This window comes from Cyprinus carpio, unplaced genomic scaffold (genome assembly GCF_018340385.1).
Source record: "Cyprinus carpio isolate SPL01 unplaced genomic scaffold, ASM1834038v1 S000006823, whole genome shotgun sequence".
Classification (NCBI taxonomy): domain Eukaryota; kingdom Metazoa; phylum Chordata; class Actinopteri; order Cypriniformes; family Cyprinidae; genus Cyprinus; species Cyprinus carpio.
In genome coordinates, this window is record NW_024879402.1 from 338,301 (window position 1) to 410,389 (window position 72,089).

Genomic DNA, 72,089 nt, shown 5'->3' on the forward strand with positions numbered 1-72,089 from the left:
ACGAAGAACAGAGAGGGAATACTGCAAATAAAAAGGCACAAACAATTGGTAGCAGCTGGTGCTGCTGATCAACAGTGATCATAGACCACGCCCACAGACACACACACACACAATATGCAAGATGAGAGAGACAGTGAATTCATGAACCGTGACAGTACCCCCTCCCTTAGGAATGCCTCCTGGCATTCCTCGATGGACTTATCTGTCGATTGTAATCATCGATCAGGGAGTGATCCAGAATGTCCCTAGCAGGACCCAACTTCTCTCCTCCGGACCGTAACCCTCCCAGTCCACCAAGTATTGGAATCCGCGTCCCCTCCTTCTCGAATCCAGAATACGGTTAACCGAATATGTTGGTTCCCCATCTACGAGAAGTGGTGGGGGAGGAACCAGGACCGGCGAGTTAATGCGTGGATGAAACACAGGTTTTATTTTAGACACATGGAAGGCGGGATGAATTCTTCTGTAAGCAGGAGGAAGTTTAAGTCGGACTGCCACTGGACTAATGATCTTGGTGACAGTGAACGGGCCAATAAATTTAGGAGCCAATTTGTTAGATACGGATCGGAGAGGAATGTTCCTAGTAGAAAGCCACACATTTTGACCAACAATGTATACCGGAGGCTTCGACCTGTGGCGATCGGCCTTAGCCTTGGTGCACGCCCCCACCCGGAGAAGAGACTCATGGGCTCTGCTCCAGGTGTGACAGCACCTCTGGATGAAGGCGTGAGTGGAGGGGACCGCGACTTCGGATTCCATACTGGAAAAAATTGGTGGCTGGTAACCTAAACTACATTCAAATGGAGAGAGGCCCGTGGATAAGACTGGTAATGAATTGTGGGCGTACTCCACCATTGAGAGTTGTTGACTCCAGGAGGAAAGATTCTTAGAAACCAAACATCGCAACACTCTCTCCAAATCCTGGTTGGCTCTCTCGGTTTGTCCATTGCTTTGGGGATGAAACCCTGAAGATAAACTGACACTCGACCCTAGTAGTTTACAAAACTCTTGCCAAAATTTGGACACAAATTGGGGACCCCTGTCAGAAACCATGTCCATCGGGAGGCCATGTAAACGAAAGATGTGATCTATAACAGTTACGGTTGTCTCCTTGGCGGAGGGTAATTTAGGCAAGGGAATAAAATGAGCTGCCTTTGCCTTGTCCATGACGGTCAAAACGATGTCCCCACTGAATGATGTCAGACCGATACCCCTCTGGCACAAACAACCGATTTGGTGGGCAATCGGGCGGAGGCGTTACCCCTTCTAAGGCCGACATGACCTTCGATTCGATCTCCCACCTGAGAGTGGAGACAATTAGGGTCTCGGTTAAAATACACTCGGGAGTGTGCTGTTACGCTCATTTGTTTTTAGGTCTTTCACAAAGAGACAAACAGTGAGCCTCAACAGTGCGCCCTTGATACCAAATACACTATCTATTATCAGTCGCCACTTACAGTGAAGGTAGGCTAATAAAATTAGAAGAAACATTCTCGCGTTCCGATGTTTCGCTGGTTATTATTTTTTTATTTATTATTATTATTATTATTATTATTATTATTATTTCACTTATGTTTTAATCAGGTTATTTGTCCAATCGGGCAAGTAAAAACAAAAACATTTTAAACTAGCTAGAAGGCTGTAGCTCGACCTATATTATTATTATTATTATTAAGAACATCAAGAAAGTAGTTTGACCTGTATTCTGCTGCTGCGATTCTCTCTGATGATACAGTAACTGTTACCACGGGGGAGAAAAAAAAAATCTTCGGTCTGTCCAATGATTGTAAACAGTCATTAGGTCCGCCAGACTCAAGATATTTTAGCGGTAATGTGACCAAAAATATGTATAAAACATATTAAGACTTTTAAAGGCCTTTAATTAGGAAAACGTTATTTAAGACCTTTAAGGACCTGCGGACACCATGGATGCAGGTGATGTGCACATCTTTCTGCAGCCTATATTAATACCGGATTGATCAAAAATTTGAGATAAAGAGTCGGTTTGATGTTCTTGGAACCCGGGCAGGAACGAGAGAGAAAAGTCAAAGCGTCCAAAAAAAAGTGCCCACCAAGCCTGCCTAGAGTTGAGTCTTTTGGCTCAATGGATCAGGGGCAACGAGGATGGGAACCGAAACGAAGCGACTCTTAAGCTTAACAAATACAGCCTCGGCTATATCGGACCACCTAAACATCATTCTGGTGGAGGTCAAGGCAGTCAGAGGTGCGGCTAGTTGGCTAAAGTTGTGAATGAAACGCCGATAGAAATTGGCAAAACCCAGAAACCTCTGTAGGGCCTTATGGGAATCCGGACTTGGCCAATCTATCACAGCCTTAACCTTGTCAGGATCCAGTCTTCCATTCATCACCCTTCCTTATGCGAACCAAATGATAAGCGTTACTTAAATCCAATTTTGTGAAAATAGATGCTCCCTATAATCGCTCGAAGGCTGAAGACATCAACGGTAAAGGATAAGTATTCTTTATCGTGATGTTGTTCAATCCCCGGTAATCAATACATGGTCGCAGTGATCCATCCTTCTTCCCCACAAAAAAGAACCCCATCCCCGCTGGAGATGAGGAAGGACGAATGAACTTGGATGCTAGAGAATCAGAAATATATTTCTCCATAACCTCCCTCTCAGGAACAGAAAGTGAATATAACTTGCCTTTAGGCAGAGACTCACCTGGTACTAAGTCTATGGCACAGTCATAAGGACAATGCGGAGGAAGAGAAGCAGCACGGGACTTACTGAACACTTCCTTCAGGTCCTGGTACTCCTCAGGCACATTAGACAAATTCACTGCCTTCTCCTGGAACACAGAAACAGGCACAGACGAACACGCAGACACTAGACATGACTTATGACACGTATTACTCTAAGCAGACACAGAATTGTGGCCCCAATCGATTCTAGGATTGTGCTGAGTGAGCCAGGGGTGACCAAGTACTACTGGTGCCAGTGGTGAGTCCATGAGGAGGAATGTTATAATCTCAGAGTGGTTGCCAGATGTAATGAGGGTGATTGATTCAGTAACGTGTGAAATGTTGGGGAGTTGCTGTCCATTAAGAGCATTAACATGATATCTTGTGCGTTAGGGGAAGATAGGAATTTGAAGTTGTTAAGCCAGTCTAAAATCCATAAAGTTACCTTCCGCCCCAGAGTCCAGTAAAGCCTTGGTGTCGTGCGTATGGGTTTCCCACCTTAGTCTTACCGGAAGGAGTGTAGATGATGAGGTCTTCTCGGCGGAGATCCCACCCAATAGTAGCCTCATTGTTACTACCGGGCCTGATCTTTTACCGGGCAGGAGTGGATGAAGTGGCCCGCTTTGCCACAGTATAGGCAAAGCCCTTGGGATCTCCGCCTCTCTCTCTCCTCCCGGGAAAGCCGAGCTCTACCCACCTGCATGGGCTCAGGATCAGGACTGACCATGTCACCGTTGGAATCCTCCTCACACAATGGACAGACGAACCTGGGCGGTATATTTGTTGGACATTATCTTGATGGAACTCTCAACTTCTCGTATACATGGGTCTAATGTGAAAACTGTTAATTTATGGCATTCATCTTTTAATGTTGTGTCATCTTTTCTAAAATCTTTGTAAATATTATTTTATTGTATTTTTATGTATTAATATTACTTAATTTATTTTTATTATTATTATCTATTTTACTTTATGTATTTATTTATTATTTTTTCTTCTCTACCCTTAAGTCTACCAGGGGGTGGGATGGGTTGGGATGGGTTCGAAATTTGTACAGTTGCTTCTTTGCTTGATACTACTGTTCACAGAAAAAAAAATCAATAAACAGTTGTTAACAAAAAAAAAAAAGGACTGACCATGTCCCCTCTGCCGGTGCGTAAGTCCTCCGCGCCGCAAAACTGATGACCTCTACTGAAACCGGCCCATTCTGCTCAACTGAGCATCGACTCTTAGTGCCAGTTCGATGAGTCCATTAAGCTTAGGAGGGAGGTCAAGCATATAAATCTCCCCTGGACACGGTCAGCCAACCCATGCAGGAACTGGTCCAACTGCGTCTCCTCATTCCAATGGCACTCTGTGGCCAGGGTGTGGAACTGGATGGAATATTCCGACAGCGAGCTCTCTCCCTGGCGGAGATCGGCGAGTAGTCTGGCCGCCTCCCTACCCACCACCGCACAATCGAAAACCCTCATCATCTCCTCGTAGAGTGTCAGGAACGATGCGCAGCATGGATCTTGATTACCCCACACCGCCATTCCTCAAAGAGCCGCCTTGCCCGACAGTAGAGTGAGAACAAATGCCACCGTGGTCTGTTCCTGGCTAAACGTCTGCGGCTGTAATGAAAAGTACATCCAGCAACGGGTAAGGAATGTTCTGCAATACTCGGGCTCACCTGAGTACCCCTCTGGTGTGGGTAAGCGTGGCTCGTACTGATGAGGCGGCTCAGGTGGAACTAGCGGAACTGGCGGTGGGAGTGGCACAGTGGGACTTCTCAGATTGAAGTTGTTGGGTGAGCTCGGACACCTGTGCCACAAGAGCTTGGATCGCCCCACCCTGTGTTGGTGATACTCTCCTCTTGTTAATCCATCCTCGCTATGCTGCGAGAAGCAAAATTGTCCCAGCTGCTGCATCCATAATGTGGTCAGATTGTTCTGTAACAGAGACAGGGGCAGGATGCAATAGCAAGAGCGCTTTATTTAAGAAGGTGAATAACAGCGGCCAGTCAGGTAAACAACACAGATAGTCCACAACACAGATGGTAGATTGGACTATCACAAACTCCGATGGTGGATGACGCAGGGACCTTGGTGGACAACTAGCGATGGTCCTCTGTGATCAGTGCTGTATCCCTTGTGACGGTGCTCGTAATCCCAGTGCTGAGTGAAGGTAGACACGACGAAGAACAGAGAGGGAATCCACGATCCAAACGAACAGTAGGGAAGAGAACCACAACGATCTGACAACATGAGACACCAGTTACTGCACATAAAAAGGCACAAACAATTGGTAGCAGCTGGTGATGCTGATCAACAGTGATCAGAGACCACGGCCACAGACACACACACACACACACAATACGCAGGATGAGAGAGAGACAGTGAATTCATGAACAGTGACAGCTATACCATAATATGCTTCTGCTAAGTGCAACCCTAACCTGTTTCCCAGTAACCCTATTGGTAATTGGACTATTACTAGTAATTAATCTTGCAAATAACTAAACGAAAATAAGCTGGAATTAACAACAAAAACATTTGTTTGTCATATAATTATCATTTAGTCAATCTTATCTCCTTCATTTACTGCTGGCATGTTACCTCTTTTCCTCCTCTTCTTGCAAACCCTCCCCCGCTTTTGGCTGCCTGCCAGAAGGATAAGTCCTCTTCATGTATAAATTAGCAAATGCGCGAGTTAGTGCTGTGCCAGTTGTCAGAGCCCCCCTCCAAGTGTCAGCTGTCAGAGCCCCCCTCAAAATGTGGGGCCCCAGACAATTGCCTGGCCTATTGCTACGCCTCGGTCCACAGGTATGACCTGGTGTGTCTCTGTATATTAGGTCCTATCTGGGCACAAAGATGTAGGAGTGCAGCTCTTGGCAAACAGTACCTGCTTATCAACCATTCATCACAATATGCAAATAAATCTGCCCAATCTCTAAAAACGTGTTGTCTTCTCATTGATTGCACAGTTTGCAATATCTTCAAGAATCACTAATGCTGCCATTCTGCCTCTTGCAAACTACTTCATTTTATAGGCCATAGATGCATAGAAATTATTAACATGAATGGACCCAAATTATTTAATGTATAATTAATCTGTGGACAAACAATGTGTGTGTGGTTATATTTTTTCTGTTGACTACTGATACTACTTTTAGAAACAACAGAAATAATAATAATAATAATAATAATAATAAAACAATTAGGTTTTCAAAAGTAATAATAAACTACGAATTCAAGTAAAAATTTCAGCGATCTTATAAAAAGTGAGCCATCCTACTTTTAAAATCACTTGCTATGACAACTAATAAAAAGTTTAGTATCACGAAATACTTGCAAAACTTCATAATACATTATTGAAAGAAAAATTGGATGTTTCATTTTGTAATGGGCCATTAATGTACTGACACAAAAATATGTAGTGTATTTTATACAAATATAACTCATGTAAATGACAAAAACAAAGTTTAAGGCTGATGTCTCTATTAATTTTCACAGAAGCAAAGCAGCAGATGTTATAAATAAAAACAGTTAACAATATAATTGAATAGAATATATTAAAACCGTTATTGCATGACATAGGCCTATTTTTATAGGCTACACAGACAAAACAGTCAAAGATGCGTTTATGCATTTTTTTTTTTCTATTTTACGCATTAGTAGTAAATCAACACTTCACAAGTTCTCTTGTAAAATAAAACAACAAAAAAAACAACATGAAATAAACTGTGTACAGAAAGCGAGTAAAGAACTCTCAACATTAGGCTACTAAAAAGGTCAGTTTAATCTCACAAAAACTCCCATTAATAATAAAATAATCTGACTACACTGCACAATTAATCTCTTACACTGCATCTTTGTTGTTTATAATGAGTTTGATGCTTGCACATACACCACTTTTATTATTATTGCAGCTTGGATGTTAAAATAACTGCAGTACTCTGACTTTGCCACAAGGAAAAGTGTGTACGCCTGATTAAGACCCTGATGTGGCGGTATGTACTTTTCCACGTCAAAGATGTTTTATAAATATGAACGCTGGATTTTAGCATACGCACACTCTAAGATCAAATGTGCAGCTACTGTAAAAAAGAACGTGGTTACAACTTCCAGTGAGGTGGCGGAAGTAGGATATACCAATGGTATTTTATAGGGATGCAGCGAAATTTCGCCCACTGAAAATGGCATTTTCATTTTTCGGCCGAAAGAGAAAAATGGAAATATAGGGCGCGTTGCACCACCCGGCAGTGTTCAGCGCACAGGTTTCACTTTCCTCTAGCCACCGTCACTGTGGCGCTCCGCTCAATATTCCGATCTACGAATGTGTGTTCCGCTCATGCACCGCTCATGCTCACCGGAAAAGCAATGTGCAATTTCTGGCAAGAAATTTCTATGTAGTAAACTTGTTCCTGTATGCAATAGCACTACTATATGTAACATGGTGTAGTACAGCTGTACTAGGCAACCCATGTAAAATGACGCTACCCTCTCATTCACTGATCTGCTCCGTGATATGCTCTGCATGCATGCTCTGATAATACTGAATAAAAAATAATATATTTATATTTAATTTTAATATATTTTCTGTCCAATTTATTTGTCATTTTCATTCAAAGTCTTACAAAATTACTTTATATTATTTTAAAGAATAATAATTAATTATTACAAAGCATTTTCGGTTTCGGTTTTCAGCCAAGTGCATCCAGAATTTTTGGTTTCAGCCTAGAATCTTTCTTTCAGTATATCACTAGTACTTTGTGTGCTAATTTTATCATCCAACAATCTTAGACTAAAGATTTTAAGTGAAGGCTGCTGTGAAGCACCATATGCAGAACCTGAATGACACACAGTAAACATTTCAGTTTAGTACATTTATTAGTTAATTAATAATATCACAATACAATAAACGATTTTGATGCCCTTAATTGTCCTTACTCTATGATGCGACAGCAGCCACAGGACAACGGCGCCAGTGTGCAAACCACACACCAACTACAGGTGGAGAGGAGAGAGAGTCTTAGAGCCAATCAAGTGGTTGGGGATTATTAGGACGCCATGATTGACAAAGGGGGCAATTTGGCCAGGACACCGGGGTTACACCCCTACTCTTTACGAGAAGTGCCATGGGATTTTTAATGACCACAGAGAGTCAGGACCTTGGTTTAACGTCTCATCCGAAAGACGGTGCTTGTTGACAGTATACCGTCACTATACTGGGGCATTAGGACCCACACAGGCCACAGGGTGACCACCGCCTGCTGGCCTCACTAACACCTCTTCCAACAGCAACCTAGTGTTCTCAGGAGGTCTCCCATCCATGTACTGACCAGGCTCTACACTGCTTAGCTTCAGTGGGAAACCAGTCTTGGGCTGCAGGGTGATATGGCTGTGCCTGTGGCCATAAAAGTCTTAAATGATACAACAGTTTTAATTATGATTTCAAGAGGTCTTAAATTTGGGAACGGACAGCCAAGAATTTTGAATTTCGCTTAATGTGACTATTAAACTTCTAAAGGCTATGATTTAATTTAATAAATAGCTGCAAGTTTCAAAGTCAGCTGCAGCTATATTCTGCTATATTCTGCCGTTCCAAAAGCGCCTCCTGCAAACAGAGGATGAATTAGCATTTTTTTAATGAGCCCTTCTTCTGGTTTTTTGCAGACCATTGTGAAAATCCACCCATATTTTTATGCAGCAAACATTAAGTTGTAAATATGAACCAGTTGATCAACAAAAAGCTAATGATAATGCATTTAAAAAATCTAAGCAATTAAGAAATTAAGATACATCTTTGTGTTATAAAATTAATATAATGATTGGTATGAATGTAATAATTGATACTTTAGTCTCATCCCTTTCCTTAAAAATGGTGTAAAGGCTGAAATGTGTGCTGAAAACTTTTTGCTTGTGTGAAAACCTGCAACTGAAGTGTATATATGGAATTAACTTTATTTGTTCAGGTCTTAAAAAGGTCTTAAAAAAAGTCTTAAATTTGTTTTTTAAAAAATCCTGCAGATATTCAGATTTTATAAGAAATATATTTATATATGAAGCTGTGACATAGGTAATCTGGTTTATTTCTGTGTTTAGTAGAAGTTATTAATGGCCAGTAACTTTAATAGCCAAAATGGCTGGTGAGTGAAAAAATGGTAATTTCAAACCCTTTATATATGTATATAAATTTATGGTACAGTCACACTATAAAATTATTCAGACACCAGATATAATTTTTGATATTTTTTTTTTTACTAGTGGGTGCAGGACACTACAGTTCATTTATGTAAGTGAGGATAGCAAAATAAAGCAAACTGTGAAATATTATAACCCAAACTTCTTTATACAGTGGACTACCGGTAAAATTTAAAAAAAATATATTTTATTTTTAGTCATATTTTATTACCATTTTCTAAACTATAGCAAATAAACTGTGATAATGTGTGAAATGTTGAGGGTGTCTAAATAAATTTTGGTTTGCCAGTGTACATATATATACATACATGTACAGTATATATATATATATATATATATATATATATATATATATATATATATATATATATATATATATATATATGTGCTTCATTAAATAATTCAGGCTATTTTTGCCCTAATGAGAATCTATGTTTGAGCTTTTTACTGCTGATGCAAAGTTTTGATTAAATCGTTTCAGAACTTTGTAGACTTTGTAACATCTAATATTATAAGCCTGGCAGCACACAAAATAACACTGGCCAGCATCTTTATGCTATATTCAGTTTATTGCAAGCAGGCAATGCTTCAGAGAAAGACATATAAGAGATCACGGACCCTCTTAACAGATAATGGCTACAATTAATCAGGCTCACTTCAAAGACGGAGACTGTCGAATGATGAGTGCGAATTCAGGAAAGGGAATGGGTAAATTTTTGGCAGCATGTTGATTGTGGTGGAGGCCTCCGGTTTGGACCTGTTGGTTGCCTGTGGTTAGCATGCCGTTCTGGATTTCCAGAAGTAGTTTTTGCAGCCTGGTTTTCGTTGGCCTGCCTGGTCATCCTTGTCTCCACTGTCTCTCCTCATTAGGTCCAGTTTGTTCTGTAGAATCCCCAGAGATGGGCTGTCAGACTGTATGGCTGCTGGGTTTGAGTTACTGAGCAACCACTGAAGCTCTGGAAGGGAATATCTCTCTGGCATCTGTTAATTTAGTTTAATATGTTTTTCAGGTTAGAAAGAAAAATTAAGACTTTATATATGCTATAATATATGCTCCAAAAATGGTGTATTACTGCTTTTGCAATGAGGTTTAGAGTGTTACTTTAAAATCTTACCTCTTCATCATCTGCAGTGCCATGAGATGCTTGTAGCGCAGAGTCCAAATCCATATGAGATCGATCGCATGATATAATGCTTGCTGCCATGGCCAAACAGAACAGGTAGACAGTGAGGTGAAGTTGGGATGAGGCCATAACTGATGTCTTGAAGGATGTGGCTTGTTCAATCTTGGTTCAAGCCCCTTATCTGCACTGTGCTCCCTAAGTGTGTCTTCTTGCTTATCCAGACTATTTTATACTGGTACCTTCTCTAACATAAAGTAAAAATTAGTTACGCACTGAGAAGTTTTACAAGTTAAAAATTAACAAGTTTAACAGGTCACAGCTACCTGTTGGTCAGATGTAATTTCAAATACAGTTACATCTTATTTTCCATCTTCAGCAAAGTAATTGGTGGTTTCCTGCTCTCTAAACACAGAGTACATCCACATGAAACATTTATTGGGGGTCAACATGATGGACCCCCAATAAACCACCAATTATCCCCCATTAAATTGATCTGTTTCTAGAGTAACTTTGCTACCAATGTTTCTGGGTCATAAATTTTTTTATAGTCATTACTGGCAAAGGGATGTTACCAGGAAACACTTCAACTTTTCCTTGAACAGTTTGTTATTGCCTATATCTTTCTGTATGTGAAATATATATATATATATATATATATATATATATATATATATATATATATATATATATATATATACACTGCAGTCCTTTGGCAAGATGTAAAAAAAAAACCTTTAAAATAAAATAAATAACAACAAAAAAATCAGCATAATAACTCAAAAACATCAAATAACATTTCCACAATTAGCCATGCAAGCAAACAAAGCTACAAAACACAGCCCTAAATAAATATGATGCAAGTCTGCTGGAAAACAGTAAGCATACATAAAGCACATCAGATTCAATTTTGAGTTAATAAAAATAATAGCAAACACCAAAATTGTATAACAACACAATAAAAAAGCTTTCTAGACAATTAATAAAACACTAATTAAATAATCCAAACATACCCAATCCATGCATTTGGCCGTCTGACAATGAGCAAAGCACATGGGACATGTTAGCAGTGGGTTCAATAGTAACAATAATAATAATAAAGAGATCAGTACTTGTATAGATTAAAAATTATCACATATCTGATTTTTTAAAAGCCAGACTTTAAGACTTTGTCTGAAGGCGTAATATGTGGTACAGTTTCTTATTTCAATATGTTCCACAACTGAGAAGCTCTTACAGAAAAGCATAATTGGCTGAATGAGGTGTACTGTACCTGAAAGAGATTTCACAGTGCCCTCTCTGAGTGGATCTTGTAGATCTGTAATTTGAAACTTTCTTCTTAATAAAAATACTAAATAGTGGAGGAGCTTTTCCATTTAAAAGGATACTCCACCCCAAAATGAAAAAATTGTCATTAATCACTGTCGTGATTACATTAGTCACTGTTGGAACTATATCGTTCCAAACCTGTAAAAGCTTTGTTCGTCTTCGGAACACAATTTAAGATATTTTGGATGAAAACCGGAAGGCTTGTGACTAGGTGTCACAATCTCTAGCTGGAGTGCCCGTGAGCTTCATTAGAGGGCACTCCATTCCAGACTCTTGCCACTTCACCCTGGACTCCATTTCCTATAATCCTTTGCCAGGACTCCTCATCAGTTGCAATCACCTGTCTCTCATCACCTCATCAATCTCGCACTATAAAGGTTGCACACATCCACACACTTGGCTGATTATTGTTTAGCCTCTAACTTGTTCCCTGTATCCGTGTTTCTTTGCTTTGCCTCCTTGTTTTTGACCTTGGACTGTTTATTTGGTTTTTGATTGTTTTGCTGCCTGCCCTGACCTTTGCCTGTTTCGGATTCCTCTTTGTCTTTGCCTGGGACATTATTGTTTGCTGTTACTGGACTCTGCCTGTTTGACCACTCTCTATAATAAAGCCTGCATTTGGATCCTCAACTCTGTTGTCACAACGCCTCCATCGTAACATGGTAATTTGTTGTTTGATGTTATTGGGGTCTGCCTGAATGACTCTGGGCAGGTATGGACACTGCAAGACTGTTATTAGCTCTCGAGCAGGGCACCTGATCACTCGAGAGCTATATTCAAGAGTATTTAGATCTTGCATGTTTTTCTGATCTGCCAGACTGTGTGCTTATCAGTGATGCACGGGTCAATGTACAAACAACCCGCAACTGACCAACGTTTTCAACTAACCTGCCCGCAACTCGGACCGCAAAAAAAGAAAATATTGTACCCGACCCGCTTCCTGACCCACATTTTTTAAAAGTAGTAAATGCTCATCGTAGCGCAGGGGTGTAGAATTAGGTGGGGACGCCAGGGACATGTCCCTACCAATGTCCAGCGACTGCCAAACTGTCCCTAGCGATAATTTTGAAAAAAACAATTAAATATATGTATATGTTTTGTAATTTCGCATCTGAAATATCATACCATTGATATTATTACCTAAGAAGTTAAAGTAAATAGGCTACGTTAGAAAACGGCGCGCTTTCAAGGACGCGCATTTATTATTTTTAAACGGGCGGAATGTAGTCACTCACCAGATAAGAAGCGCAACAGCTGATGATACTGAACTGCAGCGTGCCAGTTAGAGCGGTTCTCGTTCTCGAGGATCACCAGTACACTGAACTGAGAACCGTTTCTGTCGGACGCGTCCGATTTGAGAACCGAGAAGCTGATGATACTGCGCATGCGTGATTCAGCGTGAAGCAGACTGACACACAGCGCATCTGAACCGAACTGGTTCTTTTGGTGATTGATTCTGAACTGATTCTGTGCTGTTATGAGCGCGGGTAAACTGAAGACTTGAATGAAGGGCAATCTGGCGAAATGTAAGTTTATTTAATAACAAATAAATCGCAATGGATTATGTATAGTAAGTGGATCATGGTTTCTCCGCTGATGACACATAATTTATTTACTTTATATCTTCAAGACTTAAATCCTCGTATGCACATTATTGCTTTTACTCTAGTTGGGTGCGTTGTTGCTAAACTTAATTGTAAACTTTTCATGATTATGAGGTTTTTAACTGACTAAAGTTATGATTACTGACTTTGTATATTTGAATGTTTGATAGACTTGACGCCATTATGTCATCGCCAATGACATCATTACGTCGAGCTTAAAAGAACCGGTGAACCGTTTTTTTTTTTTTTTTTTTTTTTCAACCGGTTTATTGAATCGAACTGTCCGAAAGAACCTGTTTGCGGAAAAGAACCGAACTTCCCATCACTAGATTTAGCTCATGCGTCAACTTCTCACCAGTTATTCAGCCAATAAAGTGTAGGCCTATGTATTTCAAAATTGTGTCTAGTACTATATAAATTACAAAGGTTTAATTGGCATCTTTATTTTCCAACGACCCGACCGACTGCGACCCGAAAATCATTAAAAATATTTTTGGATGACTCATAACCGCGGGTGACCGCAGGCACCCGTTCATTTTGGATCAACCCGTGCATCACTGCCGCAAATTATTTCACCAGTCAGTCAGTGGCACTAGGGTAGCCTGGGCAGGGTCTGCAGTACGCAGTGTCTCAGAGAAGAGAGGTTGATAAGAAGTTAGCAGTGAGTTTAGAGGTAAGTTTGACACCAAGTCGAAAAAGTCCATAAGCAGACAGTTAACCCTGCAACAACCACATTGTTACGTTGTTTACATCCGCAATACTTTGTTGTCTCATCAAATTTTTCAATGATCATCAGGTCAGATAAGGGTCTAACGTTAGTCTAGCTCTTTGTGTGTGTTTAAACTACTGCTGTCAGAATTTTTTTTTTTTTTTTTTTTTTTTTGTGTTTTTTGTGTATAGTGTGTGGAGTCTCAAATGTGTGTGGTTTTTATATGTTTTTATTTTGGTGTGATGCTCAAACTATAGTTAATATGAATTCCATAGTTCCTTTGGATTTTGAGGTCTTGCCTCAGAAAATACCCTTTCAAAAAATAACTGCAGTACAATGAAGTACAACTGCAGTAAAACTGCAGTACAATGTAGTATAACTGCAGTCCAATGAGGTACAACTGTAGATTTGCAGTATAATGAAGTATATAACTGCAGTTCAATAAAATTTAACAGCAATAAAACTGCAGTCCAATGAAGTGCAACTCTAGATTTACAGTATAATGAAGTATATATTTGCAGTTCAATAAAGTACAACAGCAATAAAACTGCAGTCCAATGAAGTGCAACTCTAGATTTGCAGTGTAATGAAGTACAGATACAATATAACTGCAGTTCAGTGATATGCTAAAATGCATGTGAAGATTTCAGATGCAAAACTTCTAAGTCTGTCTGATTCAATTTATTTTATTTATTTTTTATGAGCATTTTTTTTTTTAAATAAGGCTCTTATGATTAGGTCCAGTAATTTCGCTTTAACGGCAAAGAGGTTATTTTCACTGCCATTAAAGTCTTCATGTATAGGCTCTGTACTGCAGTCTGCTGTGTTGTGCAACATGTAGCAAGTGCTGTGGTTACAGTATTGGGAAGTTTTTTTTTTTTTTTTTTTTATATAATTATTATTATTGTTGTTGTAATGTAGGCTTCCTATAAAATATTAATATAAAATATTTTTGTACAAAAAAAATATTTGCCAATGGAATATTTCACCCGCATAGATTAATAGCCTGCACGTGAGATCTTCCTTCGCGCCAGCGGTCGTTGTCATGACAACGAGTCTCGCCAGCAGCTGATAACTGTTAACGGTAAATCAGCGTCTTTTCCGTATTGTCTACCGCAGGATGAATATAAAAGTATAAAATAGCCTACGTTATGGTTTGACAACATCATTAATATGTGAACTATCACAATTAAATCACAAAGACATAACAACATTACACCCCAAGACCGTTCACAAGTGTGAGAAAAAAGAAGAAAGGGAAGTCTGGAAGAGAAGTTCATCAGGCGAGTTGAAGTGTTGACTTTGTCGAGTCATACAGTTTAGCGGTGAGTATAATGTCTAATGTCCTTATATCTTTAGTTATAATTTTAGAGAGATGTAAACCGTAGACTTCACGGATATCTTATTCAGCCAGCTGAGATCTGTACTCCTCTGTAGCGTGAGCTTACTATAGCACAGAAGACACAGAACACAAGTCTGATAGAAGACAAAACAACTGGTTTAATGCTGTTTTTACTACACTTTTACTATAATAAATTATAATTGTATTATAAAATCTTAATCTAATCTAATAAAACATCAACATCTCAATCCAACCAGTGACATAACCAAGATGCATTTAATTATGCTATGACTCAGCAATTTAGTTATAAGCAGATCTGTAGAAATGAATCATGTCATTGTCCAGCTCAGTTCAGTTCTCATTCCAATAGCATCAGTACATTTATAATAATGGAATGAACAAAATTGCACTGAATATATTGTTTGTTTATTTCTAGGAGAGCGTCAACCCATTGAAAAGTGTACAGTTTGCAACAGAAAGCATTAGGAGAGAGGAGAAGAGAGACGGTGAAAAGGCACTCAACAGATGTTGGTGAGACTGCATTTCTGGAAATGCATTAAAGGTCACTCACATTCTAGTTAGCCACACATGTAAACCAGATTTTAGATAGAATTTAAATGAGATTAATAACTCCAGCTACTTGCAGGCCTACAGTCCTGTATATTTCACACTAAATTGTGATGCAGCCTGAATCATAATCACACCATGTTCATTTGTTAGCCAGAGGGGAATTGATTCTTAAACTAAACATACCGCATCATTGCATCATTATTTTTCTTTTTATCACTGTATGTAAGTTATTTAAATATATCTTACAATATACTGGATATACACAAAAATAGAATAAATCTGGATTTTTTTTTTAACAGCACTGTACACCAGCATTTATGTTCAGTAGTGTGACATTAATGTGTGGAAATGTACATTTTTTTTTTCATTGTGTGATTGTTATTTTCAGGAAAATGCACTGGTGACAACTAAAAAAAGAAGACCAAAAATATAATTCAACAGAAGATGATGGCTGTGGATGATAGCACTCAAATAACGGTGAGCAGTAATCTACTTTATTTATTTGATCTTTTATTAACTACTATCTTTATAGTTTAGAATACCTAATAACTGCTATTGTTTTTCAGGAACTAAGACCTGTGGGAGTGCTGGAGAAATCAAGTGTACAAGTCCTCTGTCTCCTCAGCCATGTAAGAGATCTTCAGACATCTTCAGAGACTGAGGAGTTAAATGAAATCAAAGCGCTAAAAGAAGATTTACAATATTAGTGCCAATTCAGTATGAAAACAGAGAGAGAGATCTGAGAGAGTGGAAAGGTAATGAAATCTAGTTTTATAAGCAATTATTCTCAATGCTTAACACCAGCTATCAACAATTCTTTGATTCTCTCTGATTGACCGGAAGGTGTGCATTAAAAACAATGAGTGTATAGATAATTACAATCAGTTCAATCATTTTAAATGAATGTGTGGCTTTTACTGTAGCACACACGTACAGTCAGGACGCTAGATCTAATGATCTGTAACCAAACAAACGAATGAAAATGAACTTAGTTCTACCCTTACAGTCAAATTGTACTCCACAAACATTAAAGGCTTAGTTCACCCAAAAAATTTAATTCTGTCATTAATTACTCACCCTCATGTCGTTCCAAACCGATAATACATTTGTTCATCTTGAAAACACAAATGAAGATATTTTTGATGAAATCTGAGAACTTTCTGACCCCTCTATAGGCAGCAACGCAACTTACACATTTAAGTTCCAGAACAGTAGGAAAGACATTGTGAAAGCAATCATGTGACTCATGATTGGATCATCCTCAGTTTTGTCTTCTGTTGCAGGAACACAACACCCATGCGTTGTGATGCTCTCGTAAATGCACATTACAGATCAATATTTTTATAAATAAGTGGTAAATTATTATTAATATTATTATTTAAAATTGAGTCAAAACAACTGGAGTCACATTAATTACTTTAACAATGTCTTTCCTACCATTCTGGAACTTGAATGTGTAAGTTGCATTGCTGTCTGCATGGTCAGAAAGCGCTCTGATTTCTTTAAAAATATCTTTGTTTGTGTTCCTAAGAGGAATGAAGGTCTTACGTGTGTGAAACCACACAAGGGTGACTAATTAATGACAGAACTGAAAATTTTGGTTTAGCTATCTCTTTAAGGGCAGCTTTAACTTAATTTTTTAACCTAGCTTTAACAGGTGTGTATTACACAATTTTAATCGACTTCAATGGAGGCAACCCTTTTCATGTCGTGTGGTTCTTTTCCTTCACCTCATGCATTAAAATCATGTAATGCACACCTAGCCATGGATTAGCCCTTATGTGTGAAGAGGATTATAGGTTACACAAAGTATTAAATGATGGGGGCACATTATTATTATTATTATTATTATTATTTTAAACTTAAGATTAGAATTTTGAACAAAAAATCAAAATGATAAAGAGGGCAAATAATTGTGGAGGACTCTGTACAGTATTTAAACATGATTGTTTCTATGCTTTTTTTTTTTTCCAGAAATGCATGTTATTTTGCAAGGGGTAGTTGCATGGACTATCAGTGGAGGGTCAGAAAGCTCTGAGATTTCATTATAAAGATCTTAATTTGTGTTCTGAAGATGAACAAAAGACTTGTGGGTTTGGAACGACATGAGGGTGAATAACCGATGACAGAATTTTCATTTTTGGGTGAACTGAGCTTTTAACTTTTTACCTGGAGTATTCAAAGACATTGCGTACCTTTACATGGACAACAATAATCAGATTTTAACACGATTAAGACAATAGGCTGATTAAGAATCTACCATGTAAACAGAGATTTGATTAACTTAATCCGGCTTAAGTCATATTCTAAATTGAATTAAGACGTGGAGTATTCCTATTTTAGTCACATTATTGAAGTGCAGTAGACATGTAAACACCTTAATCACATTATTACCGTCGTGTAGGACTTTTTGCCACAGAACTTTTTTTTTTTATGACAGGATACACACACGGCAGTGGTCAACCGTTTGACGGCAAATAAAAGCTTTAACACCGCCATCGTCTGTATGCAGTCGCCGTGATTTTGCCAAGTAAGACATGTTCCTGGATCAACATCTTTTGTTGATCCTGGATCAACATAACGGTCCAAACATATAGACTTAACCCTATCTTAAACTAACCCTAACCATAATTTATTCCTAAAATCAGTGTGAAATGATTAACCAGAGTGTAGAAGCACCTAACCCTGATCGTAAACCTAAACCAGATATTTCCTGAAAAGGTATCCCTCAGTTCTGATTGGTTGATAGGAATGTTGATCCAGGAACAACAAGGATGTTTATCCAGGAACATGTTGTACTTGATGAAATCACGCTCACTGTCTGTATGCACGTACAAATACTTGAAGCTTTCATTAAATTAAAAATGAAACACCCACAACTGTACATGGCATCATCACGAAGATGAACTATGTTTATATGTGAAATTCTGGATGGGATGTCGGATGGCGTTGCGTGGGGATGTAATGACGTGTGCCATTAATCGAACTATGAACAAGCCTTAACATGTAAAACGGGAACATGAAAGAAATATTCTAAAATCAACTCATGTAAATACCTTATATAAACAATATAAAAATCATGTAAATCATAATATTGTCTTATTTAGAATAAGGTAAATTAGATTACTGATGTCCATGTAAACGCAGTCATTATTAATGCTGACCAATATGCCATCAGAAATGAACTGGGAATGGTATGAATACTTTTAACAAACACTTGGTGACATCACAATTGAAAGTTTATTTTAAGCATACTAAATATACCTGCAGTGAAAAGTGTAACTGAAACTTGAGAATTTCTGATAGTTTTTGTTTGTTTGTTTTTCCAGACTACATCCAAAATAGTGTTTCCACATCTAAGATAAAGTCAGTCATAAGACCCAAGCGGAACGATGAGGATAAGCTCTTCAAAAAATGAAACCTGCCTGAATAATGAGGAAAGAAATGTGCATGATTTGTAAATAAACACTGAGTACATTAAGTGTAACTCTCAACCTGTTATTTTAAGTTTAAAGAAAAGTAAAATCATTTATTGTTGCATTGCTGTTTGAGACATTCACTATTGTTTTGTACCTTAATTCATTATATTGCAGATGTTTGCAAATAAAACTTATTTTGAATATTCTGGTTGCACTTCAATGTTAATGTACAGCATTTTATTAGTATTGCACTTCAGTTGTACTGAATTGTACTTCAGTTGTATTATATATTGCAGTACTACAGCAGTTTCATTGCAGTATAATTGTAGTACTACTTCAGTTGTATTACAGTAATACCACAGTTCTGTTACAATTGTTTGTCAATAATACTACAGCTCTACTGTAGTTGTATTTCAATAGTACTTCACATGTATTGCAGTAAAACGGCATTAATGCAGTTTTTTCGTGTCCAAAATACTGCATTTTTCTACATGTAGCAAAAACTGCAGTATTAGTTTTTTTTAAACTGCAGTCATTTTTTGTAAGGGTAGTGTTTTTGATATTTGCCCTCAAGTGATCAGCAGTTTAGAAAGAGAGAGAGAGTGTGTGTGTGTGTGTGTGTGTGTGTGTGTGAGAGAGAGAGAGAGAGAGAGATTATGAATGACATGCTTATGTACATTTTAAATTGTTGTATGTTATATTGTAATAAATCCAAAAATAATGTTTGACTAAAAAGGTACTTCACTGAGTCTTTATTAAATCAGAGTGAAATGTTTTGACAGTCACGGTTATCATTGCAACAATCCTGCATTGTAATCTTGTTTCAATCCAGATAACCTAAATCTATTGATGGCTTATGTTGTATGACTAAATCTGTCAATATTTCCTCAAAACTCACTACAAGACATCATTTGAGGGGTCTTTTTTTTTAAATCTCCTGGGGAGCATACCCCCAAACCCCCCAAGAATTGCTTTTTCACACAGTACAATTTAAGACTTTTAGACTACACAGACTGTTGATACTGATTACACAGAGAAAGGGTCCACAATTCACAAATTAAGACTCACACCATCCAAAAACCCAGCTACATCTCTGATTTGACTCCCACTCCATATAATGTAGTGTAGAGAACAAAACAATGAAAACCGTAGCATTTTAAATTATGAATAATGTCCATGGCCCCCCTCCTGAAACCTCATGCCACCACTTTGCCACCCCAGGAAAAAATCTCTAGATCCGCCACTGATAACCGTACAATTTGGTAGGTAGCAGCCACCGGCACAGTAACGCGCGGCTAAACAAAGGCAGAGTACCGTAACTCAATTTGTGCTTTCCAAAACAAAGCCAAAGAGCGGTAACTTATGTTACGGTGTTCTGCCTTTGTTTCTCATGGTCTTTTGGAACTTACTGTTAAGATAACTCATTATTTTCTCAAAAAAACTACGGAATTCATTCAAGATACTCATCCACATAATAAAGAAGGTCTTGAATGTGCCAAAAATCTAAATTACTCATTTTCGACCAAAAACGAAGTTACGATCTTTGTAAGTTTCTAGCAGAAAAAGAGCTAGAGAAAGGGAACTCCCACCTCTAATGCAGGGTCAGTCATTAAAATTAAGAAAGATCACAGCCTTGATAAACATGTATTTTAAAATAGACTAATATGTAAATATATATATTTATTTTTTATTTTAAAATATTGTGTGTAAACTAAGTATGTGTTTCCTTGTGCATGTTAAAGAAATAAAAATAAAACCATCTGTAATACCATACTGTAGCCACTAGATGTCTGTATAGCCTTTTGTATAAATATACAGGGCTGTGTAATCTCTAGTTGGTGAAACAAGACAAGATTGTTTTTTATTATTATTATTATTATTATTATTATTATTATTATATAGTTTTATTTTAAATTCATTGTTAAATAAAACTACTTTGATGATTGCTTTTTACCTGACTTGTATGTGACTTTAAAGGAATCCAAAAGTAATCAGGTTACATTAATAATGTGCTGTTTGGATTACATTACTGAATACTTTTTTTATGAAGCAATTTGTAACTGCAATGGAATACATTTTAAAACTAACCCTCCCAACCCATCAGTTTATTATGGCTCTTGCAGAGCTTCACCTACAAAACTCCCTCAAGCTTAGTCAGACCCCAAAACAATTATGCTTTTGTAACAGACTGTAAAAATTTTAAATTAATCCTAATGCATAAATACGGACAGCACCATCTGTCTACTGTGTGTATCATTTAGCTTGGGAAACAGGAACTGCCCAAAGCAAAGATAATGAGACATGACCTGCGTCTTAATGTGCATATCCATCCTACATATGTGACATTAGTAATTTTCAATACTATTTACTGCAGATAGGGTGGATAGTATGCAATTGAGACACAGGGATATGCTGTCTGTAAATTGCATGTTATCATCAGTCATAATTGCTTTATTGTGTATATACACAGTAGTGAACTTGTTAGGAAACTATTGATACGTTTGACTTTGAATGTGTTAATTTGTGCATTGTCTGTGTTTTAGAACCAATTTATTCTCCATGCAATTTTCCACATTTTTTATCTCCATTGTGCAGATATGTTGTAAGATGTTGTTTTAATATGTTTAATGTTCGAATTGAATAACACATTTTCACCACTAGATGGTGATGTTTCCCTTCACATTGAATTTAACTGAATTGTTCAATATTTAATTGAGTTGATTTATTATTGAGTTGATTTATTATAAATTCATCAAAAATGTCTATTATAACAATAACACACTGCAAAATTGTACAGACCATTCAGTCACAATGCTCAAATATGTCATTAATTTAAAAAGATTAAAAAGAAAAACTACTGTTTTAAATAAACACAAGCCAAGATAACAAGTCATGCTATAGTACTTATTTGTTCTCCATGCAGTTTTCCCTTACTGCCATGTTTTTTATCTCCATTGTGCAGCTCCACTCAGCAAAAAGACTGTTCAGGCAAGACCATCACACTTGTTGTATTCTACTCCATATGACCATCCAAATGACATACTGTATGACACATGATTATCTGAGCTGCATGATATTTTTAACACATTGCAGTACATAGCACAAGCTTTCAAATGATACCTATTTTGTGCTGATCAAGGCAGGAGTTTTGAAAAATATGATTATGAATTTTTTGTAGCTAGCAGTGCCCACAGACAATACACTCCGGTTTAGAGGGATGACTCACCACTCATTAAGAGTTCAACAAAAATGGTCCCATCTGCACTACACTTCTGACTTAAGGGGTGAAACAGAAAATACTAAACATGCACACATACATAAGACCAAATAACACCCAGAAACATGCCATAAATATTATACCCACTTTTTAAAACTATAAAACTATTCATGGCACAATTTTAATACAACATCTACAAGGCTACCTTAAACATAAACCATTAGTAGTAAATATTGCCAATAATGATAACTACATTGTACCATGCTGACCAATAAACAATTAATCAACCAAAACTTTGTAAAATGGAAACTGAATGAAAACAAACAACATACATAAACAACCACTGAAATTTAAAAAAAGGCAGTCCTAAAAATAAATGGTACTTTCTAATATATATATATATATATATATATATATATATATATATATATATATATATATATATATATATATATAATTTATTAAATATACCTTGCCATTCATGTTAATTTATAATACATAAATGAAATTTAAGACACACATTTATCATGAAGAAATTTTGCTAGAAATAATGTAAAAATAATCATTAAGTAATCATATTTACAACAGTTTGACAGCACAAGTATGTAAAATCATAAACAACTGACTATTTAGTCCAAAACTACTTCGTTTTGGAACACATTAAAATCTCAGTTTGACAGTTGTCACCAAGCCTCTGTTACTAATTCTAAAACAACACTAACACTATTAATAAATAGCCAAATAGCCAATCCTTGTTAATTTGTCTTTTAATGGCATACTGCAGCTTAGAACACAAATATAGAAAAATAATGTAAGCACAAAATTTTCTTTAAAATATATGTTACTGGGGCTTATGAACTCGTTCTTGTCTGACAATTTTACTTAAAGGGTTAGTTCAGCAATTTTACTTGTGAGGTCTGTTGTGAGCGCGTTCACAACACTGCAGTGACGCCGCTGGCTGACGTACGACGCTGCTGACATGTTTTCTTTGTTATTGGGCGCACCAGAGAACACGTCAGCATCGTCATACGTCAACAGTCACAGCAGTCGCGTTCCCAACAGACCCGGAAGAGAAGACAATGATCGACAAAGTTGTAATTTTTGTTATTTTTGGACCAAAATGTATTTTCGATGCTTCAATAAATTCTAACAGACCCTCTGATGTCACATGGACTACTTTGATGATGTTTTTATTACCTTTCTGGACATGAACAGTATACCGTACATACATTTTCAATGGAGGGACAGAAAGCTCTCGGACTAAATATAAAATATCTTAAACTGTGTTCCGAAGATGAACGGAGGTCTAACGGGTTTGGAACGACATGAGGGTGAGTCATTAATGATATTATTTTCATTTTTGGCTGAACTAACCCTTTAAGCATCTGAAAAATGCCAAACCGAAAGTGACGTAACAAAAATAACTGCAATCAATTTAAACAATAAGAAAACAATGTATTGCAATGACAGTTCAAACACTAAGGAAATTGTAATGTGTCGATAAACAATGGCATATAACACAACAGCAAATTTCAGGCATGATGCTGAAATCACACTTGAGGCTATATCTCTGCAATGTCTCGACATTTTGACACCAAACTTTGTATGTGTCCTTATCACCTCACTCTGACAATACTGCGTCAATTTCATAACTGCACCACCTATTGTTTAAAAGTGATAAACCATTAAATCCTATTATTAGGGACTGTATATATAATTTATCAGCAATTTTGCCCCAAATCATCTTAAAATATCTTTAATTAATCATTGCTGCAGGTGGTCTGACAGTCCCAGCCATGTCCTTTGCGCTTGGCCCCGATAATTGCTGCATGCAGCTATATTTATTATTTAAATCGTTGGCGTTATAAGGAGCCAAGCACCGAAGGTGCGTAGGCACCTATTGAAATCGTTGGTGTTATTAGGGATCAAACACCGAAGGTGCTTAGGCAGCTATTGTATCCGTTAGCATGATTTTTTTCTTCTTCCGCAAGTCTATGGCAGCCCATAGAACAGCTTGCGGGAGAGTTGTGAAATTTGGCACACTGATAGAGGACAGTGTCAACATTAACCATAGCAAATTTGGAGTCTCTAATTCCAACTCTCTAGCGCCATCGCTTGTCCAAAATTTCAATATGTTTATGCTAATAACTTTTGAACTCTAAGGTACAGAAGGAAAATTCTTTTTTCCTCTGAATCCTTGGCTCTACCGAGTCGAATGGACCCCAAAATTAAAAAATTGCAAGGTTTGGTTTTTTTGCTATTTACAATTGTTCAAAAAACCTACTTTTTCGAAATCGTCCTAGACATTTAGTCCGCTTTTCACGAAAATTGGTTCAGATCATCTTCAGACCATTCCGACAAAAAGTTATGGAATTCAAGTTGATTTGTCCAACCGTTCTCGAATACCACTCAAACAAATTCTACGAAAAGCACACAAAAATGCTTGTGAAGCTATAACTCCGCAACGGTTTGGCGTATTGAGACCAAACTTGGAGGGTGTTATAACAAGCATGACTTGAGACTACTTGCAGTGTTTCGACGCAGCGCCACCTAATGGTCAGGAGATATGAAAAATGCATATTTTTGTTTATAACTTCTGAATGGTTTGGCCAAAAATCATAAAACTGGTCTCTTTAGATTGGGTGGGTCATGCCGAGTAGAATGATATGCAATTTTCATGTGTCGGCCATTTTGGTCGTCGGCCATTTTGAATTATGATTTAAAATGCTGTATTTTTTGAACGCATTATTGTATCATTACAAAAATAATTACAAAAATGTTTGGCTCCATGCCCTGAAGCTACTCAAAAAGTTTGGTGGCAGCCAAAGCCAAAGAAGTTATAATGAAATATCTTAAAAATGCTAATAACTTTTGAAAAAATTAGACTATTAAAAAGAAAATGGTCACTCTATATTCTTTGGGTCATGCCAAGAACATCGAAACCAATTATGCCAAAATTGGCAATACTTCCTGTCCGCCATTTTGATTCATGTTGAAAACCTACTTTTTCGAACTCCTCCTAGACCTCTAGTCTGATTTTCACCAAATTTGACTCGGATCATCTTCAGACCAAGCTGACAAAAAGTTATGGATTTCGTGTTGATATACAAAACGGTTTTCGTTTAGCGCATCAACGAATTTGTTCGTAAGATACCAAAATACATCTGAGGCTGTATCTCTGCAAAGCTTTGACATTTTTGCACCAGACTTTGTAGGTACCATTGGCACCGCACACTGACCATGCCACATCAATTTGGTAACAGCGCCACCTATTGGTCAAGAGTAATGAACCATTCATTAACCATTAATAATTACATATATAAAAATGCTAATAACTTTTTATTGCATCAGCCTATTGCAATGAAACTGGTCTCAAAACATTTCTTGGCTTAGGCCGACAACATAGATACCAAATATGCCAGAGTACGCTGAACTTCCTGTCCGACATTTTGATTCATGTTGAAAACCTACTTTTTCGAACTCCTCATCAACCATTTATCCGATTTTCACCAAAATTGAATCAGATGATCTTCAGACTGTGTTGACAAAATGTTATGGATTTTGTATCGATAGACAAAACCGTTTTCGCATACCACAGAGACGAATTTCAGGCATGATGCCAAAATGACCTTCAGCCTGTATCTCTGCAATGCTTTGGCATACTGACACCAACCTTTGTGTGTGCCATTCTCACCTCACACTGAACACACCAAAATGATTTGATTACAGCGCCACCTGTTGGTCAAAAGTTATAAGCCATTTAATCATAATACTAGTGCTTGTATTTATGATTTTTCTGCAATTTCAATTACAATCATTCTAAAATTGCTGTAATTGCTCATTGTTGCATTTGGTGTGATGCTCCATGCCATGCTTAGCTCCTCAATTTGCCGCTGGAGTGCTTGGCCCCGCAATTGCTGCTTGCAGCTATATTTAGGGGCCAAGCACCGAAGGTGTGTAGGCACCTATTGAAATCGTTGGCGTTCTTCTTCTTCTTCCTCTTCTTCTTCTTCTTCTTCTTCTTCTTCTTCTTCTTCTTCTTCTTCTTCTTCTTCTTCCACCGCAAAACCGTTTTCGCATACCACAGCGACGAATTTCAGGCATCATGACAAAATGACACTTCAGCCTGTATTTCTGCAATGCTTTGGCATACTGACACCAAACTTTGTGTGTGCCATTTTCACCTCACACAGAACACACCAAAATGATTTGATTACAGCGCCACCTGTCGGTCAAAAGTGATAAGCCATTTAATCATAATACTAGTTCTTGTATTTATGATTTTTCAGCCATTCCAATTACAATCATCCTAAAATTGCTTTTATTACACATTGTTGCATTTGGTCTGATGCTCTATGCCATGCTAAGGCCTCAATTTGCCGCTGGAGTGCTTGGCCCCGCAATTGCTGCTTGCAGCTATATTTATTAGGGGCCAAGCACCAAAGGTGCGTAGGCACCTATTGAAATCGTTGGCGTTATTATTATTAGGGGCCAAGCACCGAAGGTGCGTAGGCACCTATTGAAATCGTTGGGGTTATTCTTCTTCTTCTTCTTCTTCTTCTTCTTCTTCTTCTTCTTCTTCTTCTTCTTCTTCTTCTTCTTCTTCTTCTTCTTCCGCCGCAAGTCTATGGCAGCCCATAGAACCGATTGCGGGAAAGTTGTTTTTTGGCACACTGATAGAGGACCGTCCCAGCATTAACTATAGCAAATTTGAAGTCTCTAACTTCAACTCTCTAGCGCCACCACTTGTCCAAAATTTCAATATTTTTATGCTAATAACTTTTGAACCATAAGCCACAAAATTGAAATTCTTTTTTCCTCTGAATCCTTGGCTTAGGCCAAGTCGAATGAACCCCAAAATTCAAAAATCGCAAGGTTTAGTTTTTTCGCTATTTTCAGTTGTTCGAAAAACCTACTTTTTCGAACTCGTCCTAGACGGTTAGTCCGACTTTCACGAAATTTGGCTCAGATCATCTTCAGACCATTTAGGCAAATAGTTATGGAATTCAAGTTGATTTGTCTAACCGTTATCGAATACCTCGTAAACAAATTCTACATAAAACACTCAAAAATGCTTGTGAGGCTATAACTCCACAACGGTTTGGCGTATTGAGACCAAACTTGGTAGGTGTTATAACAAGCATGACCTGAGACTACTTGCAGTGTTTCGCCGTAGCGCCACCTAGTGGTTAGGAGATATGAAAAATGCATATTTTTGCTTATAACTTCTGAATGGTTTCGCCAAAAATCACAAAACTGGTCTCTTTGTATTCGGTGCATCATGCCGAGTTGAATGATGTCCAATTTTCCCGTGTCAGCCATTTTAGGTGTCGGCCATTTTGAATTATGTTTCAAAATGCTGAATTTTTTGAACGCATTATCGTATCGTTATGAAAATAATTACAAAAATGTTTGGCTCCATGCCCTGAAGCTACTCAAAAAGTTTGGGGGCAGCGCCACCTTGTGGTCAAAAGTTATAATGAAATATCTAAAAAATGCTAATAACTTTTGAATAAATTGGACTATTGAAATGAAAGTGGTCTCCATATATTCTTTGGGTCATGCCGAGAACATCGATACCAATTATGGCAAAATTGGCCATACTTCCTGTCCGCCATTTTGATTAAAGTTGAAAACCTTCTTTTTCGAACTCCTCCTAGACCGTTAGTCCGATTTTCACAAAATTTCCCTGATAGCATACACTTCCGGGCCTTATCTGGGCCAAATATGGCACATATGGCTGAGCTCTGGCAGTGGCGGAGGTCATTTGGGCCAGATTTGGCCCACACACATCAAGCCGGTTTTAGTGTCAGTTATGGCATGTTGTATGTGGGCCAGATCCGGCCCATGTGTGACAAACCGGTTTTAGGTTGAGTTCTGGCTTGTTGCGTGTGGGCCAGACCCGGCCCATGTGTGACAAACCGGTTTTAGGTTGAGTTCTGGCTTGTTGCGTGTGTGCCAGATCCGGCCCATGTGTGACAAACTGGTTTTAGGTTGAGTTCTGGCTTGTTGTGATGTGGGCCAGATATGGCCTATACCAGGTGACCAGATGTGCCATTTTCTGAAGACACGTCCTGGCAGATCACCTTACTTTACCAGTCAGTGGTTCTAAAACTATTTTGAGTACATGTCCTTTGAACTTTTTTGGAACCACTACAAATGTTTTATGCTTTGTTGTGCATTAATATGACACCCCTAAATTATATTTTTTTTAATTAAAAAGTGCATGTTAAGCTACATAATCATAGAAAATTTTGCAAATGTGTCTTGCTTACCACTAATGACAGGTTAGCTTGGAATAGCAAGATCATTAATTGACAGAAAAGGCTGAAACGTCCTTTGGTGTGATTAAAAAAAAAAAAAACAGTCCTCCATTGTGACACCTGTACTGTCACACCACAGGACAAAGTTTCTTTAAAAATAATTAAAAATAATTAAATATTATTTGTTTAACTCCTTTTTTATACTTTTTTGATAATTTTCAGTGTCCTTAAATGCAATAATTACATTAATTAAATTAAGTTCTAATCATCAAAAAAAAAAAAAAAATGAATCTATAGAATATATGAAAATTTAAATTTTTAATAAAAAAAGTTTCACTTTTTTCATGATATTCACATTTCTTCAAGATGCACCTTATATATACACACACACACACACACACACACATATATATATATATATATATATATATATATATATATATATATATACACACACACACACACATACATATATGAGTGTTCGTAAAAGCAACAATACAAAATCTTAAACTATAAAAGTGCCACTTTGTCCCACTATTATGTGCAGGCCTGGCATTTTGCACTGGGCTATAGAACTACAAAATGAATTTTAAATTAGCAATATCATAATTGAATGACATTTTGAATTATTTATGTAGTGATCTAATTCTATCCACCAAGCAAGTTGTATGTGAATGTGTGAGACTTATGGTCATGGTTATTCCACCAAGCAATTAAGAACAAAGTGCAGTAAACGGTAAAACTGTTTGCACTACAAACCAGTACGTTCATAATCAAGACAATACATTAAAAATAACATGTAAGATAAACAAGTTTGCAACGGTAAACAGCAAAACAAGCTGTTTGTACAGCTAATATAGCTGGAATGACACCGAAAGCCAGACACATTAAATTTAAAAATGGCCGCGCCCCCTCTTACAGAAAAAAATAAGGGGCATATGTTTATTCATATGTTTATTTATGTAACGTAAGCGTGTGACTTTTAATTTGTGACATGCTTTCATGGGAGTGCGCGCGGACCGGATAGAGTTGCCATGGAAACGGAGGGCAACACTGCAAATGTCACGAGGAAACACCCCGTTTCTCGCTGATTTCACTGTTTTCAGGTGAGTTTAGTCCATAAAATCACACAAATATTACTTATAACTGTTGTTGACACTTCTCTTACTTGTATTTGACTCGCTTCTGTTGTTTATTTACTTTATAGGAATGGTTTAATGTCTTCGAAAAAGTCCGTTAGCATCTCTACCGTTTTCAGACAACGTATCGTCAGGTATGATAACTCTATTGTGCTCTTATTTATGAAAGTTTGGGCTTTTAATCAAATCTTTATCTGTAGATGATAGCTTTTGACTGTTTTGTTGGTAATCTTTCAATGGATGATTGGAAATTGCTTAATTTATTTAACCTTAACATTTACACTTTACTGTTTATCGATGACGTCACGTTATCAAGGAGCGCGAAAATTGGCAGAAAACTAAAGTTGTTTTGATCTTTTATGGTAAACATAAAACTGTTCTGCGATTTCAAGAGTGACAAAATAATCCTTCTACAACAGAAGGGAGTGTCCAAGATTTCAATATTTCTGAAGGGAGCTGCTGACAGAGATGTAGGAGGCGCTGAAAAGGTTAAGTAACCTAATATGCATTTTTTTTCACAACATATATCACAATGAATCTGTTATTTTATTTATTTATTTTTTGCATTTCACCTGCTCTAGCTTGTTTCCATCTAATAAACCTGGAACTGCAGACAAATTATTGTTGGCTCTGTGTCAAATTGCTTGTTTTGTTCCTAGATTCTTCAGTGCTGATGGCCTGCTCCATCCAGCAGAGTGAACCTACTGTAAGACAACATCTCCAAGATGATATTGACCACAAGACTAGTACAGTAAGTCAAACCTCAAATATACAGTACACTAGTGTTCAAAAGCTTGAAGTTGATACAATTTGTAATAATTATCTTCTGCTCACCTCTGTAGTAATTATTTGATTAAAATATGTAAAAAGAGTAATATTGTGAAATATTATTACAATTTAAAATAGCTGTTTTCTATGTAAATACATTATAAACTAATTATTCCTGTGATGTGCAGCTGTATTTTCAGCATCATTCCTCCAGTCTTCAGTGTCACATGGATCCCTCAGAAATGCTGATTTGCTGCTCAAGAAACTTATTATCAGCGTTGAAACAGTTGTGCTTATTCATTTTTTGTGGAAACAGTGATGCATTTTATTTTTTCAGGATTCTTAGATGAATACAAAGTTCAAAAGAACTGCATTTATTTGAAACAGATGATTTTGAACAATTTGATGCATGTAACACTAACATTCAAATGTTTGGAGTCTATGTAACAACGAATCCAAAAAAAAAAAAATCAACACGTCTGTATTTTAACATTGATCATAATCAGAAATGTTTCTTGAGCAGTATATTAGAATGATTTCTGAAGATGTGACACTGAAGACTGGAGTAATGATGCTGAAAATTCAGCTTTGATCAAAGGAATAAATTACATTTTAACATAATATTCACATAGAAAAGAGTTGTTTTGAATTGTAATAGTCACAGTGTTACTATTTTACTGTAATTTGATTCAATAAATGGAGCCGTGGTGAGCATAAGAGATTTTTTATAAAGGCATAAAATATTTTACAGACCCCAAACTCTTGAATGGTTGTGTAAATTACAGTTATGATGTTCCTCCCAGTTAAATTTTATTAAAATGTATTAAATGTTACTCTGGCATATGCAGTCCATTCTATAGAGACTGTGTCTGTTCCCCAAAAAAAGACAACAAATAATATGTTTATTAAGGGATCTAGAAAAATGATTTCAGTTTAAACCTACTAGATTAAAAATAGTACACAATGTACTCCATTGATGAAATAGTAAAAATTGCACATTGCCTGAAATGATATGAATAGCAGCTATGCTAATCTTTCTCCCTTTGCCTTCCTGTTTCTGCAAATGTCCATACCAGGGTTATTAGAAACTGCAAAGCACAGGACTTGTGAGGACTTCAGATGATACCAGTACTCAAAAGACCTTAGATGATGGCAACTATAGATGGACATACAAACTACCGCCACTGCAAAAGGAATATTTTGAGAACCAGTTTCATTACAATAGGTCAATGCAATCAAAGTAATTAGCATTTTTGAAAATTTCATAGTTTAGAATTAATGAATGGTTTATTACTCCAGACCAATAAGTGGCTCTGTTACCAACTTATGTGGCGTGGTCGGTGTGATGTGGCAATGGCACATACAAAGTTTGGTGTAAATATGTCAAAGCTTTGCAGAGATTTTCACAATTACAGCAATTTTAGGATGATTGTAATTGAAATAGCGGAAAAAAACATAAATACAAGCACTAGTATTATGATTAAATGACTTATCACTTTTGACCAACAGGTGTTCAGCCTGTATCTCTACAAAGTCTAATTTATTCAAAAGTTATTAGCATTTTTTAGATATTTCATTATAACTTTTGACCACAAGGTGGCGCTGCCCCCAAACTTTTTGAGTACCTTCAGGGCATGGAGCCAAACATTTTTAGGGGCCAAGCACCGAAGGTGCTTAGGCACCTATTGAAATCGTTGGCGTTATTATTCTTCTTCTTCTTCTTCTTCTTCCGCCGCAAGTCTATGGCAGCCCATAGAACCGATTGCGGGAAAGTTGTATAATTTTGCACACTGATAGAGGACAGACCCAGCATTAACTATAGCAAATTTGAAGTCTCTAACTCCAACTCTCTAGCGCCACCACTTGTCCAAAATTTCAATATTTTTATGCTAATAACTTTTGAACCATAAGCCACAAAATGAAAATTATTTTTTCCTCTGAATCCTTGGCTCAGGCCAAGTCGAATGAACCCCAAAATTGCTAAATGCTTCTGAGGCTATAACTCCGCAACGGTTTGGCGTATTGAGACCAAACTTGGTACGTGTTATAACAAGCATGACCTGAGACTACCTGCAGTGTTTCGACGCAGCGCCACCTAGTGGTCAGGAGATATGAAAAATGCATATTTTTGCTTATAACTTCTGAATGGTTTGGCCAAAAATAACAAAACTGGTGTATTTAGATTCGGTGGTCATGTCGAGTCGATTGATATAAAATTTTCATGTGTCAGCCATTTTAGGTGTCGGCCATTTTGAATTATGTTTGAAAATGCTGTATTTTTTTAACGCATTATCGTATCATTACGAAAATAATTACAAAAATGTTTGGCTCCATGTCCTGATGCTACTCAAAAAGTTTGGTGGCAGCGCCACCTTGTGGTCAAAAGTTATAATGAAATATCTTAAAAATGCTAATAACTTTTGAAAAAATTAGACTATTAAAATGAAAATGGTCTATCTATATTCTTTGGGTCCTGCCGAGAACATAGATACCAATTATGCCAAAATTGGCCATACTTCCTGTCCGCCATTTTGATTCATGTTGAAAACCTACTTTTTCAAACTCCTCCTAGACCGTTAGTCCGATTTTCACCAAATTTGACTCGGATCATCTTCAGCATGTGCTGACCAAAAGTTATGGATTTTGTGTCGATATACGAAACGGTTTTCGTTTAGCCCATCATCAAATTTGGTAGTTAGATGCCAAAATACAACTGAGGCTGTATCTCTGCAAAGCTTTGACATTTTTGCACCAAACTTTGTAAGTGCCATTGTCACCTCACACTGACCATGCCACAGCAATTTGGTAACAGCGCCACCTATTGGTCAAGAGTAATAAACCATTCATTAACCATTAATAATTACATATATAAAAATGCTAATAACTTTTTATTGCATTAGCCTATTGCAATGAAACTGGTCTCAAAATATTCCTTGGCTTCTGCCGACAACATAGATACCAAATATGCCAGAGTACGCTGAACTTCCTGTCCGCCATTTTGATTTATGTTGAAAACCTACTTTTTCGAACTCCTCATCAACCGTTGGTCCGATTTTCACCTAAATTGAATCAGATGATCTTTAGACTGTGCTGACAAAATGTTATGGATTTTGTATCGATAGACAAAACCGTTTTCGCATACCACAGCGACGAATTTCAGGCATGATGCCAAAATGACACTTCAGCCTGTATCTCTGCAATGCTTTGGAATACTGACACCAAACTTTGTGTGTGCCATTCTCACCTCACACAGAAAACACCAAAATGATTTGATTACAGCTCCACCTGTTGGTCAAAAGTGATAAGCCATTTAATCATAATACTAGTGCTTGTATTTATGATTTTTCCACCATTTCACTTACAATCATCCTAAAATGGCTTCAATTACTAATTTCGGAAATTGGTCTGAAGCTCTATGCCATGCTTAGCTCCTCAATTTGCCTCTGGAGTGCTTGGCCCCGTAATTGCTGCTTGCAGCTATATTTAGGGGCCAAGCACCGAAGGTGCGTAGGCACCTATTGAAATCGTTGGCGTTATTAGGGGCCAAGCACCGAAGGTGAGTAGGCACCTATTGAAATCGTTGTCGTTCTTCTTCTTCTTCTTCTTCTTCCGCGCAAGTCTATGGCAGCCCATAGAACCGATTGCGGGACAGTTGTATAATTTTGCACACTGATAGAGGACAGGCCCAGCATTGACTATAGCACATTTGAAGTCTCTAACTCCAACTCTCTAGCGCCACCACTTGTCCAAAGTTTCAATATTTTTATGCTAATAACTTTTGAACCGTAAGCCACGAAATTTATAGCATATTTTTGCTTATAACTTCTGAATGGTTTGACCAAAAATCACAAAACTGATCTCTTTAGATTCGGTGGGTCATGCTGAGTCGAATGATATCCAATTTTCATGTGTCAGCCATTTTAAGTGTCGGCCATTTTGAATTATGTTTTAAAATGCTGTATTTTTTGAACGCATTATCGTATTGTTACGAAAATAATTACAAAACTGTTTTGCTCCATGCCCTGAAGCTACTCAAAAAGTTTGGTGGCAGCGCCACCTTGTGGTCAAAAGTTATAATGAAATATCTAATATATGCTAATAACTTTTGAAAATATTAGACTATTGAAATGAAAGTGGACTCTCTATATTCTTTGGGTCATTCCGAGAACATCGATACCAATTATGGCAAAATTGGCCATACTTCCTGTCCGCCATTTTGATTCATGTTGAAAACCTACTTTTTCGAACTGCTCCTAGACTGTTACTCCGATTTTCACCAAATTTGACTCGGATCATCTTCAGAGTGTGCTGACAAAAAGTTATGGATTTCGTGTTGATATATATGAAACGGTTTTCGTTTAGCGCATCAACGAATTTGTTCGTAAGATGCCAAAATACATCTGAGGCTGTATCTCGGCAAATCTTTGACATATTTGCACCAAACCTTTGTATGTGCCATTGTCACCTCTGACTGACCATGCCACATCAATTTGGTAACAGCGCCACCTATAGTTCAAGAGTAATAAACCATTAATTTACCATTAAAAATTACACTTATAAAAATGCTAATACTTCTTATTGCATTAGCCTATTGCAATGAAACTGGTCTCAAAATATTCTGGCTTATGCCTACAACATAGATACCAAATATGCCAGAGTAAACTGAACTTCCTGTCCGCCATTTTGATTCATGTTGAAAACCTACTTTTTCGAACTCCTCATCAACCATTTGTCCGATTTTCACCAAAATTGAATCAGATGATCTTCCGACTGTGCTGACAAAATGTTATGGATTTTGTATCGATAGACAAAACCGTTTTCGCATACCACAGCGACGAATTTCAGGCATGATGCCAGAATGACACTTCAGCCTGTATCTCTGCAATGCTTTGGCATACTGACACCAAACTTTGTGTGTGGCATTGTCACCTCACACAGAACACACCAAAATGATTTGATTACAGCGCCACCTGTTGGTCAAAAGTGATGAGCCATTTAATCATAATACTAGTGCTTGTATTTATGACTTTTCCGCCATTTCAATTACAATCATCCTAAAATTGCTGTAATTGCTCATTGTTGCATTTGGTGTGATGCTCCATGCCATGCTTTGCTCCTCAATTGGCCGCTGGAGTGCTTGGCCCCGTAATTGCTGCTTGCAGCTATATTTAGGGGCCAAGCACCGAAGGTGCGTAGGCACCTATTGTATCCGTTGGCGTTATTCTTCTTCTTCTTCTTCTTCTTCTTCTTTTTCTGCCGCAAGTCTGTGGCAGCCCATAGAACCGATTGCGGGAAAGTTGTATAATTTGGCACACTGATAGAGGACAGTCCCAGCATTAACTATAGCAAATTTAAAGTCTCTATCTCCTACTCTCTAGCGCCACCACTTGTCCAAAATTTCAATATTTTTATGCTAATAACTTTTGAACCGTAAGCCACAAAATGAAAATTCTTTTTTCCTCTGAATCCTTGGCTCAGGCCAAGTCGAATGAACACCGAAATTCAAAAATCGCAAGGTTTAGATTTTTCGTTATTTTCAATTGTTCGAAAAACATACTTTTTCGTACTCGTCCTAGACGGTTAGTCCGATTTTCACGAAAGTTGGCTCAGATCATCTTCAGACGATGCCGGTAAAAAGTTATGGAATTCAAGTTGATTCGTCCAACCGTTCTCGAATATCACGCGAACAAATTCTAGGAAAAGCACGCAAAAATGCTTGTGAGGCTATAACTCCGCAACGTTTGGCGTATTGAGACAAAACTTGGTGCGTGTTATAAAAAGCATGACCTGAGACTACCTGCAGTGTTTCGACGCAGCGCCACCTAGTGGTCAGGAGATATGAAAATTGCATATTTTTGCTTATAACTTCTGAATGATTTGACCAAAAATCACAAAACTGGATTCTTTAGATTTGGTGGGTCATGCCAAGTCGAATGATATCCAATTATCATGTGTCAGCCATTTTAGGTGTCGGCCATTTTGAATTATGTTTTAAAATGCTGTATTTTTTGAACGCAGCATCGTATCGTTTCGCAAATAATTACAAAAATATTCGGCTCCATGCCCTGAAGGTACTCAAAAAGTTTGGTGGCAGCGCCACCTTGTGGCCAATAGTTATAATGAAATATCACATAAATGCTAATAACTTTTGAAAAAATTAGACTATTAAAATGAAAATGTTCGCACTATAGTCTTTGGGTACTGCCGAGAACATCGATACCAATTATGCCAAAATTGGCCACACTTCCTGTCCGCCATTTTGATTCATGTTGAAAACCTACTTTTTCGAACTCCTCCTAGACCGTTAGTCCAATTTTCACCAAATTTGACTCGGATCATCGTCAGAGTGTGCGGACGAAAAGTTATGGATTTTGTGTCGATATACGAAACGGTTTTTGTTTATCGGATTGTCAAATTTGTTATTTGGATGCCAAAATACATCTGACGCTGTATCTCTGCAAAGCTTTGACATATTTGCACCAAACTTTGTATGTGCCATTATCACCTCACACTGACCATGCCACATCAATTTGGTAACAGCGCCACCTATTGTTCAAGATTAATAAACCATTCATTAACCATTAAAAATTACACTTATAAAAATGCTAATAACTCTTTATTGCATTAGCCTATTGCAATGAAATTGGTCTCAAAATATTCGCTGGCTTATGTCGACAACATAGATACCAAATATGCCAGAGTACGCTGAACTTCCTGTCCGCCATTTTGATTTATGTTGAAAACCTACTTTTTCGAACTCCTCATCAACCGTTGGTCCGATTTTCACCAAAATTGAATCAGATGATCTTCCGACTGTGCTGACAAAATGTTATGGATTTTGTATCGATAGACAAAACCGTGTTCGCATATCACAGCGACGAATTTCAGGCATGGTGGCAAAATGACACTTCAGCCTGTATCTCTATAATGCTTTGACATACTGACACCAAACTTTGTGTGTGTCATTGTCACCTCACACAGAACACACCAAAATGATTTGATACAGTGCCACCTGTTGGTCAAAAGTGATAAATCATTTAATCTTAATACTCGTGCTTGTATTTATGATTTTTCTGCTATTTCAATTACAATCATCCTAAAATTGCTGTAATTGCTCATTGTTGCATATGGTGTGATGTTCCATGCCATGCTTAGCTCCTCAATTTGCCGCTGGAGTGCTTGGCCCCGCAATTGCTGCTTGCAGCTATATTTAGGGGCGAAGCACCGAAGGTGCGTAGGCACCTATTGAAATCGTTGTTGTTTTTTTCTTGTCCCACTAAATATAAAGCATAATGATCTTCTTCTTCTTCTTCCGCCGCAAGTCTATGGCAGCCCATAGAAGCGATTGCGGGAACGTTGTATAATTTGGCACACTGATAGAGGGACAGTCCCAGCATTAACTATAGCAAATTTGAAGTCTCTATCTCCTACTCTCTAGCGCCACCACTTGTCCAAAGTTTCAATATTTTTATGCTAATAACTTTTGAACCGTAAGCCACAAAGGTTCTATGGGCTGCCTTAGATTTGCGGCGGAAGCGGAATAATAATAATAATAATAATAATATAGCTGCAAGCAGCAATTAAGGGGCCAAGCACTCCATCGGCAAATTGAGGAGCTAAGCATGTCATGGAGCATCACAACAAATGCAACAATGAGCAATTACAGCAATTTTAGGATGATTGTAATTGAAATGGCGGAAAAATCATAAATACAAGCATTAACATTATGATTAAATGGCTTATCACTTTTGACCAACAGGTGGCGCTGTAATCATCGTTCTCGAATACCACACAAACAAATTCTACGAAAAGCACGCAAAAATGCTTGTGAGGCTATAACTCCACAACGGTTTGGCATATTGAGACCAAACTTGGTGTGTGTTATAACAAGCATGACCTGAGACTACCTGCAGTGTTTCGACGCAGTGCCACCTAGTGGTCAGGAGATATGAAAAATGCATATTTTTGCTTATAACTTCTGAATGGTTTGGCCATTTTAGTTGTCGGTCATTTTGAATTATGTTTTATAATGCTGTATTTTTTTAATGCATTATCATATCGTTACGAAAATAATTGCAAAAATCTTCACTTCCATGCCCTGAAGGTACTCAAAAAGTTTAGTGGCAGCGCCACCTTGTGGTCAAAAGTTATGATGAAATTTAGAAAAATGCTAATAACTTTTGCCTACGTTAGCCTTTTGTAACCGGACTGATGTTGATAGATTCCTTGGATCATGATGAGAACAACGATACCAATTTTACCAATATTTGCTGAACTTCCTGTCCACCATTTTGATTCATGATGACAACCTACTTTTTCGAACTCCTCCTAGACCGTTGGTCCGATTTTCACCAAATTTGCCTTGGATCATCTTCAGACAAAGCTGGCAAAAAGTTATGGATTTCGTGTTGCTACTTGCAACGGTTTTCATTTAGCACATGAACGAATTTGCTGGAAAGATGCCAAACTGCATCTGAAAGCTGTATCTCTGTAAAGGTTTAGCCTATTGCAGGGAAACTGGTCTCAAAATATTCCGTGGCTTATGCCGACAACATAGATGCCAAATATGCCAGAGTAAGCTGATTTTTCTTTCCGCCATTTTGATTTATGTTGAAAACCTACTTTTTCGAACTCCTCATCAACGGTTAGTTCGATTTTCACCAAAATCGAGCCAGATGATCTTCAGACTGTGCTGACTAAAAGTGATTGATTTTGTGTCGATAGACAAAACCGTTTTTGCATACCACTGCAACGAATTTGAGGCATGATGCCAAAATGGCACTTTTAGCTGTATCTCTGCAGTGCTTTGGCATATTAACACTAAACTTTGTGTGTGTCATTGTCAACTCACACAGAACACACCACATCGATTTGATAACAGCGCCACCTATTGATCACACTTGATAAGCCAATAAATCACGCTAATAGAGGTTGTATTTTTTTTTTTCCACCATTACAATTAAAATTATCCTAAAATTGCTTTTATTGCTCACTGTTGCATTTAGTCTGATGCTCCATGCCATGCTTAGCTCCTCAACTTGCCGCTGGAGTGCTTGGCCCCGGTAATTGCTGCTTGCAGCTATATTTAGGGGCCAAGCACCGAAGGTGCTTAGGCACCTATTGTAATCGTTAGATTTCCTATTATTAGGGGCCAAGCACCGAAGGTGCGTAGGGACCTATTGAAATCGTTGGCGTTATTAGGGGCCAAGCACCGAAGGTGCGTAGGCACCTATTGAAACCGTTGGCATTATTATTAGGGGCCAAGCACCGAAGGTGCGTAGGCACCTATTGAAATCGTTGGCGTTATTAGGGGCCAAGCACCGAAGGTGATTCCTCTGAATCCTTGGCTCAGGCCGAGTCGAATGAACCCCAAAAATTCAAAAATCGCAAGGTTTAGTTTTTTTGCTATTTTTAATTGTTCGAAAAACCTACTTTTTCGAACTCGACCTAGACGGTTAGTCCGATTTTCATGAAAATTGGCTCAGATCATCTTCAGATGATGCCGGCAAAAAGTTATGGAATTCAAGTTGATTTGTCCAACCATTCTCGAATACCACGTGAACAAATTCTACGAAAAGCACGCAAAAATGCTTGTGAGGCTATAACTCCGCAACGGTTTGGCGTATTGAGACAAAACTTGGTGTGTGTTATAACAAGCATGACCTGAGACTACCTGCAGTGTTTCAACGCAGCGCCACCTAGTGGTCAGGAGATATGAAAAATGCATATTTTTGCTTATAACTTCTGAATGGTTTGACCAAAAATCACAAAACTGATCTCTTTAGATTCGGTGGGTCATGCCGAGTCGAATGATATCCAATTTTCATGTGTCAGCCATTTTAGGTGTCGGCCATTTTGAATTATGTTTCAAAATGCTGTATTTTTTGAACGCATTATCGTATCGTTACGAAAATAATTACAAAAATGTTTGGCTCCATGCCCTGAAGCTACTCAAAAAGTTTGGTGGCAGCCAAAGCCAAAGAAGTTATAATGAAATATCTGATATATGCTAATAACTTTTGAAAATTTTAGACTATTGAAATTAAAGTCATCTCGCTATATTCTTTGGGTCATGCCGAGAACATCGATACCAATTATGCCAAAATTGGCCATACTTCCTGTCCGCCATTTTGATTCATGTTGAAAACCTACTTTTTCGAACTCCTCCTAGACCGTTAGTCCGATTTTTTTCAAATTTTTTTGTTATGATCTTCAGACCATCCTGATAAAAAGTTATGGAATTCGTGTTGATATACGAAACGGTTTTCGTTTAGCGCATCAACGAATTTGTTCGTAAGATGCCAAAATACATCTGAGGCTGTATCTTGGCAAAGCTTTGACATATTTGCACCAAACTTTGTATGTGCCATTGTCACCTCACACAGACCACGCCATATTAATTTGGTAACAGCGCCACCTATTGGTCAAGAATAATAAACAATTCATTAACCATTAATAATTAGATTTATAAAAATGCTAATAACTTTTTATTGCATTAGCCTATTGCAATGAAACTGGTCTCAAAATATTCCTTGGCTTATGCCGACAACATAGATACCAAATATGCCAGGGTACACTGAACTTCCTGTCCGCCATTTTGATTTATGTTGAAAACGTACTTTTTCGAACTCCTCATCAACTGTTTGTCCGATTTTCACCAATATTGAATCACATTATCTTCAGACTGTGCTGACAAAATGTTATGGATTTTGTATCGATAGACAAAACCGTTTTCGCATACCATAGCGACAAATTTCAGGCATGATGCCAAAATGACAGTTCAGCCTGTATCTCTGCAATGCTTTGGCATACTGACACCAAACATTGTGTGTGCCATTGTCACCACACACAGAACACATCAAAATGATTTGATTACAGCACCACCTGTTGGTCATAAGTGATAAGCCATTTAATCATATTACTAGTCCTTGTATTTATGATTTTTCAGCCATTTTAATTACAATCATCCTAAAATTGCTGTAATTACTCAATGTTGCATTTGGTGTGATGCTCCATGCCATGCCTAGCTCCTCAATTTGCCGCTGGAGTGCTTGGCCCCGTAATTGCTGCTTGCAGCTATATTTAGGGGCCAAGCACCGAAGGTGCGGAGGCACCTATTGAAATCGTTAGATTTCTTATTATTATTATTATTATTCTTCCTCTTCCGCCGCAAGTCTATGGCAGCCCATAGAACCGATTGCGGGAAAGTTATAAAATTTGGAACACTAATAGAGGACAGTGTCAACATTAACCAGAGCCAATGTGAAGTCTCTAATTCAAACTCTCTAGCGCCACCACTTGTACAAACTTTCAAACATTTTATGCTAATAACGTTTGAACCATAAGATACAGAAGGAACATTATATTTTTCTCTGAATCCTTGGCTCATGCCAAGTCAATTGAACCCCAAAATTCAAAAATCGCAAGGTTTAGTTTTTTTTCTATTTTTAGATGTTCGAAAAAACTACTTTTTCTATCTCTTCCTAGACGGGCTGTCCGATTCTCACCAAAATTAGCTCAGATCATCTTCAGACCATGCTGGCAAAAAGTTATGGAATTCAAGTTGATTATTCAAAATGTTCTGGAATAACACGCAAGCGAATTTAAGTAAAAGCACGCAAAAATATTTATGAGGCTATATCTCCGCAACGGTTTAGCGTATTGAGACCAAACTTGGTGTATGTTGTAACAAGCATAGCCTGAGGCTACCTGCAGTGTGACAGCACAGTGCCCCCTAGTGGTCTGGAGATACGAAAAATGCATATTTTTGCACAGAACTTCTGAATGGTTTGGCCAAAAATCACAAAACTGGTCTCTTCAGATTAGGTGCATCATGTTGAATCGAACGATACCCAGTTTTCCCATGTCAGCTATTTTGGGCGTCGCCCATTTTGAATTATTTTCTAAGTTGATGTATTTCACAAACGCATTAGCGTATCGTAGCAAAACTAATTACAAAAATGTTCGACACCGTGCCCTGATGGTACTCAAAAATTTTGACCACTGCGCCACCTTGTGGTCAAAAGTTATAAAGAAATTTACAATAAATGCTAATAACGTTTGAATACATTGGACTATTGAAATGAACGTGGTCTCTCTAAATTCTTTGGATGATGCCGAGAACATCGATACCAATTATGACAAAATTGGCCAAACTTCCTGCCTTCATTTTGATTCATGTTGAAAACCTATTTTTTCAAACTCCTCCTAGACCGTTAGTCCAATTTTCACCAAAAGTGACTCAGATCATCTTCAGACAATGCTGGCAAAAAGTTATGGATTTCGTGTCGATATACGAAACGGTTTTCGTTTAGCGCACCAACAAATTTTTTCGAAGGATGCCAAAATGTATCTGAGGCTGTATCTCTGCACAGATTTGACATATTTACACCAAACTTTACATGTGCCATTGTCACCACAAACTGATCACGCCACATCAATTTGGTAACAGCACCACCTATTGGTCTGGAGTAATAAACATTCATTAATTCTTAATTATTAGCATTTTTGAAAAATTCATAACTTTTGATTGCATTGATCTATTGTAATGAAACTGATCTCAAAATATTTCTTGGGTTATGCCGACAACATAATTATTTATTTTGTTATAATTTGTGTAATTTTAAGATGGGCTTTTTTTATTTATTTTTGATTTATGTTTTTTTGCTATTTTTTTGATCTTTTGGTCAGACTTTGGTCGGATTTGAATAAAGTCATCTTCAGACTGTGCTGACAAAACATTATGGATTTCGTGTCGATAGAATCAACCGTTTTCGTACAGCGCCGCTATAAACTTTAAGCACTGTGTCAAAATGACTCCTAGGCTATATCTCTTCAAAGCTTTGACATACTGACACCATATTTTGTATGTGCAATAGTCACGTCACACTGACCATTTCACACTATTTTGGTAACAGCGCCACCTATTGGTCAAACGTGATAAGCCAATAAATCCTATTACTAGTTGTTGTCTTTATTGTTTTCAAGCCATTTTGCCTGAAATAATCTTTAAACGGTTTTAATTACTCATTCCCGCCGTTTGTCTGAAGCTTGCTCCTGTAGTGCTTGGCCCCGTAATTGCTGCTTGCAGCTATATTTATTAGGGGCCAAGCACCGAAGGTGTTTAGGCACCTATTGTATCCGTTAGGATTCTTATTAGGGGCCAAGCACCGAAGGTGTTTAGGCACCTATTGTATCCGTTAGGATTCTTATTATTATTATTAGGGGCCAAGCACCGAAGGTGCGTAGGCACCTATTGTATCCGTTGGCGTTTATTATTCTTCTTTCTTCTTCTTCTTCTTCTTCTTCCGCCGCAAGTCTATGGCAGCCCATAGAACCGATTGCGGGAAAGTTGTATAATTTGGCACACTGGTAGAGGACAGTCCCAGCATTAACTATAGCAAATTTGAAGTCTCTAACTCCAACTCTCTAGCGCCACCACTTGTCCAAAATTTCAATATTTTTATGCTAATAACTTTTGGAACCGTAAGCCACAAAATGAAAATTCTTTTTTCCTCTGATTCCTTGGCTCAGGCCAAGTCGAATGAACCCCGAAATTCAAAAATCGCAAGGTTTAGTTTTTTCGCTATTTTCAATTGTTTGAAAAACCTACTTCTACGAACTCGTCCTAGACGGTTAGTCCGATTTTCATGAAAATTGGCTCAGATCATCTTCAGACCATGCTGGCAAAAAGTTATGGAATTCAAGTTGATTTGCCCAACCGTTCTCGAATACCACGAGAAAAAATTCTACGAAAAGCACGCAAAAATGCTTGTGAGGCTATAACTCTGCAACGGTTTGGCGTATTGAGACCAAACTTGGTGTGTGTTATAAAAAGCATGACCTGAGACTACCTGCAGTGTTTCGACGCAGCGCCACCTAGTGGTCAGGAGATATGAAAAATGCATGTTTTTGAATAACTTCTGAACGGTTTTGCCAAAAATCACAAAAGTGGTGTCTTTAGATTTTTTTTTTCTCATAACTCGAATGATATCCAATTTTCCCGTGTCAGCCATTTTAGGTGTCGGCCATTTTGAATTTTGTTTCAAAATGCTGTATTTTTTGAACGCATTATCGTATCGCTACGAAAATAATTACAAAAATGTTTGGCTCCATGCCCTGAAGCTACTCAAAAAGTTTGGTGGCAGCGCCACCTTGTGGTCAAAAGTTATAATGAAATATATTAAAAATGCTAATAACTTTTGAAAAAATTAGACTATTGCAATGAAAGTCATGTCTCTATATTCTTTGGGTCGTGCCGAGAACATCGATACCAATTATTCCAAAATTGGCCATACTTCCTGTCCGCCATTTTGTTTAAAGTTGAAAACCTACTTTTTCGAACTCCTCCTAGACCGTTAGTCCGATTTTCACCAAATTTGGATCGGATCATCTTCTGACCAACCTGATAAAAAGTTATGGAATTCGTGTTGATATACGAAACGGTTTTCGTTTAGCGCATCAACGAATTTGTTCGTAAGATGCCAGATACGTCTGAGGATGTATCTCGGCAAAGCTTTGACATATTTGCACCAAACTTTGTATGTGCCATTGTCACGTCACACTGACCATGCCACATTAATTTGGTAACAGCGCCACCTATTGGTCAAGAATAATAAACCATTCATTAACCATTAATAATTACATTTATAAAAATGCTTATAACTTTTTATTGCATTAGCCTATTGCAATTAAACTGGTCTCAAAATATTCCTTGGCTTATGCCGACAACATAGATACCAAATATGCCAGAGTACGCTGAACTTCCTGTCCGCCATTTTGATTTATGTTGAAAACTTACTTTTTCGAACTCCTCATGAACCGTTGGTCCGATTTTCACCAAAATTGAATCAAATTATCTTCAGACTGTGCTGACAAAATGTTATGGATTTTGTATCGATAGACAAAACCGTTTTCGCATACCACAGCAACAAATTTCAGGCATGATGCCAAAATGACACTTCAGCCTGTATCTATGCAATGCTTTGGCATACTGACACCAAACTTTGTGTGTGCCATTCTCACCTCACACAGAAAACACCAAAATGATTTGATTTACAGCGCCACCTGTTGGTCAGAAGTGATAAGCCATTTAATCATAATACTAGTGCTTGTATTTATGATTTTTCCACCATTTCAATTACAATCATCCTAAAATTGCTGTAATTGCTCATTGTTGCATTTGGTGTGATGCTCCATGCCATGCTTAGCTCCTCAATTTGCCGCTGGAGTGCTTGGCCCCGTAATTGCTGCTTGCAGCTATATTTATTATTATTAGGGGCCAAGCACCGAAGGTGCGTAGGCACCTATTGTATCCGTTGGCGTTATTATTAGGGGCCAAGCACCGATTGCTTCACCTTCTTCCGTTGGCGTTATTCTTATTCTTCTTCTTTCTTCTTCTTCTCTCTTCTTCTCTCTTCCGCCGCAAGTCTATGGCAGCCCATAGAACCGATTGCGGGAAAGTTATGAAATTTGGAACGCTAATAGAGGACAGTCCCAGCATTAACTATACCAAATTTGAAGTCTCTATCGTCTACTCTCTAGCGCCACCACTTGTCCAAAGTTTCAATATTTTTATGCTAATAACTTTTTAACCGTAAGCCACAAAATGAAAATTCTTTTTTCCTCTGAATCCTTGGGTCAGGCCAAGTCGAATGAACCCCGAAATTCAAAAATCGCAAGGTTTAGTTTTTTCGCTATTTTCAATTGTTCGAAAAACCTACTTTTTCGAACTCGTCCTAGACGGTTAGTCCGATTTTCACGAAAATTGGCTCAGATCATCTTCAGACGATGCCGGCAAAAAGTTATGGAATTCAAGTTGATTTGTCCAACCGTTCTCGAATAACACGCGAAAAAATTCTACGAAAAGCACGCAAAAATGCTTGTGAGGCTATAAACTCTGCAACGGTTTGGGCGTATTGAGACCCAAACTTGGTGGGTGTTATAACAAGCATGCCCTGAGACTACTTGCAGTGTTTCGACGCAGCGCCCCCTAGTGGTCAGGAGATATGAAAAATGCATATTTTTGCTTATAACTTCTGAATGGTTTGGCCAAAAATAACAAAACTTGTCTCTTTAGATTGAGTGGGTCATGCCGAGTCGAATGATATCCAATTTTCACGTGTCGGCCATTTTAGGTGTCGGCCATTTTGAATTATGTTTCAAAATGCTGTATTTTTTGAACGCATTATCGTATCGCTACGAAAATAATTACAAAAATGTTTGGCTCCATGCCCTGAAGCTACTCAAAAAGTTTGGTGGCAGCGCCACCTTGTGGTCAAAAGTTATAATGAAATATCATAAAAATGCTTATAACTTTTGAAAGAATTAGACTATTAAAATGAAAATGGTCTCCCTATATTCTTTGGGTCCTGCCGAGAACATCAATACCAATTATGCCAAAATTGGCCATACTTCCTGTCCGCCATTTTGATTCATGTTGTAAACCTACTTTTTCGAACTCGTCCTAGACGGTTAGTCCGATTTTCACCAAATTTGACTCGAATCATCTTCAGACCATGCTGGCAAAAAGTTATGGAATGCCGTGTTGATATACGAAACGGTTTTCATTTAGCGCATCAACGAATTTGTTCGTAAGATGCCAAAATACACCTGAGGCTGTATCTCGGCAAAGCTTTGACATATTTGTACCAAACTTTGTATGTGCTATTGTCACCTCAGACTGACCATGTCGCATCAATTTGGTAACAGCGCCACCTATTGGTCAAGACTAATAAATCATTCATTAACCATTAATAATTACATTTATATAAATGCTAATAACTTTTTAATGCATTAGCCTATTGCAATGAAACTGGTCTCAAAATATTTCTTGGCTTAGGCCGACAACATAGATACCAAATATGCCAGAGTACGCTGAACTTCCTGTCCGCCATTTTGATTTATTTTGAAAACCTACTTTTCTCGAAATCCTCATCAACCGTTGGTCCGATTTTCACCAAAATTGAATCGGATGATCTTCAGACTGTGCTGACAAAATGTTATGGATTTTGTATTGATAGACAAAACCGTTTTCGCATACCACAGCGACGAATTTCAGGCATGATGCCAAAATGACAATTCAGCCTGTATCTCTGCAATGCTTTGGCATACTGACACCAAACTTTGTGTGTGCCATTGTCATCTCACACAGAGAACACATCAAAATGATTTGATTACAGCGCCACCTGTTGGTCAAAAGTGATAAGCCATTTAATCATATTACCAGTGCTTGTATTTATGATTTTTCCACCATTTCAATTACAATCATCCTAAAATTGCTGTAATTGCTCATTGTTGCATTTGGTGTGATGCTCCATGCCATGCTTAGCTCCTCAATTTGCCGCTGGAGTGCTTGGCCCCCGTAATTGCTGCTTGCAGCTATATTTATTATTCTTCGTTTTATTATTACTTCTTCTTCTTCTTCTTCTTCCGCCGCAAGTCTATGGCAGCCCATAGAACCGATTGCGGGAAAGTTGTATCATTTGGCACACTGATAGAGGACAGTCCCAGCATTAACTATAGCAAATTTGAAGTCTCTAACTCCAACTCTCTAGCGCCACCACCTGTCCAAAGTTTCAATATTTTTATGCTAATTACTTTTGAACCGTAAGCCACAAAATGAAAATTCTTTTTTCCTCTGAATCCTTGGCTCAGGCCGAGTTGAATGAACCCCAAAATTCAAAAATCGCAAGGTTTAGTTTTTTCGCTATTTTCAATTGTTTGAAAAACCTACTTTTACGAACTCGTCCTAGACGGTTAGTCCGATTTTCACGAAAATTGGCTCAGATCATCTTCAGATGATGCAGGCAAAAAGTTATGGAATTCAAGTTGATTTGTCCAACCGTTCTCGAATACCACGCGAACAAATTCTACGAAAAGCACGCAAAAATGCTTGTGAGGCTATAACTCCGCAATGGTTTGGCGTATTGAGACCAAACTTGGTGTGTGTTATAACAACCATGACCTGAGACTACCTGCAGTGTTTCGACGCAGCGCCACCTAGTGGTCAGGAGATATGAAAAATGCATATTTTTGCTTATAACTTCTGAATGGTTTGGCCAAAAAAAACACAAAACTGGTCTCATTAGATTCGGTGGGTCATGTCGAGTCGAATGATATCCCAATTTTCCCGTGTCGGCCATTTTTAGGTGTCGGCCATTTTGAATTATGTTTCAAAATGCTGTATTTTTTTGAACGCATTATCGTATCGTTACGAAAAATAAGTACAAAAAGGTTTGGCTCCATGCCGTGAAGCTACTCAAAAAGTTTGGTGGCAGCGCCACCTTGTGGTCAAAAGTTATAATGAAATATCATAAAAATGCTAATAACTTTTGAAAAAATTAGACTATTAGAATGAAAACGGTGTCGCTATATTCTTTGGTTCCTGCCGAGAACATCGATACCAATTATGCCAAAATTGGCAATACTTCCTGTCCGCCATTTTGATTCATGTTGAAAACATACTTTTTCGAACTCCTCCTAGACCGTTAGTCTGATTTTCACCAAATTTGACTCGGATCATCTTCAGAGTGTGCTGACAAAAAGTTATGGATTTCGTGTTGATATATGAAACGGTTTTCGTTTAGCGCATCAACAAATTTGGTCGTATGATGCAAAAATACATCTGAGGCTGTATCTCTGCAAAGCTTTGACATTTTTGCACCAAACTTTGTAGGTGCCATTGTCACCTCACACTGACCATGCCACATCAATTTGGTTACAGCGCCACCTATTGGTCAAGAGTAATAATAAACCATTCATTAACCATTAATAATTACATTTATAAAAATGCTAATAACTTTTTATTGCATTAGCCTATTGCAATAAAACTGGTCTCAAAATATTCCTTGGCTTAGGCCGACAACATAGATACCAAATATGCCAGAGTACGCTGAACTTCCTGCCCGCCATTTTGATTTATGTTGAAAACATACTTTTTCAAACTCCTCATCAACCGTAGGTCCGATTTTCACCAAAATTGAATCAGATGATCTTCAGACTGTGCTGACAAAATGTTATGGATTTTGTATGGATAGACAAAACCGTTTTCGCATACCACAGCGACAAATCTCAGGCATGATGCCAAAATGACACTTCAGCCTGTATCTCTTCAATGCTTTGGCATACTGACACCAAACTTTGTGTGTGCCATTGTCACCTCACACTGAACACACCAAAATGATTTGATTACAGCGCCACCTGTTGGTCAAAATTTATAAGCCATTTAATCATAATACTAATGCTTGTATTTATGATTTTTCTGCAATTTCAATTACAATCATTCTAAAATTGCTGTAATTGCTCATTGTTGCATTTGGTGTGATGCTCCATGCCATGCTTAGCTCCTCAATTTGCCTCTGGAGTGCTTGGCCCCGTAATTGCTGCTTGCAGCTATATTTATTATTATTCTTCTTCTTCTTCCGCCGCAAGTCTATGGCAGCCCATAGAACCGATTGCGGGAAAGTTGTATAATTTGGCACACTGATAGAGGACAGTCCCAGCATTAACTATAGCTAATTTGAAGTCTCTATCTTCTACTCTCTAGCGCCACCACTATTCCAAAATTTCAATATTTTTATGCTAATAACTTTTGAACGGTAAGCCACAAAATGAAAATTCTTTTTTCCTCTGAATCATTGGCTCAGGCCAAGTCGAATGAACCCCGAAATTCAAGAAATCGCAAGGTTTAGTTTTTTCGCTATTTTCAATTGTTTGAAAAACCTACTTTTTCGAACTCGTCCTAGACGGTTAGTCCGATATTCACGAAAATTGGCTCAGATCATCTTCAGGCGATGTTGTCAAAAAGTTATGGAATTCAAGTTGATTCGTCCAACCGTTCTCGAATACCACGCGATAAAATTCTACGAAAAGCACGCAAAAATGCTTGTGAGGCTATAACTCTGCAACGGTTTGGCGTATTGAGACCAAACTTGGTGGGTGTTATAACAAGCATGACCTGAGACTTCCTGCAGTGTTTCGACGCAGCGCCACCTAGTGGTCAGGAGATATGAAAAATGCATGTTTTTGCTCATAACTTCTGAACGGTTTTGCCAAAAATCACAAAAGTGGTGTCTTTAGATTCAGTGCATCATTCCGAGTCGAATGATACCGAATTTTCCCAATTCGGCCATTTTGGGCGTCGGCCATTTTGAATTATGTTTCAAAATGCTGTATTTTTTTAACGCATTATCGTATCGTTACGAAAATAATTACAAAATTGTTTGGCTCCATGCCCTGAAGCTACTCAGAAAGTTTGGTGGCAGCGCCACCTTGTGGTCAAAAGTTATAATGAAATATATTAAAAATGCTAATAACTTTTGAAAAAATTAGACTATTTAAATGAAACTGGTCTCGCTATATTCTTTCGGTCATGCCGAGAACATCGATACCAATTATTCCAAAATTGGCCATACTTCCTGTCCGCCATTTTGATTAAAGTTGAAAACCTACTTTTTCGAACTCCTCCTAGACCGTTAGTCCGATTTTCACCAAATTTGGTTCGGATCATCTTCAGACCAAGCTGATAAAAAGTTATGGAATTCGTGTTGATATACGAAACGGTTTTCGTTTAGCGCATCAACGATTTTGTTCGTAAGATGCCAAAATACATCTGAGGCTGTATCTCGGCAAAGCTTTGACATATTTGCACCAAACTTTGTATGTGCCATTGTCACCTCACACTGACCATGCCACATCAATTTGGTAACAGCGCCACCTATTGGTCAAGAGTAATGAACCATTCATTAACCAGTAATAATTACATTTTATAAAAATGCTAATAACTTTTTATTGCATTAGCCTTTTGCAATGAAACTGGTCTCAAAATATTCCTTGGTTTATGCCGACAACATACATACCAAATATGCCAGAGTACGCTGAACTTCCTGTCCGCCATTTTGATTTATGTTTGAAAACTTACTTTTTCGAACTCCTCATCAACCGTTGGTCCGATTTTCACCAAAATTGAATCAGATGATCTTCAGACTGTGCTGACAAAATGTTATGGATTTTGTATCGATAGACAAGAAAAGTTTTTTCGATTTTCACAGAGATTGATTCAGGGCATGATGCCAAAATGACACTTCAGCCTGTATCTCTGCAATGCTTTGGCATACTGACACCAAACTTTGTGTGTGCCATTGTCACCTCACACAGAACACAACAAAATTATTTGATTACAGCGCCACCTGTTGGTCAAAAGTGATAAGTCATTTAATCATAATACTAGTGCTTGTATTTATGATTTTTCCGCCATTTCAATTACAATCATCCTAAAATTGCATTGCATTTGGTGTGATGCTCCATGCCATGCTTAGCTCCTTAATATGCCGCTGGAGTGCTTGGCCCCGTAATTGCTGCTTGCAGCTATATTTAGGGGCCAAGCACCGAAGGTGCTTAGGCACCTATTGTATCCGTTCTTCACCTCTTCTTGCTTAGGCACCTATTGTCTTCGTTAGCTTCTTCTTCTTCTTCTTCCGCTGCAAGTCTATGGCAGCCCATAGAACCGCTTGCGGGAAAGTTGTAAAATTTGGCACATTGATAGAGGACAGTGTCAACATTAACCATAGCAAATTTGGAGTCTCTAACTCCAACTCTCTAGCGCCACCACTTGTCCAAATTTTCAATATCTTTATGCTAATAACTTTTTAACCGTACGCCACAAAATGAAAATTCTTTTTTCCTCTGAATCCTTGGCTCAGGCCAAGTCGAATTAACCCCGAAATTCAAAAATCGCAAGGTTTAGTTTTTTCGCTATTTCAATTGTTCGAAAAACCTACTTTTTCGAACTTGTCCTAGACGGTTAGTCCGATTTTCACGAAAATTGGCTCAGATAATCTTCAGACAATGCTGGCAAAAAGTTATGGAATTCAAGTTGATTCGTCCAACCGTTCTCGACTACCACGTGAAAAAATTCTACGAAAAGCACGCAAAAATGCTTGTGAGGCTATAACTCCGCAACGGTTTGGCATATTGAGACCAAGCTTGGTGTGTGTTATAACAAGCACGACTTGAGACTTCCTGCAGTGTTTCGACGCAGCGCCACCTAGTGGTCAGGAGATATGAAAACTTGATATTTTTGCTTATAACTTCTGAATGGTTTGGCCAAAAATCACAAAACTGGTCTCATTATATTCGGTGGGTCATGTCAAGTCGAATGATATCCAATTTTCCCGTGTCGGCCATTTTAGGTGTCGTCGGCCATTTTGAATTATGTTTCAAAATGTTGTATGTTTTGAACGCATTATCGTATCGCTACGAAAATAATTACAAAAAATCTTCGGCTCCATGCCCTGAAAGTACTCAAAAAGTTTGGTGGCAGCGCCACCTTGTGGTCAAAAGTTATGATAAAAATTTCGAAAAATGCTAATAACTTTTGCTTACATTAGCCTATTGTAACCGGACTGATGTTGATAGATTCCTTGGATCATGACGAGTACACCAATACCAATTTTACCAATATTTGCTGAACTTCCTGTCCACCATTTTGATTCATGTTGACAACATACTTTTTCGAACTCCTCCTAGACAGTTGGTCCGATTTTCACTAAATTTGGCTCGGATCATCTTCAGACAAAGCTGGCAAAAAGTTATGGATTTCGTGTTGCTACATGCAACGGTTTTCGTTTAGCACATGAACGAATTTGTTGGAAAGATGCCAAACTGCATCTGAGAGCTGTATCTCTGTAAAGGTTTGACATATTTACACCAAACTTTGTATGTGTCATTGTCACTTCACACTGACCATGGCACATCAATTTGTTAACAGCGCCACCTATTGGTCAAGAGTAATAAACCATTCATTAACCTTTAATTATAAAATTTCCAAAAATGCTAATAACTTCTGATTGCACTAGGCTATTGCAATGAAACTGGACTCAAAATATTCGTTGGGTCGTGCCGACAACAGACATATCAATTTTTTAGTAGAAAATTTGAACTCCATTTCCACCATTTTGATTTATGTTAAAATCCTACTTATTCTAACTCCTCAACTGTTGGTCCGATTTTCACCAAAATTGAATCAGATCATCTTAAGACTGTGCTGACAAAAACTTATGCATTTCATGTCAATTGACAAAACTGTTTTCATACAGCACCGTTAAAAATTTTAGGCACGGTGCCAAAATGGTTCTGAGGCTATATCTCGGCAAAGCTTTGACATATTTGCACCAAAGTTTGTATGTGTATGTAATTGTCACCTCACACTGACCATGCCACATAAATATGGTAACAGCGCCACCTATTGGTCAAGAGTAATAAACCATTCATTAACCATTAATAATTACATTTATAAAAATGCTAATAACTTTTGATTGCATTAGCCTATTGCAATGAAACTGGTCTCAAAATATTCCATGGCTTATGCCGACAACAAAGATACCAAATATACCAGATTAAGCTGAACTTCCTTTCCGCCATTTTGATTTATGTTGAAAACCTACTTTTTCGAACTCCTCATCAACGGTTAGTTCAATTTTTACCAAAATCAAGCCAGATGATCTTCAGACTGTGCTGACAAAAAGTTATGGATTTTGTGTCGATAGACATAACCGTTTTCGCATACCACAGCAACGAATTTGAGGCATGATGCCAAAATGGCACTTGTACCTGTATCTCTGCAGTGCTTTGGCATATTGACCCTAAACTTTGTGTGTGTCATTGTCAACTCACACAGAACACACCACATCAATTTGATAACAGCGCCACCTATTGGTCACACTTGATAAGCCAATAAATCATGCTACTAGAGGTTGTATTTAATTTTTTTCCACCATTACAATTACAATTATCCTAAAATTGCTTTTATTGCTCACTGTTGCATTTGGTCTGATGCTCCATGCCATGCTTAGCTCCTCAACTTGCTGCTGAGTGCTTGGCCCCGTAGGTGCTGCTATTGGTATATATTAGGGGCCAAGCACCGAAGGTGCGCTCGCTTTCCATACCATACTTATTATTATTTATTATTCTTCTTCTTCTTCTTCTTCTTCTTCCGCCGCAAGTCTATGGCAGCCCATAGAACCGATTGCGGGAAAGTTGTATAATTTTGCACACTGATAGAGGACAGTCCCAGCATTAATTATAGCAAATTTGAAGTCTCTAACTCCAACTCTCTAGCGCCACCACTTGTCCACAGTTTCAATATTTTTATGCTAATAACTTTTGAACCGTAAGCCACAAAATGGAAAATTCTTTTTTTCTCTGAATCCTTGGCTCAGGCCAAGTCGAATGAAACCCGAAATTCAAAAATCAAGGTTTAGTTTTTTCGCTATTTTCAATTGTTCGAAAAACCTACTTTTTCGAACTTGTCCTAGACGGTTTGTCCGATTTTCACGAAAATTGGCTCAGATCATCTTCAGACCATGCTGGCAAAAAGTTATGGAATTCAAGTTGATTCGTCCAACCGTTCTCGAATACCACGCGACAAAATTCTACGAAAAGCACGCAAAAATGCTTGTGAGGCTATAACTCCGCAACGGTTTGGCGTATTGAGACCAAACTTGGTGTGTGTTATAACAAGCATGACCTGAGACTACCTGCAGTGTTTCGACGCAGCGCCACCTAGTGGTTAGGAGATATGAAAAATGCATATTTTTGCTTATAACTTCTGAATGGTTTGGCCAAAAATCACAAAACTGGTCTCTTTAGATTCGGTGGGTCATGTTGAGTCGAATGATATCCAATTTTCCCGTGTCAGCCATTTTAGGTGTCGGCCATTTTGAATTATGTTTTAAAATGCTGTATTTTTTTGAACGCATTATCGTATCGCTACGAAAATAATTACAAAAATGTTTGGATCCATGCCCTGAAGCTACGCAAAAAGTTTGGTGGCAGCGCCACCTTGTGGTCAAAAGTTATAATGAAATATCTAAAAAATGCTAATAACTTTTGAAAAAATTAGACTATTGCAATGAAAGGTCATGTTGCTATATTCTTTGGGTCATGCCGAGAACATCGATACCAATTATGCCAAAATTGGCCATACTTCCTGTCCGCCATTTTGATTAAAGTTGAAAACCTACTTTTTCGAACTCCTCCTAGACCGTTAGTCCGATTTTCACCAAATTTGGTTCGGATCATCTTCAGACCAAGCTGACAAAAAGTTATGGAATTCGTGTCTCGATATACAAAACGGTTTTCGTTTAGCGCATCAACAAATTTGTTCGTAAGATGCCAAAATACATCTGAGGCTGTATCTCTGCAAAGCTTTGACATATTTGCACCAAACTTTGTATGTGCCATTGCCACCTCACACTGACCACGCCACATTAATTTGGTAACAGCGCCACCTATTGGTCAAGAGTAATAAACCATTCATTAACCATTAATAATTACACTTATAAAAATGCTAATAACTTTTTATTGCATTAGCCTATTGCAATGAAACTTTTCTCAAAATATTCCTTGGCTTAGGCCGACAACATAGATACCAAATATGCCAGAGTATGCTGAACTTCCTGTCCGCCATTTTGATTTATGTTGAAAACCTACTTTTTCGAACTCCTCATCAACGGTTGGTCCGATTTTCACCAAAATTGAATCAGATGATCTTCAGACTGTGCTGACAAAATGTTATGGATTTTGTATGGATAGACAAAACCGTTTTCGCATACCACAGCGACGAATTTCAGGCATGATGCCAAAATGACACTTCAGCCTGTATCTCTGCAATGCTTTGGATTACTGAAACCAAACTTTGTGTGTGCCATTGTAACCTCACACAGAACACAACAAAATGATTTGATTACAGCGCCACCTGTTGGTCAAAAGTGATAAGCCATTTAATCATAATACTAGTGCTTGTATTTATGTTTTCTCTGCCCATTTCAATTACAATCATCCTAAAATTGCTGTAATTGTATTTGCTCATTGCTTAGCTGCATTTGGTGTGAGTGCTCCATGCCATGCTTAGCAGCTCAATTTAGGGGCCGCTGGAGTGCTTGGCCCCCTATTGTATCCGTTGCGTTAGGCACCTATTGTATCCATTAGGATTCTTATTTAGGGGCCAAGCACCGAAGGTGCGTAGGCACCTATTGTATCTGTTGGCGTTATTATTCTTCTTCTTCCTCTTGTCAGCCCATAGAACCGATTGCGGGAAAGTTGTATAATTTGGGCACACTGATAGAGGACAGTCCCAGCATTAACTATAGCAAATTTGAAGTCTCTATCTCCTACTCTCTGGCGCCACCACTTGTCCCAAATTTTCAATATTTTTATGCTAATAACTTTTGAACTGTAAGCCACAAAATGAAAATTCTTTTTTCCTCTGAATCCTTGGCTCAGGCCAAGTCGAATGAATCCCGAAATTCAAAAATCGCAAGGTTTAGTTTTTTCGCTATTTTCAATTGTTCGAAAAACCTACTTTTTCGAACTCGTCCTAGACGGTTAGTCCGATTTTCACGAAAATTGGCTCAGATCATCTTCAGATGATGATGATGGCAAAAAGTTATGGAATTCAAGTTGATTCGTCCAACCGTTCTCGAATACCACGCGAAAAAATTCTACGAAAAGCATGCAAAAATGCTTGTGAGGCTATAACTCCGCAACGGTTTGGCGTATTGAGACCAAAACTTGGTGTGTGTTATAACAAGCATGACCTGAGACTACCTGCAGTGTTTCGACGCAGCGCCACCTAGTGGTCAGGAGATATGAAAAATGCATATTTTTGCTTATAACTTCTGAATGGTTTGGCCAAAAATCACCAAAAACTGGTCTCTTTAGATTCGGTGGGTCATGCCGAGTCGAATGATATCCAATTTTCATGTGTCGGCCATTTTAGGTGTCGGCCATTTTGAATTATGTTTCAAAATGCTGTATTTTTTGAACGCATTATCGTATCGCTACGAAAATAATTACAAAAATGTTTGGCTCCATGCCCTGAAGCTACTCAAAAAGTTTGGTGGCAGCGCCACCTTGTGGTCAAAAGTTATAATGAAATATATTAAAAATGCTAATAACTTTTGAAAAAAATTAGACTATTGAAATCAAACTGGTCTTGCTATATTCTTTGGGTCGTGCCGAGAACATCGATACCAATTATGCCAAAATTGGCCATACTTCCTGTCCGCCATTTTGATTAAAGTTGAAAACCTACTTTTTCGAACTCCTCCTAGACCGTTAGTCCGATTTTCACCAAATTTGGTTCGGATCATCTTCAGACCAAGCTGACAAAAAGTTATGGAATTCGTGTTGATATACGAAACGGTTTTCGTTTAGCGCATCAACGAATTTGTTCGTAAGATGCAAAAATACATCTGAGGCTGTATCTCGGCAAAGCTTTGACATATTTGTACCAAAACTTTGTATGTGCCATTGTCACCTCAGACTGACCATGCCACATCAATTTGGTAACAGCGCCACCTATTGGTCAAGAGTAATAAATCATTCATTAACCATTAATAATTACATTTATTAAAATGCTAATAACTTTTTATTGCATTAGCCTATTGCAATGAAACTGGTCTCAAAATATTCCTTGGCTTATGCCGACAACATAGATACCAAATATGCCAGAGTACGCGGAACTTCCTGTCCGCCATTTTGATTTATGTTGAAAACCTTCTTTTTCGAACTCCTCATCAACCGTTAGTCCGATTTTCACCAAAATTGAATCAGATGATCTTCAGACTGTGCTGACAAAATGTTATGGATTTTGTATTGATATACAAAACCGTTTTCGCATACCACAGCGATGAATTTCAGGCATGATGCCAAAATGACACTTCAGCCTGTATCTCTGCAATGCTTTGGCATACTGACACCAAACTTTGTGTGTGCCATTGTCACCTCACACAGAACACACCAAAATGATTTGATTACAGCGCCACCTGTTGGTCAAAAGTGATAAGCCATTTAATCATAATTCTAGTGCTTGTATTTATGATTTTTCCACTATTTCAATTACAATCATCCTAAAATTGCTGTAATTACTAATTTCTGCATTTGGTGTGATGCTCCATGCCATGCTTAGCTCCTCAATTTGCCGCTGGAGTGCTTGGCCCCGTAATTGCTGCTTCAGCTATTATTATAGGGGCCAAGCACCGAAGGTGCGTAGGCACCTATTGAAATCCGTTGGCGTTATTAGGGGCCAAGCACCGAAGGTGTGTAGGCACCTATTGTATCCGTTGGCGTTATTATTTCTTCTTCTTCTTCTTCTCTTCTCTTCTTCTTCTTCTTCTTCTTCCGCCGCAAGTCTATGGCAGCCCATAGAACCGATTGCGGGAAAGTTGTATAATTTGGCACACTGATAGAGGACAGTCCCAGCATTAACTATAGCAAATTTGAAGTCTCTAACTCCAACTCTCTAGCGCCACCACTTGTCCAAAATTTCAATATTTTTATGCTAATAACCTTTTGAACCGTAAGCCACAAAATGAAAATTCTTTTTTCCTCTGAATCCTTGGCTCATGCCAAGTCGAATGAATCCCGAAATTCAAAAATCGCTAGGTTTAGTTTTTTCGCTATTTTCAATTGTTCAAAAAACCTACTTTTTCGAACTCGTCCTAGACGGTTAGTCCGATTTTCACGAAAATTGGCTCAGATCATCTTCAGACGATGCCGGCAAGAAGTTATGGAATTCAAGTTGATTCGTCCAACCGTTCTCGAATACCACGCGAAAAAATTCTACGAAAAGCACGCAAAAATGCTTGTGAGGCTATAACTCCGCAACGGTTTGGCGTATTGAGACCAAACTTGGTGTGTTTTATAACAAGCATGACCTGAGACTACCTGCAGTGTTTCGACGCAGCGCCACCTAGTGGTCAGGAGATATGAAAAATGCATATTTTTGCTTATAACTTCTGAATGGTTTGGCCAAAAAAAAAAATCACAAAACTGGTCTCTTTAGATTCGGTGGGTCATGTCGAGTCGAATGATATCCAATTTTCCCGTGTAGGCCATTTTAGGTGTCGGCCATTTTGAATTTTGTTTCAAAATTCTGTATTTTTTGAACGCATTATCGTATCGCCACGAAAATAATTACAAAAATGTTTGGCTCCATGCCCTGAAGGTACTCAAAAAGTTTGGGTGCAGCGCCACCTTGTGGTCAAAAGTTATAATGAAATATCATAAAAATGCTAATAACTTTTGAATAAATTTGACTATTGAAATGAAAATGGTCTCCCTATATTCTTTGGGTCATTCTTTGAAGAACTTCGATACCAATTATGCCAAAATTGGCCATACTTCCTGTCCGCCATTTTGATTAAAGTTGAAAACCTACTTTTTCGATCTCCTCCTAGACCGTTAGTCCGATTTTCACCAAAATTTGGTTCGGATCATCTTCAGACCAAGCTGACAAAAAGTTATGGATTTCGTGTTGATATACGAAACGGTTTTCGTTTAGCGCATCGACGAATTTGTTCGTAAGATGCAAAAATACATCTGAGGCTGTATCTCGGCAAAGCTTTGACATATTTGCACCAAACTTTGTATGTGCCATTGTCACCTCAGACTGACCATGCCACATCAATTTGGTAACAGCGCCACCTATTGGTCAAGAGTAATAAACCATTCATTAACCATTAATAATTACATTTATAAAAATGCTTATAACCTTTTATTGCATTAGCCTATTGCAATGAAACTGGTCTCAAAATATTCCTTGGCTTATGCCGACAACATAGATACCAAATATGCCAGAGTATGCTGAACTTCCTGTCCGCCATTTTGATTTATGTTGAAAACCTACTTTTTCGTACTCCTCATCAACCGTTGGTCCGATTTTCACCAAAATTGAATCAGATGATCTTCAGACTGTGCTGACAAAATGTTATGGATTTTGTTTCGATAGACAAAACCGTTTTCGCATACCACAGCGACAAATTTCAGGCATGATGCCAAAATGACACTTCAGCCTGTATCTCTGCAATGCTTTGGCATACTGACACCAAACTTTGTGTGTGCCATTGTGACCTCACACAGAACACACCAAAATGATTTGATTCCAGCGCCACCTGTTGGTCAAAAAAGTGATAAGCCATTTAATCATAATACTAGTGCTTGTATTTATGATTTTTTCCGCCATTTCAATTACAATCATCCTAAAATTGCTGTAATTGCTCATTGTTGCATTTGGTGTGATGCTCCATGTCATGCTTAGCTCCTCAATTTGCCGCTGGAGTGCTTGGCCCGGCAATTGCTGCTTGCAGCTATATTTAGGGGCCAGCACCGAAGGTGCGTAGGCACCTATTGCAGCGTTGGCGTTATTCTTATTCTTCTTCTTCTTCTTCTTCTTCTTCCGCAGCAAGTCTATGGCAGCCCATAGAACCGATTGCGGGAAAGTTGTATAATTTGGCACACTGATAGAGGACAGTCCCAGCATTAACTATAGCAAATTTGAAGTCTCTATCTCCTACTCTCTAGCGCCACCACTTGTCCAAAGTTTCAATATTTTTATGCTAATAACTTTTGAACCGTACGCCACAAAATGAAAATTCTTTTTTCCTCTGAATCCTTGGCTCAGGCCAAGTCGAATGAACCCCGAAATTCAAAAATCGCAAGGTTTAGTTTTTTCGCTATTTTCAATTGTTCCAAAAACCTACTTTTTCGAACTCGTCCGAGACGGTTAGTCCGATTTTCACGAAAATTTGCTCAGATCATCTTCAGACCATGCTGGCAAAAAGTTATGGAATTCAAGTTGATTCGTCCAACCGTTCTCGAATACCACGCGAAAAAATTCTACGAAAAGCACGCAAAAATGCTTGTGAGACTATAACACCTCAACGGTTGGGCGTATTGAGACCAAACTTGGTGTATGTTATAACAAGCATGACCTGAGACGTCCTGCAGTGTTTCGACGCAGCGCCACCTAGTGGTCAAGAGATATGAAAAATGCATTTTTTTGCTTATAACTTCTGAATGGTTTGGCCAAAAATCACAAAACTGGTCTCATTAGATTCGGTGGGTCATGTCAAGTCGAATGATATCCAATTTTCCCGTGTCGGCCATTTTAGGTGTTGGCCATTTTGAATTATGTTTCAAAATGCTGTATTTTTTGAACGCATTATCGTATCGCTACGAAAATAATTACAAAAATGTTTGGCTCCATGCCCTGAAGCTACTCAAAAAGTTTGGTGGCAGCGCCACCTTGTGGTCAAAAGTTATAATGAAATATCTTAAAAATGCTAATAACTTTTGAATAAATTAGACTATTGCAATGAAAGTCATGTGTCTATATTCTTTGGGTCATGCCGAGAACATCGATACCAATTATGCCAAAATTGGCAATACTTCCTGTCCGCCATTTTGATTAAAGTTGAAAACCTTCTTTTTCAAACTCCTCCTAGACCGTTAGTCCGATTTTCACCAAATTTGGTTTGGATCATCTTCAGAGTGTCCTGACGAAAAGTTATGGATTTCGAGTCGATATACGAAACTGTTTTCGTTTAGCGCATCAACAAATTTGGTCGTAAGATGCCAAAATACATCTGAGGCTGTATCTCTGCAAAGCTTAGACATTTTTGCACCAAACTTTGTAGGTGCCATTGTCACCTCACACTGACCATGCCACATCAATTTGGTAACAGCGCCACCTATTGGTCAAGAGTAATAAATCATTCATTAACCATTAATAATTACATTTATAAAAATGCTTATAACTTTTTATTGCATTAGCCTATTGCAATGAAACTGGTCTCAAAATATTCCTTGGCTTATGCCGACAACATAGATACCAAATATGCCAGTGTACGCTGAACTTCCTGTCCGCCATTTTGATTTATGTTGAAAACCTACTTTTTCGAACTCCTCATCAACCGTTGGTCCGATTTTCACCAAAATTGAATCAGATGATCTTCAGACTGTGCTGAAAAAACGTTGTGGATTTTGTATCGATAGACAAAACCGTTTTCGCATACCACAGCGACGAATTTCAAGCATGATGCCAAAATGACACTTCAGCCTGTATCTCTGCAATGCTTTGGCATACTGACACCAAACTTTGTGTGTAACATTGTCACCTCAAACAGAACACACCCAAATCATTTGATTACAGCGCCACCTGTTGGTCAAAAGTGATAAACCATTTAATCATAATACTAGTGCTTTGTATTTATGATTTTTCCGCCATTTCAATTACAATCATCCTAAAATTGCTGTATTTTCTCATTATTGCATTTGGTCTGATGCTCCATGCCATGTTTAGCTCCTCAATTTGCAGCTGGAGTGCTTGGCCCCGCAATTGCTGCTTGCAGCTATATTTATTATTATTCTTCTTCTTCCGCAGCAAGTCTATGGCAGCCCATAGAACCGATTGCGGGAAAGTTGTATAATTTGGCAAACTGATAGAGGACAGTCCCAGCATTAACTATGGCAAATTTGAAGTCTCTATCTTCTACTCTCTAGCGCCACCACTTGTCCAAAATTTCAATATTTTTATGCTAGTAACTTTTGAACGGTAAGCCACAAAATGAAAATTCTTTTTTCCTCTGAATCCGTGGCTCATGCCAAGTCGAATGAACCCCGAAATTCAAAAATCGCAAGGTTTAGTTTTTTCGCTATTTTCAATTGTTCGAAAAACCTACTTTTTCGAACTCGTCCTAGACGGTTAGTCCGATATTCACAAAAATTGGCTCAGATCATCTTCATACGATGTTGGCAAAAAGTTATGGAATTCAAGTTGATTCGTCCAACCGTTCTCGAATACCACGCGATAAAATTCTACTAAAAGCACGCAAAAATGCTTGTGAGGCTATAACTCCGCAACGGTTTGGCGTATTGAGACCAAACTTGGTGGGTGTTATAACAAGCATGACCTGAGACTACTTGCAGTGTTTCGACGCAGCGCCACCTAGTGGTCAGGAGATATGAAAAATGCATATTTTTACTTATAGCTTCTGAATGGTTTGGCCATAAATCATAAAACTGGTCTCGTTAGATTGGGTGGGTCATGCCGAGTCGAATGATATGCAATTTTCACGTGTCGGCCATTTTGGGCGTCGGCCATTTTGAATTATGTTTCAAAATGCTGTATTTTTTTAACGCATTATCGTATCGTTACGTAAATAATTACAAAAATGTTTGGCTCCATGCCCTGAAGCTACTCAAAAAGTTTGGTGGCAGCGCCACCTTGTGGTCAAAAGTTATAATGAAATATTTAATATATGCTAATAACTTTTGAAAATATTAGACTATTGAAATGAAAGTGGTCTCGCTATATTCTTTGGGTCCTGCCGAGAACATCGATACCACTTATGCCAAAATTGGCCATACTTCCTGTCCGCCATTTTGATTAAAGTTGATAACCTACTTTTTCGAACTCCTCCTAGACCGTTAGTCCGATTTTCACCAAATTTGGTTCGGATCATCTTCAGACCAAGCTGACAAAAAATTATGGAATTCGTGTTGATATACAAAACGGTTTTCGTTTAGCGCATCAACGAATTTGTTCGTAAGATGCCAAAACACATCTGAGGCTGTATCTCGGCAAAGCTTTGACATATTTGCACCAAACTTTGTATGTGCTATTGTCACCTCACACTGACCACGCCATATTAATTTGGTAACAGCGCCACCTATTGGTCAAGAATAATAAACCATTCATTAACCATTAATAATTACATTTATATAAATGCTAATAACTTTTTATTGCATTAGCCTATTGCAATGAAACTGGTCTCAAAATATTCCTTGGCTTATGCCGACAACATAGATACCAAATATGCCAGAGTAAGCTGAACTTCCTGTCCGCCATTTTGATTTATGTTGAAAACCTACTTTTTCGAACTCCTCATCAACCGTCAGTCCGATTTTCACCAAAATTGAATCAGATGATCTTCAGACTGTGCTGACAAAATGTTATGGATTTTGTATCAATAGACAACACCGTTTTCGCATACCACAGCGACGAATTTCAGGCATGATGCCAAAATGACACTTCAGCCTGTATCTCTGCAATGCTTTGGCATACTGACACCAAACTTTGTGTGTGCCATTGTCACCTCACACAGAACATACCAAAATGATTTGATTACAGCGCCACCTGTTGGTCAAAAGTGATAAGCCATTTAATCATAATACTAGTGCTTGTATTTATTATTTCTCCGCCTTTTCAATTACAATCATCCTAAAATGGCTTCAATTACTCATTTCTGCATTTGGTCTGATGCTCCATGCCATGCTTAGCTCCTCAATTTGCCTCTGGAGTGCTTGGCCCCTTAATTGCTGCTTGCAGCTATATTTAGGGGCCAAGCACCGAAGGTGCGTAGGCACCTATTGTATCCGTTGGCGTTATTATTATTCTTCTTCTTCTTCTTCTTCTTCTTCCGCCGCAAGTCTATGGCAGCCCATAGAACCGATTGCGGGAAAGTTGTATAATTTGGCACACTGATAGAGGACAGTCCCAGCATTAACTATAGCAAATTTGAAGTCTCTAACTCCAACTCTCTAACGCCACCACTTGTCCAAAGTTTCAATATTTTTATGCTAATAACTTTTGAACCGTAAGCCACAAAATGAAAATTCTTTTTTCTTCTGATTCCTTGGTTCAGGCCAAGTCGAATGAACCCCGAAATTCAAAAATCGCAAGGTTTAGTTTTTTCGCTATTTTCAATTGTTTGAAAAACCTACTTTTTTACGAACTCGTCCTAGACGGTTAGTCCGATTTTCATGAAAATTGGCTCAGATCATCTTCAGACGATGCAGGCAAAAAGTTATGGAATTCAAGTTGATTTGTCCAACCGTTCTCGAATACCACGCGATCAAATTCTATACGAAAAGCACGCAAAAATCCTTGTGAGGCTATAACTCCGCAACGGTTTGGCGTATTTGAGACCAAACTTGGTGTGTGTTATAACAACCATGACCTGAGACTACCTGCAGTGTTTCAACGCAGCGCCACCTAGTGGTCAGGAGATATGAAAAATGCATATTTTTGCTTATAACTTCTGAATGGTTTTGCCAAAAATCACAAAACTGGTCTCTTTAGATTTGGTGGGTCATGTCGAGTCGAATGATATCCAATCTTCCCATGTCAGCCATTTTAGGTGTCGGCCATTTTGAATTATGATTTAAAATGCTGTATTTTTTGAACGCATTATCGTATCGTTATGAAAATAATTTCAAAAATCTTCGGCTCCATGCCCTGAAGGTACTCAAAAAGTTTGGTGGCAGCGCCACCTTGTGGTCAAAAGTTATGATGAAATTTATAAAAATGCTAATAACTTTTGCTTACATTAGCCTATTGTAACCAGACTGATGTTGTTAGATTCCTTGGATCCAGAACGAGAACAACGATACCAATTTTACCAATATTTGCTAAACTTCCTGTCCACCATTTTGATTCATGTTGACAACCTACTTTTTCGAACTCCTCCTAGACCGTTGGTCCGATTTTCACCAAAATTTGGCTCGGATCATCTTCAGACAAAGCTGGCAAAAAGTTATGGATTTTGTGTTGCTACACACAACGGTTTTCGTTTAGCGCATGAACGAATTTGCTGGAAAGATGCCAAACTGCATCTGAGAGCTGTATCTCTGTTAAAGATTTGACATATTTACACCAAACCTTATATGTGCCATTGTCACCTTACACTGACCACGGCACATCAATTTGGTAACAGTGCCACCTATTGGCAAAGAGTACTAAACCATTAATTAACCCTTAATTATAAAATTTCCAAAAATGCTAATAACTTTTGATTGCATTAGGCTATTGTGATGACACTGGTCTCAAAATATTCCTTGGGTCATGCCGACAATAGACATATCATTTTTTTAGTAGGAAATCTGAACTCCCTGCCCGCCATTTTGATTTATGTTAAAATCCTACTTTTTCTAACTCCTCCTAAACTGTTGGTCCGATTTTCACCAAAATTGAGTCAGATCATCTTCAGACTGTGCTGACAAAAAGTTATGCATTTCATGTCGATTGACAAAACTGTTTTCATACAGCAACGTTACAGATTTTAGGCACAGTGTAAAAATGGTTCTGAGGCTATATCTCTGCAAAGCGTTGACATATTTGCACCAAACTTTGTATGTGTCATTTTCACCTCACACTGACCATGCCACATCAATTTGGTAACAGCGCCACCTATTGGTCAAGAGTAATAAACCATTCATTAACCATTAATAATTACATTTATAAAAATTCTAATAACTTTTTATTGCATTAGCTTATTGCAATGGAAACTCATCTAAAAATATTCTGTGGCTTATGCCGAAAACATAGATACCAAATATGCCAGAGTAAGCTGAACTTCCTTTCTGCCATTTTGATTTATGTTTAAAACCTACTTTTTCGAACTCCTCATCAACTGTTGGTTCGATTTTCACCAAAATCGAGCCAGATGAGCTTCAGACTGTGCTGACTAAAAGTTATGGATTTTGTGTTGATAGACAAAACCGTTTTCGCATACTACAGCAACGAATTTGAGGCATGATGCCAAAATGGCAATTTTAGCTGTATCTCTGTAGTGCTTTGGCATACTGACACTAAACTTTGTGTGTTCATTGTCAACTCAGACAGAACACACCACATCGATTTGATAACAGCACCACCTATTGATCACACTTGATAAGCCAATAAATCACGCTACTAGAGGTTGTATTTATGATTTTTCCACCATTACAATTACAATCATCCTAAAATTGCTTTTATTGCTCATTGTTGCATTTGGCGTGGTGCTCCATGCCATGCTTAGCTCCTCAACTTGCCTCTGGAGTGCTTGGCCCCGTAATTGCTGCTTGCAGCTATATTTATTATTAGGGGCCAAGCCCAAAGGGCTGTAGCCCCTATTGTATCTGTATGTTTTATTATTATTATTATTATTATTATTCTTCTTGGCCAATGGGAGTCTATGGCAGCCCTATGAAGGGAATATAGGAAAATGATGAAATTTGGCACTCTTCTAGAGATGCCCATGATTAGTGATCTGACCAAATTTGGGGTCTGTAGGCCCAACTCTATAGCGCCACCAGCAGTCCAAAAATTCAACATTCAAACATTAATAACTCTTGAACCCTTAATTCTATGAAAATTTAACTTAGTACACCTGATCATTCTCTTCATGGACATTCTAATCAATACATTACATTAAGACTCCGCCCATTACAGTAGCGGCCATTTTGAAAAGTACAGTATTCAGTCTAAACACAACTCCTCCTTCAAAATTGGTCCAATTCTTCTGAAATTTGGCTCACATGATCTTTGGACTGAGCCGCACAGAAATGACTGAACAGATTTTTTATATTCATCTTTGTTAAAAAGTTATTAAATTGTGAACCTAACGAAGTCGACCCAAAATTGGTTCAGATGCTGTATCTCAGCCAAACTTTGATCAATCGAAACCAAACTTGGTACACTTCATCTACACCATGATCTGAGGGTACATGCCAAAGTTGGGAACAGCGCCACCTATGGGTGTTGAGATACCAAAAATGCACATTTTTGCTTATAACTTCTGAACAATTCGTCAGAAAATTATGATATTGGTGTCTATGGATTCTTTGGGTCATTCCGAATCTGTGGATGTCAATTTTGTCAAGACCACCTGGACCACCTGTCCGCCATTTTGAAATTTATCATAAATTGCGATATCTTTTGATCTACTGGACAAATCTGCTCAAAAATCGTTAAGCATCATCAACGCAATGTGCTGGAGGTACCCCGGAAGTTTGAAGACAGCGCCACCTAGTGTTCAAGAGATATAATGATTCTTGCAAAACCCATTATAACTTTTGAAATCGTTGATCGATTTTTGTAATTTCTATGTCATTTCGTTCCTTGGGTTATGCCAAATCAGATGATGTCTCATTTGTCATTTTCCAATATGGTGTCTGTCCGCCATATTGAATGGAATGAAAAACAGTTTTTTGGCTACTCCTCCCTGAAATCTTGTTCAATTTTGTTCAAAATTTTATCACATGATCTTCAGACTGAGCCAGACAGAAATGACTGAACAGATTTTTGATTTACACTCCCGTTCCCGACATGTACATCTCTGAAGTTGACCGTGCCTGTGCTAGTTGATTTGTGCTAGTTAGCTTAGCATGCTAATTAGCTGAAATGCTAACACATTTCTATTCATTCTAATGGGTGTCTTGATCTATCTGGTTAACTTTGAGCAACGTTAGCATTTTTTAGCCTAGCATGCTAATCTGGCTGAAATGCTAATTCAGGGTTTTGAGAGATCATTCTCACACCTTAACCTCGCTTCTGTGGCCTGTCAAATGTGCGTCAACTAATGTGGCTCACTCTGTTAAGGCACTGGTTCCGAATCTCTGAGGTCGTGGGTTCGAACTCAGGGTGGTTCATGTTGTTTCTGTTCCAGATGTTGGGTGTTCCATGTGTTTGTAATGAATAAAAAAAAAAACATGTTTTTGTTCGTTCTCATCAGACCTTCTGATTTCACCTTATCTGTAATTCTGAATCTATGTGTTCTGGAAAAGTGCTGAAAAAGTTGCTGGAAAAACCCTTAAAAGCCAAAGAGCAATAAGGGCTTGGCCCCAGAAAGGCTGCTTGCAGCTTTAATTCTTCTTCTTCTTCTTCCGCCGCAAGTCTATGGCAGCCCATAGAACCGATTGCGGGAAAGTTGTATAATTTGGCACACTAATAAAGGACAGTCCCAGCATTAACTATAGCAAATTTGAAGTCTCTATCTCCTACTCTCTAGCGCCACCACTTGTCCAAAATGTCAATGTTTTAATGCTAATAACTTTTGAACCGTAAGCCACAAAATGAAAATTCTTTTTTCCTTTGAATCCTTGGCTCAGGGCAAGTCGAATGAACCCCAAAATTCAAAAATTGCAAGGTTTAGTTTTTTCGCTATTTTCAATTGTTCGAAAAACTTACTTTTTCGAACTCGTCCTAGACGGTTAGTCCAATTTTCACGAAAATTGGCTCAGATCATCTTCAGACCACTTTGGCAAAAAAGTATGGAATTCAAGTTGATTCGTCCAAAAGTTCTCGAATACCACGCAAACAAATTCTACGAGAAGCACGCAAAAATGCTTGTGAGGCTATAACTCCGCAACGGTTTGGCGTATTGAGACCAAACTTGGTGGATTTTATAACAAGCATGACCTGAGACTACCTGCAGTGTTTCGACGCAGCGCCACCTAGTGGTCAGGACATATGAAAAATGCATATTTTTGCTTATAACTTCTGAATGGTTTTGCCAAAAATCACAAAACTGGTCTCTTTGTATTTGGTGGGTCATGTCGAGTCGAATGATATCGAATTTTCCCGTGTCGGCCATTTTAGGTGTCGGCCATTTTGAATTATGTTTTAAAATGCTGTATTTTTTGAACACATTATCGTATCGTTGCGAAAATAATTACAAAAATGTTTGGCTCCATGCCCTGATTCTACTCAAAAGTTTGGTGGCAGCGCCCCCTTGTGCTCAAAAGTTACAATGAAATATCATAAAAATGCTAATAACTTTTGAAAAATTTGACTAATAAAATGAAAATGGTCTACCTATATTCTTTGGGTCCTGCCGAGAACATCGACCCCCTGACCATGCCACATCAATTTGGTAACAGCACCACCTATTGGTCAAGAGTAATAAACCATTCATTAACCATTGATAATTACATATATATAAATGCTAATAACTTTTTATTGCATTAGCCTATTGCAATGAAACTGGTATCAAAATATTCCTTGGCTTATGCCAACAACATAGATACCAAATATGCCAGAGTACGCTGAACTTCCTGTCCGCCATTTTGATTTATGTTGAAAAAATCTACTTTTTCGAACTCCTCATCAACCGTTGGTCCGATTTTCACCAAAATTTAATCAGATGATCTTCAGACTGTGCTGACAAAATGTTATGGATTTTGTATCGCTAGACGAAACCGTTTTCGCATACCACAGCGACGAATTTCAGGCATGATCCCAAAATGACACTTCAGCCTGTATCTCTGCAATGCTTTGGCATACTGACACCAAACTTTGTGTGTGCCATTGTCACCTCACACAGAACTCACCAAAATGATTTGATTACAGCGCCACCTGTTGGTGAAAACTGATAAGCCATTAAATCATAATACTAGTGCTTGTATTTATGATTTTTCTGCCATGTCAATTACAATCATCCTAAAATTGCTGTAATTGCTCATTGTTGCATTTGGTGTGATGCTCCATGCCATGCTTAGCTCCTCAATTTGCCGCTGGAGTGCTTGGCCCCGCAATTGCTGCTTGCAGCTATATTTATTATTATTATTATTATTATTATTTTGCTCTAACAAAAATTTATCTATATTTAACTAAATCGATGACGTTATTTTACATTTGATTTGTCCATTTCTGCATCCAAACACCTATAAACTTAAAACATGCACTATTAAACTATTGTTAGCAATTTATTTATCGTCCAATTTAACTGGTGTACACACTTTTATTTTCATAATAAATTTGTTTTTTAGATTATAGACAGTTACAGTGGTCTATAATAAATATTAACAGGTTTTGTTCAAGCTGCTTAAAATGTTTGAAGTAGGCTAATTTTTTTTTAAATGTAAATCCTAAAAAAAATTAATAAATAAATAAAACAAACAAAACAAAAAAAATTTTTTGCAACTCATAGTAATCATTCAACACTGCTTAAAAATGTAAATTGAAAATTAAACTCATAATTAAGCTTGAAATAAGATACAGAATCAGTAAATTAGATTTTAATGTGGGTATATTATCAGTAAACTAATCATTAAATATTTATAATCATTCAAAAAATATTGGCCCCTTTCATCATGTTGTTCAAAAATGAAGGCCACGATGTTAATGTTTTCCACACGATGGCGCCACAGGATAGCAAATTCTTCAAGATCTGTTCAAAGACTTGAAAATGTTTCATTTATGTGCATTAATAAAAAATGCATAAACATTCATTCTTTTTTTCATAAACTTTAATAAAGCCCATTATTGTAATTATGCAAAAGCTATCAGCTCCTAAATATGATTACTTTTTGTTAGTTTAATTGTATTAATTGTAACATATTTCTCAAGTTATCACACATTACTGAAAAAGTGTAGAAGGGACACTATATTAGTTATCTATTTTCATGTTGTGCATATAATAGTACTCACATAAGGACTCATAATTTACTTGAAAAGAGACACGTTCATTGTGTAACTGCATCATCTAATGAAACCAATGTGCTTGGACCCCTAATAATCACCTTGACTTAAACCACATTGTTTCAGTTGCCTTCTGTGTCTTTGCCCACAACGCTTCAGTGACAGGAATGTGAAATAGCAAACAGGGGAAAAAATAAAAGGCATGACTTTATTTGCATCCAGCTAGCCGACTCTATTACAGATGTTCCACATCCAAGACTTTTATTAGAATAGAAAATAGCAAGGGTTCGAATAAATAGTTTATTGATCATTTAATTTAACTTTCTTAATGAATATTGTTCTGTGTATGTGATTTCAAAGTCTTGATGCTTCGGATTAACCCGGTTAATTGCCGTATCCCTTAAAACCTGAGTGCCAGAGGGTTACTGTAAATGCATGTGCCCACTGGGCACAGTTTACCTGATGCCACCGGGGAGGCGTTTGCACTGATGGCTTGAGCCTGCCATCGCTGCTTGCAGCTATATTTAGGGGCTTATTTTTTTTTTCCAACGTCTCGGGGCCTTTTGGGGCCCTTAACGTGCTCGAAAACTCTTGAAAATTGGCACAGACCTTGGAATCTGCGGCCATTAGGTCCGGGCAGATACGAGACTGATACATGGGCGTGGCACAGGGGCTCTACAGCGCCCCCTGGAA

The 72,089-nt window shown here is 37.9% G+C and overlaps 1 protein-coding gene and 2 long non-coding RNA genes across 5 annotated transcripts; 2 read left to right on the top strand and 1 right to left on the bottom strand.

The window, feature by feature from the left end:
* Window positions 1-9,442: 9,442 nt before the first annotated feature.
* Window positions 9,443-10,234, bottom strand: sst2 (somatostatin 2). The gene is made up of 2 exons (XM_019091959.2): window positions 10,008-10,234; window positions 9,443-9,873 (listed from the first exon to the last, which is right to left on the bottom strand). Exons 1-2 carry the CDS (start codon window positions 10,143-10,145, stop codon window positions 9,667-9,669), a joined length of 345 nt encoding a protein of 114 aa, XP_018947504.1. The 5' UTR covers window positions 10,146-10,234; the 3' UTR covers window positions 9,443-9,666.
* A 4,238-nt stretch (window positions 10,235-14,472) lies between these two features.
* Window positions 14,473-19,158, top strand: LOC109057823. Its single transcript, XR_006160031.1, has 5 exons — window positions 14,473-15,528; window positions 15,956-16,044; window positions 16,134-16,196; window positions 17,542-17,678; window positions 18,897-19,158. It is a non-coding gene; the product is annotated as an uncharacterized LOC109057823 (long non-coding RNA).
* Window positions 19,159-29,275: 10,117 nt separating this feature from the next.
* Window positions 29,276-31,665, top strand: LOC109102987. 3 transcript variants are annotated; one of them, XR_006160034.1, is made up of 5 exons: window positions 29,276-29,572; window positions 29,674-29,739; window positions 30,025-30,093; window positions 30,265-30,356; window positions 31,450-31,665. It is a non-coding gene; the product is annotated as an uncharacterized LOC109102987 (long non-coding RNA). The 3 variants fall into 3 exon arrangements; XR_006160033.1 differs by having other exon boundaries at window positions 29,674-30,093; XR_006160032.1 differs by having other exon boundaries at window positions 29,276-30,093; window positions 31,450-31,663.
* The last annotated feature ends 40,424 nt before the right edge of the window (window positions 31,666-72,089 follow it).

Bases quoted from the DNA above. Each gene is read 5' to 3' on its own strand.
- sst2 (XM_019091959.2), bottom strand. From the start codon at position 10,145: ATGGCCTCATCCCAACTTCACCTCACTGTCTACCTGTTCTGTTTGGCC. The intron at 9,874-10,007 runs GTAAGATTTTAA...CTAAATTAACAG, and splicing joins GCACTGCAGATGATGAAGAG to ATGCCAGAGAGATATTCCCT.